The 68,022-nt window shown below is 29.8% G+C and overlaps 3 protein-coding genes, 2 long non-coding RNA genes and 1 pseudogene across 7 annotated transcripts in view; all 6 read right to left on the bottom strand.

The window, feature by feature from the left end:
- Positions 1-1,378, bottom strand: part of LOC105434969 — a 3,126-nt gene extending 1,748 nt beyond the window's left edge. Inside the window, exon 1 of the long non-coding RNA XR_004218218.1 lies at positions 1-1,378. This exon is cut by the window's left edge and continues 294 nt beyond it. This is a non-coding gene — a long non-coding RNA (uncharacterized LOC105434969).
- A 2,059-nt stretch (positions 1,379-3,437) lies between these two features.
- Positions 3,438-9,309, bottom strand: LOC101213946 (ABC transporter C family member 3). The gene is made up of 10 exons (XM_004150424.3): positions 6,768-9,309; positions 6,579-6,665; positions 5,847-6,494; positions 5,593-5,757; positions 5,189-5,483; positions 4,870-5,084; positions 4,466-4,771; positions 4,304-4,367; positions 3,985-4,224; positions 3,438-3,904 (listed from the first exon to the last, which is right to left on the bottom strand). Exons 1-10 carry the CDS (start codon positions 9,156-9,158, stop codon positions 3,801-3,803), a joined length of 4,515 nt encoding a protein of 1,504 aa, XP_004150472.1. The 5' UTR covers positions 9,159-9,309; the 3' UTR covers positions 3,438-3,800.
- Positions 9,310-17,554: 8,245 nt separating this feature from the next.
- Positions 17,555-19,197, bottom strand: LOC101213467 (serine acetyltransferase 1, chloroplastic). The gene has a single exon (XM_004150422.3). It carries the CDS (start codon positions 19,073-19,075, stop codon positions 18,014-18,016), a length of 1,062 nt encoding a protein of 353 aa, XP_004150470.2. The 5' UTR covers positions 19,076-19,197; the 3' UTR covers positions 17,555-18,013.
- Positions 19,198-38,558: 19,361 nt separating this feature from the next.
- LOC101213702 (30S ribosomal protein S10, chloroplastic) lies at positions 38,559-42,456 on the bottom strand. 3 transcript variants are annotated; one of them, XM_004150423.3, is made up of 4 exons: positions 42,123-42,455; positions 41,860-41,919; positions 40,424-40,754; positions 38,559-38,876 (listed from the first exon to the last, which is right to left on the bottom strand). In XM_004150423.3, exons 1-3 carry the CDS (start codon positions 42,369-42,371, stop codon positions 40,443-40,445), a joined length of 621 nt encoding a protein of 206 aa, XP_004150471.1. In that variant the 5' UTR covers positions 42,372-42,455; the 3' UTR covers positions 38,559-38,876; positions 40,424-40,442. The 3 variants fall into 3 exon arrangements, with proteins under 3 accessions (XP_004150471.1, XP_011651997.1, XP_031744994.1); XM_011653695.2 differs by lacking the exon at positions 38,559-38,876 and adding an exon at positions 39,579-40,033 and having other exon boundaries at positions 42,123-42,456; XM_031889134.1 differs by lacking the exon at positions 38,559-38,876 and adding an exon at positions 39,579-40,038 and having other exon boundaries at positions 42,123-42,456.
- Positions 40,232-40,328, bottom strand: LOC116405323 (annotated as a pseudogene).
- Positions 42,457-57,300: 14,844 nt separating the features above from the next.
- LOC116404998 lies at positions 57,301-58,921 on the bottom strand. The gene is made up of 2 exons (XR_004218045.1): positions 58,014-58,921; positions 57,301-57,689 (listed from the first exon to the last, which is right to left on the bottom strand). It is a non-coding gene; the product is annotated as an uncharacterized LOC116404998 (long non-coding RNA).
- Between the last annotated feature and the right edge of the window lie 9,101 nt (positions 58,922-68,022).

A 68,022-nucleotide genomic window follows, 5' to 3' on the forward strand; every position in this document is an offset into this window, starting at 1 on the left:
GGAACCCTTAAATTTCAACTTAACTCTTAACGTCATAAGCACCCAAACTTAAGTTGTCTTTTGTATCCATACGCTCTTATATTCAATATTCCTACCTTAGAGGTTTAGATCCATTAAAAATCTCAATACCAATCAAACAAGTCAAATACATAGAAACTTATCCAAACTTGTCTTAAACGACCTTAAGTATTCTTGCCTTTCTATAATAACTTAGAAATAGGGCTTTTAGTTCCATTTGTACCCTCTAGAATACTTAAAAAACTAGAGGCTTTTCAAAATTGCGTAAAAAGTTTGTGACTTGTTTTCTACTTCAAAAGATCATTCATTTAGCCTTAGAATTTGCTCAAGCTTTATTCACGAAACTTGTTAGAAATTGAGTTGACTTTCAAAAGAATCTAACTTTACATTTTAACTCTTCTTGTGTAGCTCAAACCAAAATAAAAACCAGAGATGTTATGTGGAAACTATTCCAAACCCTACCAAGAACTTAACAAAGTACCCTTAACTTCAATGGACAACAACATAAGTACTTTCTAAATTCGAAAAAAAAACACCAACATCATGGGTTATTCAATATTATCTCTAATATTAGACGGGTACTCACGACTCTATAAATCTTAGAATTTTACCGAAGTGATGCCAAAACGCCTAAATTTGAGCTTCCGAATGGCTGGACAACGACTAAAATCTCGAAGGACTCGAAATCTAAAAACGAAATGTAATGGGTATTACAAAATCAAAGTCGAAACTTAATGGGTAGTCGAAAACTCTTCAAAACATACAACTAACATAAACAAATCTTTACCCAAAACTATATCAACATCTTAATAATTCTCACCTTTACTAACTACCAAAATCTTGACGAAAACCTTATCAAATCCGCTAGACAATAACTAAACGACACTGCTACTCTCCAATCTAATAGCAAAACATGGTAGAAACTTGTCATTTAAAGGCTAATGGGTAGTATAGATCTTCAAGAAAAACACATAAAACTCACCGGACAACCCAAAGCTAACCTCAACTTCCAGATTCGGCAATGCTAGCGGTGGCATAGGGTGGCGCAGCACGACGCGGAGCAGAAATTGACGTGCCTAACAACTAAGTTGTGAACAGTCGGTGCGTGGCTCAACGGATCCGGTGGTTGGAGCTGAATGGCCGCAAACAAAACTGACACCCCACGAACAACCGACGACGATTGGGTTTGACGGCCAATGGGAGACAAACGGTGGTGATTGAACGATTGGCAGTGGTACAAACGACACAAGGGGGTTGGCGTCCATGAGGGGTGAGTGAAGAACAAGAGAGGAAGTTTCGAGAGGATGGTTTGCACGCATGAATTCCCTCCCCTTTTCTCCCTTTCTTATTTATTTATTTATTTTATATCATTAAACGGAAAGAAGAAGAAAGATAATAATAATAAGAAGAAGAAGTAATGACTATAATATTCCAAATTTAACGCTAAACTTCAACTCTTCCCATTATCTTAATGTTTTTAAATCTTTTCAACACTTAAATTTCTAAATATTGTTCCAAACTAAAAGTTCTTCTCATTTCTTTATTACAACCATTTGAACTTAAAGAATTGAAAATTGTATTTAAACTTATTTTTCAAACTTAAAATATTAATAAATAAAAAAAATAATGGAACGAAGGCTTACGAGTTACTACCTCCTCTTAAGAATTTCGTCCTCGAAATTTGGTTGAAGTGATTAAATGAAAAATTGTGGGTATCAAATTTTCATTGCTTGCTCGCCTTCCCATATTGCTTTTTCAATAGCATGGTTCCTCCAAAGAACTTTAACTAACGATATGACCTTGGTCCTTAGTGCTTGTTCTTTCTAGTCAATAATTTGTATTGGTTTCTTCGCGTAAGTTACATTCTTCTTCAAATGCACAAGTTATGTCTTGAGAATATGTGAGAAATCTTAATTTACTTAGCATTAACACGCAAAGCACCTCATGATCCCAAGGGACACCCATATGGGTACGACCCTGAGAGACAAAGTTAACAGAACACCACAGACCATAGCATGTAACATATCATTGACATCTTATCATGGCATGAATATCAACCATAACGTCCTTATCATGTGATTAATATACCATGCATAATAACATATCAATAATCTCAGTCGTAACACATCAGTCGTAACACATCAGTTGTAACACATCAGTCGTAACACATCAATCATAACACATTAGTCCTAACACATCAGTCATAACACATCAGTCGTAACACATCAGTCGTAACCTTTTTCAGTTTTGTAATTAATTGTTTTTGCTCTTTGAGTTTCCAGTTGCCTGTTTTCTCTTCTCCCTCTTCATCTTTGTGTTCATCCTCATCGATTGAGCATCTGCAAAATTCTATCTCTCCAACCGCTACACCTCCCTATTTTATCCTTGTTCGCACGAGATTTACGAAGAAATTTGATTTGTGGAGTTGAACTTGAGTTGGTGTTGTATTTTGTTGATTTGATGCGATGTGGTTCAATCTTTAGAATTTGATCATCTGATTCTCTCTCGATTGGATGCTTATGCTTGATTTAGAGGAAGCGGAGCACGTGATATTCTTGAAGTTTGTTGAACGTCTACGCTTGATTTGGGGAAGCGGAGCACACGATGTTTCTCAAGTTGGTTGAATGCCTACGCTTGATTTGAGGAAGCGGAGCACGTGATGTTCTTGAAGTTGGAGTCTTGGAAGAAAGTTTGTATCTTCAAAGGAGCTTCAATCTTCGATGATGGTCGACTTCAGGAGTTAGGGAGTCTTCTATCTCTTTGGAGAATTCTCTCTAGATCTTCTAGAGTCAAAATTTTCCACTCCTTACAAATGAGAAAGTTCTTTAGTGGGCTTTGTAGGCTTGAGACTGGTTGGTTCATGGACCAAACTCATAGGCTCAACCACATTGATTTAAGTTATATTTAGCCTTTGTGCTCAATTAAGCTGATTTTTGGGCTTAATTAAACTTAGTTTAATTAAATAATTGATGATAATATGTGGCATTATTAGAATTGATCAATTTATGTTTTCAATTTTTAATTTGGAACACATGTTAATTTTAATTAGTCCCAAATTCAATTATTTGCACTTTTCATCTTCTAACTTAATAAATGATGTGACAATTTGTGATTGATCTCAAACTTTCTTATTCAACAATCCTATCTCTATGGCTTAAGCTTCTTCATTTTGTTTCTATCTCCTATTTCAACAAGTCATTTTGTTTCTATTTCCTATTCCAACAAGTGCACACCTAGATAAGAGAGGTGTGTTAACCTTGAGAAGCAACTTGCATTTTAATTTGCACCACCGACTCGCCACGACACAACAATCAATTTCTTTCTAAACATTCTAAACTCAACAATTCAACACTCATCACTTAAAAAGTCTTGTTTTTTTTCTTTATTATTATATATAAAAAAAAAGATAAAACATGAAAGACCCTTAAAAAATGGTGAATTCATATTTAGTGAAACGATACACTTGTTCTTTATCATTAGCTAACTTGAAGCCATTACACGTCTCCATAAATTGAACTTAAAACAGATTAAAAGCATATGAAAACTAATGATGAAATAAAAGCTAAACAAAGCTACTTGGAGATTATGTTTAAGGCTAAACTTATTGCAAGTTCAAGTTCCAAAATTTGCAAGAGGAAGATTAGTAAAAGGCAAGATGCTATCTCTACAAGTTATTCCTTCCTATACATATTCAAATTTCAAAAACTCTTCCAAATCAACATCTCTTCCAGAGAGAGCTTCAATTTTCGCCATTATCAACAACTAGTTATTGTTCGAACGAATCATCGAGAACCCGATCTCTGTGTGTACTCTGCAACTAGCTGAGAGAATGAGGATGCCTTGTCTTCGAGCAATCTTGTTGGAGTGTCATACTCTTCAATGAGTCCTGCATGCCAAGTAATGAAAATCAAGTTGTGTATCAATGAGTTAAATAGTTTGGTGGGCTGTACGAATGCCGATACAAACCGTGACTTAAAAGCAAAACCATATCACTGCTAAGCACGGAAGTTATCCGATGTGCAATCGTTATGACTGTGCAGTCAGAAAAGTGTTGCCGTAGAGTCTGTTGAATCAAATTATCTGTAGCTGTATCAACCGATGCAGTGGCTTCATCAAGGACCAACACCTTACTCTTCTTGAGTAGCACACGACCAAGGCAAACGAGTTGCCTCTGACCCATGCTCCAATTTTCTCCATTCTCACTAACTGCATTTCATTTTCAAACCAAACAAGTTTCAATAACTACACTTCATTGGAAACTATACCAAACTATCGATAAATGTACCTGTTGAATCCAGCTTTCCTTCCTTCTTTCTCACTTCATCTCCAAGTTGGCATTTATCCAGTGCCTGATGCATCGATGAAATATTTGATTCCATGGGACGGTAAAAAAGAACAAGACAGAAACTTTATTTTAGGAAATGATTAGAAGAGAAAAGCATGTTACCTCCCAAATATCTTCATCTGCGTATTCTTCAAGGGGATCAAGATTGCTCCGCACAGTGCCTTCAAACATAGTAGGATCCTGAGGGATGATACTGAGTTTGGACCGCAAATCATGAAGTCCAATCGTTGTTATGTTGATATTATCAATTACAATATGACCTGCTACAGGATCGACTATCCGGAAAAGTGTTTGTATTAGAGTTGATTTTCCACTTCCTGTTCTCCCAACAATGCCAGTTTTCTTTCCACCTGGAAAAGTACATGTAACACCTCGCAACACAAGAGGTAGTTGTGGTGCATAACGAACCTACAATTAGAAAAAATTCAAGACAGAATCACAACATCAGATGTGAGAGTTGTTGGCATCAAAGGACACCAAAAAGAAAAAAGAAAAAATGAAAATACCTGCAGATTATGAAGTTCAATTTCTCCAAATGCTGGCCAGCTACGATCCGGACGATTTTCCTCGATCACTAGAGGTGGCTCACTAGGAATAGAAGTATATTGAAATATTCTCTCAACCGATATGATTTTGTTCTCCATATTGCAAAGGTTCCATATCAGCCAAGCTTGCAACATATTGAGGTTAAGTCCATAGGTTACAGACAAGCCGGCAATGCCTTCAGTGAAAGGGGTAAAAGTAATAAGAATTAGGCGGTTAGGGAAAGGAAGAAAAGTAACTTAAAGATCGTTGTTTGATGATAGACGAGCCTGAACAATGTACCTGGATCAATGACTCCCACAGGGATAGATATCAAAAAGATTAAAGAGGAAGCAAATGTAATGGAAGACAATAAATCAAGACGGAAACAAAGCCATTCCATTGCCGCTGCAGTGTGGAACTTGGGTCGAGAGTATGCATCTGTCAGTTTCATGTTGGTGTCTTGGAATCTCGACTCTTGATCAAAGCTCCTAATAGTTGTTGATCCAGAAATTGTTTCAGAGAATAGTTGGATCACTGGAGCTTTGCATACTCCAATCAACCGTGATAATTCTCTTGCCGATGGAATATAATGTTGCTGTGTGATAAAAGCTCAATGTAAGGTAACACAGCAGAAACTCCAAAAAAATTTGTTTTTCTTTATGTAACTTTCCTATCAAGACAAACCAGAAGGCCAGAAGGTATACCTCATACCAAATGCACACAGCCATCACAGGGATAAAGATAATGAAAACTTGCCATGCAACTTGAGACATTACTGCAATAATTCCTACAAGCTGAATCACATTGAAGCAAAAGGACGCAACTCGAAATGGTATATCCATATCAAGGGTACTTTGGTCTGTGGAGGCCTGTAAAAAAAGTACAGTATTTACCAATTATTATGAACATGAGTTTCAAGAAACTAATCGAAGAGCATCATGAACATAAATTCACTCACTCTATTGAGAATTCTTCCACTTGGAGTAGCATCGAAGAATGACATGGGAGCGCGAAAGATGCTTGTATGCATTTTAACGAATAGTTCAGTTGCTGCTTTAAAACCAGCTGTAACAAGAAGTGCTGACCTCAAGAGGACACACAAGGAGCTTCCAACAGACAAAGCAACGTAGACAATAATCAATCGAGAGGTAGAGACAGGAGGCTCCATGTCCTCTGAAACAGGAGTAGCCCATGCCATCCAATAGTTGCTTCCAATTTGAAGAATTTGAAAGAGAACCTGACCAAACAATATAATGGGCACAAGAGCTCCACCATAAGCAGACTTGATATATTTCCAGTAAACTGGAAATCCAACTTTTCCTTTCTCTCTCTCTTCTTCCTGTACAAGCTGTCCTTTCGACTTAGAGGCATCAACTGCCCTCCCATCTTGTATATCTGATTTATCATCCTCATGCGTAATGCCATTAGTACTAATCACAGATTCGTCTTCCTTACTAGTAGAATTTTTAGAAGAATCTCCTTCCACAGAAGAATTAATGGCTGATAATGCTTCCTCGTGTGCACCAACAAGTGCCATGAAGTCGGTTCCAGAGCGAAGAATTTCTTCGTACTTTCCAGCTTGTGTGATTCTTCCATCTTTCATGACCTTTCAGTAATGAATTTTCCAAGTTTAGATGTAAAAGCCTAAGAAAAATAACGGAAAACAAAGATAGAGTCTTCATCTACTCACCAAGATAAGATCAGCTGCTGGCAAAAATTCAACTTGATGAGTAACATAAATGACTGTTTTTGAACTCAAAACACCAAGGAGACATTCCTGTTAGGATAATACCACACGTTATTGTAAATTCACAGATGAAGAAAGGAATAGCATAAACTCATAAAACAAAAATGAAAAGTAAATAGGAAACGTAATTACCTTGAAGAGGTGAGAACCTGTATGAGCATCAACCGCACTGAATGGATCATCAAACAAGTAAATATCAACATCTTGGTACAAGGCACGAGCAATTTGAATTCTTTGCTTCTGTCCACCACTTAAATTGATTCCTCTTTCTCCTATTACCGTCTGGTCACCAAATGAAAGAATTTCAAGGTCCTTTTCTAGACAACATGCTTCAAGAACTCTTTTGTACCTTTCTCTGTCCATCTCTTTGGAAAAGAGTATGTTGTCCTCGATCTTTCCACTCTGTATCCATGGTGATTGAGCTACATAGGCCTTACTACCACACACTCTCAGGTTCCCTGATGTTTTAGGTACTTCTCCCAGGATACAAGACAGCAAGCTGGACTTCCCTGAGCCTACCGTACCACAAACAGCAACTCTCATGCCATGTTCGACTTTGAAATTAATATCTCGCAATGTCAGGTTTGAAGAAGACGAATCCCAAGAAAAGTTTCCATTCACAATCTCAACTGCTGTAGTAGAACTACCCCTTGGAACCCTCTCTATAATATCAGCCTGCAAGTCATCAAGGCGAAGGAACGCCACTATTCTATCCAGTGAAACTTTTGTTTGAACCACCATAGAGATTGTGTCAGGAAGATTGTAGATAGGTTCTTGAAGAATTCTAAATGTTGCAAGCGCAGATAATACTTTGCCAGACTCTAACGGGATCCCCACAAGCATACATGTCCCAAAAGTGATTACAGATACAAATGTTGGGGCACCCCAAAAGACAAACGTTGTAACCGACAATGTATAAAGGAACTTCTTTAACCATCCTGCCTCAATATTCCTAAGTTCTGATATCTTGGATAGAAATTTCATCTCCCATCCCTGAAGCTTAAGAATCCTCATATTTCTCAAGATTTCAGATGTCGCCTTCATCCTTGTGTCTTTTGATTCCATTATCTTGTCTTGAAACTTCTCCTGCAACTTTCCCAATGGGATATTTATCAACATAATAGCTATAGTTGCAACAAAAGCTGAAATTGAAGCAAGACCAAGATTTTTATACAAAACCAACAGGGCCAATCCAACTTGAAAAACCACCAGCCAAACATCATGCATATACCAACTGAAGTCACCAACCCTCTCGGCATCTACAGTCATGAAGTTGATGATCTCCCCACTTGTGTGCTGTTGTCTTGACTGGCAAGAAAGGGTCAGACCCTTGTTGTAGATCATGGCAACCAATGCAGCTCGAACCCTTATTCCAACTTGTTGCACCCTAAAGAACCAATGCCTCATTGCAAGACACTCTACGAGTTTTGCCAGGAAAAATACACAGGCTAAAACGTAGCCTTCATTTTCAAAATCTCGGTGACCGTTGAGATATTGAACAAAAGTGTCAATAAGATAGGGGCCAACATACGTAGCCAATGTGTAAATGAAGGCAAACACAGCAGTTAAAAGTATCTCTTTCCAAGCCGTGTAGAGTAGACACTTGGCCAAAGAAAGAGTGGTGACTCTGTTGATTGTTCCACACTCAGACTCGAGCTTGTTTCTTAGAATCTGAAAGGTCCCAGAAACAGCATCACGGCTTGCAAGTTGAGGAATATCCTCGAGATCCAATGCCTTTTTCTTTCCAGTTGCAATCAGTGGACCCATCCAAGAAAATGAAAGGATACTGAAAATTCCAGCAGTCTCGTAAGGGGTCACAGTTTCTTCTCCTTTGCAGTTCTTCAGCTCGACACTGCCATTACTGAGAGTAGTGTACCTTGTTTCACCATTTAAAAGGTGTTCTTCAAGAGGATCTTGCTCACTCACACTCTTCACAAAGAACCCAACATATACGATCAGCAAACCAAAGACAACCGATATAACATCAGAAACCAAGTATCTAATGGGCAAGGAATGAGTTTGGCTATAATGAACCGAATCCACAGTAAGACAGTAACAAGAAACAGCAAAGTAAGAAACCCACCAGACTCTCAAATGAATTGCAAACTTCAACTTTCCAATTTTGGAAACTTGAGAATGTAAGCAAAAGGAAACTGTACCCCATGCAAGTGCTTTCAACCCAAAATCCAAAAGGGTCACCAGAAATCCCTCAGACCACCCATTTCTATACCAGTAGAAGCAATCAAGAGAGAGGAAAACAAGATTGTAAACAGAAATAACGAGGCAACACATGAAAGTTCCCTTAACGTACAAACTCCCCGTCTCTGTTTGACGTTCCCCACAGCCTGCCTTAAACTTGAAGCACACCCATAAGAAGCAAAAAGCAAGCAACAAAACCAAGTGAGCCAAACCAGACAGACCGTGAGCTAAACTGGGTTCAAGGAGAAAGTGAGCAGCAGAGCTCACAGAGCCATGAAAGAATCCGTTAGTTAAGCTTAGCATAGAGTAATCAAATGAACCCATGATAGAAAAAGTTTTTTAGGAAGATGTGTGCTATGAAACTCCACTAAGGTTTAAGGTCAATCCAAGTGAAAATGATAAAGAAACTCCACAGCTACTAAAGCTTTATATTGTTCAAAAGAAACAGAGAGAAAAAGAGTCAAACTTTACTTCCCTGGACAAGGATGCAGCGTAGTGCGCAAGAATCAGGGATTGAAAGTAACGATAACAAAAGGACAAAAAAGGCTAGACAGAGGGTGAAAGCGATTTAAAAACAAAATGACATGCCTTTCCACTTTCTACTTTCTAGGTAATGGGCAGAGACAAAGACAACTTGTAGTGAAAAAGATATTATGAGAAAAAACTGAAAACCTTTTCTCCTAATTGTTTATACTTTCCTAATTCCAAGTTCTTCACTGATTTGGGATTAAAATACTAACATTTTTACAGAGAATAATCAACCGAAACCCAAATAAAGCAATGGACATGTGGGGTTATAGAAAAGAAAGATGAGCAAGAATGAATTAAAAACTAACCAGACCCATGAACGAACTTTCCTCCCAAATTGTTGACTTGACTCTTGGAGCACAAGGATGGGGAAATTCCACAATAAGAATTTGAAAGAGTGAGAGTGAGAGTACAAAGAAAAAGAGTATAAGAAAAGTCAAAACTGACGGCAATTTGAGAGGCCCATTAGAGATTATGTGAAGCGCAAGGAACATTTGAAATTGCAAAATTCGATGAGATTGGCCATTGGTTCTGAAGGCGAGAGATGCCTCGAAACATGAAAAAAAATAGGGTCTATGATTTATTTTTTTTATCTCTGCCCTTGTTTTGTGCAACAAATTATATTGAAAAAGTTTACAACCAAAGTTGAAGTTTGTTTACCTTCCTTCCAAAAATTTAGGAGATATGTTTATAATGTTAAATTTCTTAGTTTTGTGAAGGATTTGTTTTTAAAACTCATATAAATGGGCTTACAGACCCGAGCCAGGCCCGTCCCCTATTCCATTCCCCGTCTTGGCCAATGCTCCTATTCCTCCTAGGAACCGAACGGGCATTCTTGCGAAAAATATTTTCCATTTTTTTAAAGTTTAATCTCATTTTTCAAACCACATTTACAGTAAATGTATATACATTTTAAACGTGTTTTTTATTTTCGATAGAATATTATCAATTTTTTTATTTAAAACCATTAAAATGTCAAATTCTAGCTCTTTGTTTATAAAAATAAAAAATCAATTATTAGAAAATACTTTTAAAAATCCATCCATCAAATTAAAAAATTCAATTATTAGAATGCTTTTAAAAATTCATCCATAAAACTTACTAATACTTTTCAAAATTCATCCATAAAACTAAAGCAATCATTAAAAAAAAATCAAATATCAATCCATAAGTATTCAATTACATAAATGAAGAAATGGAATTGAGAAAATAAGGAAATGAAGAATAATTAAATAGGTTTTTTAAAAATCCATTACATATTATTAAATAAATAACTATTTATATTTATATTTAATATACATATATATATATATAATTAAATATATTTTTAATTGAAGCAGGTACGGAGTTGGGAATGTATTCTCGTCCTCGACCCCGTGTTGCCCACGGAAAAGAAAAAAAAATTCTCTTCCATTTTCGTATATTCAGGATTTCCTATCCCGTTCAATGGACATCTCTATATTGGCTATTTAATATCTATCTTATCTTATTTAAAATCTTTTTTTCTCCATTTCATTCTATTTGTTATGAAATTTCGTAATAAAAAATCTATCATTTTTTTTTCATAAAAATAAAATAAAATTTCAAATATTTCATAGGAAACAAAATTCTCCTTTTTCTCTTTCTATCCTCCTTTTTCCTTTTTGAGCTTTATGCCTGCGTCTGACTCCCCACTCCATTCTTTCGTTGGTAAAGTATTAAGGGTGCATTTGGTAGAGAAAGAATTATGGAAAAAAAAGGTTATGATAATATGTGTTTGAAAAATGAATATGAATAATAGTGTTATGATAATATGTGTTTGGGGGAGAGATTAAGATAGTATGTTATGATAATATGTGTTTGGGAGAAAAGTTATGATTATAGTGTTATTATAACATGTGTTTGGAAAAGAGTTATTAGTTATGTTAATGAAATTTGTGATATATTTTTTATAAAATAAACAATATTAATATATGTATTTATGGATCATTTCTAAAAATAATGTAAAATTTGAAACATATATCAAAAATAGGGTGGGTGTAAAACTATTTTAAAAAATAGGTGATTTTAGGTCCCGTACACGACTTCCTATTTTTATATTTATACTACACTGCGCCCTACATTATTTTATTTTCTCATTATTTCTATACGTAGGTCCCACACACTTCACTTTTTCTCATTATTTATATATACGTACGCACATATAATATAATATATATATTATACATTCAAATTCTAAAAATATCTTTCTTTATTAAATTAATTTATTTTTTTATTTTTTTCTTTATATATATTTAAATATCACAATTTTTAATCTTCAATTTTTCTTATTAAATTTATTTTTCTAATTTAATTTAATTATTTCTTGATCAAAATTATACATATATTTTTTTTTTCCAATTTTCAATTTTTTTTAAAAAATCTCATATATTAACAAAAACATGTTATTAAAAATATATTAAACAAATTAAAATAGTAATAATAATAATTGAGATAAGTTAAAATTACTAAAAAAAATAATAATAATAACACTTGAAGCCACTAATGCACATTGGTAATTGAATAAAAAGAAATTCATGTTTATGGCAAAAGGAAAAAAACAAGAATTGGTTCGATTACAAATTAAATTTAAAAACTTAACGAATAATTTTCAATTGCAAATTTATTGTTATTATTATTTTTAGAGTAAGTTTCAACTTCTTTCAATTATTATTATCTTTTTTATTTGTTTAATGTATTTTTTAATAACATATTTGGTTAATATATGTGTTTTTTTAAACAGAAAATTAGAAAAAGATATATATAATTTTGGTTAAGAAATAATTAAATTAAATTAGAAAAGATGAATTAATAAAAAAATTGAAGATTGAGATATTTAATATATATATATATATATATATATATATATATATAATTATTATTTCTATTTTTATTTGTTTAATATATTTTTAATAACATATTTGTTAATATATGAGTTTTTTAAAAAAATGAAAAATTAGAAAAAAATATATGTGTAATTTTGATTAAGAAAAAATTAAATTAAAGTAGAAAAATGAATTTAATAAGAAAAATCGAAGATTGTGATATTTAAATATATATAAAGAAAAAATAAAAAATAAATTAATTTAATAAAGAAAGATATTTTTAGAATTTGAATGTTTAATATATATATTATACTATATGTGAGTATGTATATATAAATATTGAGAAAAAGTGAAGTGTGTGGGACCTACATATATAAATAATGAGAAAATAAAAAATGTGGAGCCCAGTTCAGTATAAATATTAAAATAAGAAAAAATAGAATATGTGGGATATAAAAATAAGAAAAAATAGAATATGTGGGATTCACTGCATGAAAGTCGTGTACCCTCACCTCAAATCACCTATTTTTAAAAATAGTTTTGCACCCACCCTATTTTTTATATATGTTTCAAATTTTACATTGTTTTTTAAAAAAATCATGTATTTATAGTAAATTATATAAAAAAATTTTAAATAAACAATATCAATATATGTAATTATAATAAACCATATTATGAGATGAACACAAACATATTAGTGCCATTAGTTGTAGATGTTGGGATGTTATGAACGCATTTAGTAGAGATTCAAATTCGTGTTCGTCCATTACAAATTCTAGATGGACACCTTGTTAGAAAAAAAAACTTATGAAAGCTTTAAAAACGAAATTGGTTAACCTAATCACATACTTGAATTTTGGTTTATGGACCATTTATGGTTCTATTTAATACCTTATGATATGAGAAGTTTGTAAAACCGATTGTCTATGTGAGAACTTGTGAATATATTTTCCTATACGTTATACTATTGAACTCATTACACATTTCTATAGTTTATATCGCAGTAACGTGATTGTAATATGATTTTTTTTCTTATAAAGTTCTTCTTATTACACTCCTAATATGCGTGTCTCTTAGACCTATATTGACGTTTTACAATTTTATTGATTTAAAAACCTTACTTTTTTTTTATAAAAAAGTATGATTCTACGTGAAATATTTTTGAAGGGTTGAATTTAGAGACCATATATTGTATGAAAACGTTGCTATTGTCTGGAGTACATATATTTTTTTAAAAAATCGCACAAGTAAAGTGGTGAAATTGACGATTTGTATCTAATAGCAATTTACCTACTTATGAGGTGCAAAAATAAAAACATTCAACCATAAAAATGTAAAACTAGATAAAAAAAAAAATAGTCATTAGTACTAAACGATAATTTTAAAAAACAACCTTAAAATTGTGCAACATATTACAACAATGAATAAATAATTAAAAAAAGTATATATATGCACAACTTTATAAAATTACACTTTTAAATCCATAGTACATCGTGAATGATTGTTTAGCCAGTGCAACTTAACAAATTTTGGAAATTAGAAATGTTAATAAGGAATCAAAAATTATATTTGCCCTTAAAAATTGATAAGATTAAAAATAAGCATAGAAAAATAATGTAAAAGAAAAGAAGTAGCCTCCGAGTAAAGAAATTCGTGCAAAGACATTCACCAAGGATTAGTGTTGCACTCGAATTTCGTAGGCAGAACAAGCAAATAGACTATCGTGTGTATGGAGAATTTCTTCATCATACATGTTATTTTAAAGAACAACAAAATGTTAAAGCATAAACATATAAACTAAACAAATGGATAAAAGTGTATGGAAACAATATTCTACCAATTATAAAACAGACAATGAACATGAAATTATGGACCTAAGAGGGGGTGTGAAAAAAAAAAAAAGAAATCAGAACAAGAGGCTATTACTAATAATAATGAATCATAACAAAAACCTAAAAAAAAACCAAAAAAAGATCATCAGAAATCATAGCACATTGGGGGATGAAAGTAAAACGAATTTGAATACATACATCAAGATAACATCCATCAAATATTTGGCGAGGGGTCAAAACCAAAGGCAATACATTAAAATGAGCAAAATAGATATGAAAACAATATTCAAAGAAAATAGAAAATGAATAGGTATTGGACAAAGTTTAAGTTAAAACAAAATAAGAAGCAAGGATGAGAAGATTAATGCAAAAAGGAATCAGAATAGGTACAAATTTTCGTCATCCGCTACACATACCTTTCCAAATGAGTAGCCACCCCTGCCATGCTTGTTGATACCTGAGTGTAACATCTGTCACTTGAAGCACGTTGGATAGAAATAAAAATGCGACAATGTTAAATTATCGTCGAAGCAACAAGGGGAAGTTCGACAACGATCTGTTACAACAAAGCCCTTAATCGAAACATAGAGATGATGGATTTGGTCTGGGAGGAACGCATGTGAGCAACAAATCACAGAGACAACTTTTTCATTTCTGAAGCAACATGCAAAGCAATCTGTATTTTAGGAAGAGAAAATGAAAATGGAACACAAAAGAAGGAAGAAAAAAAAAATCCGATGTAATGGAGAGAAAATGGAACATAAAAGAACAAAAAATGCGTCAAGGAAATGTGACGAAATAAAGGAGGAATTGCTGACGAAATTAAATGATTACGACTGAAATGGAGAAGTTGAGGAGGGTTAAGGGAAAAGTTATAGAAGGAAAGAGAGGGAATATGAGGATTAGGATAACCCTAACCCAATTATAATAAAACTGAGGCCAAAGAAGGTTTGGGCTTTTGACCCAATCTTAATCCCCATATTCAACCAAGAACATCCCACTCACTCCACCACAACCATAATAAAGTATTATTTAATATTTTAAAATTAATATTAAAATATAAAAATCGATAATGTGAGGGGTACGCACCCCTTAATAAATCTCTCCCGATTATGAGATTATATAACATAATTTTACATTAAAACAACAAATGTTCAGGTCGAAATCATATTTTGATACTATTTAGTTTTTTTTTTTTTTTTGGCATATTACAGAAGATCAATTTTTAATCCTATTTTATTAAAAAAAAATCAAAATTTGTGTCAAACAATCTATTAAAACCATTAAAAAAATTAATTTAAACTTATGCTCAAGTACATCTTAATACATTCAAGCCACTACCTGAATATAAACCAACCAATTAAAACTTGGGCATATGAAATCCTTGAATCTAAAAACACCAAGCAACTGAAATCTAATTTAGAAGAAATAACTTTGCCCCAAGTATGCCTTGAAATTCAAATTCACTTCCAATCTCCCAAATCAACACAGATACAGAGTCACTTACCAATACTTAGCCATTATAATCCAAAACCTATGATTAAGATTGAATTAGGAACCATGGTTCATAAGAAAACTTACCAATAACTTACAAAAGCCTCCTCATAAACGAACTCGAACTTGTTGGACCATAACTTAAACTACTCCACAATCTCATACTAATCAACCATACCAGAAAATTTCAGCAAAATTGAATAGGTTGAAGTACAACAACTTCTAACAGTAACCGATGGCAAAGTACAACACTCAAATTGTCGTATCCTCATGATTCCTCTCATTCAAATGCGACATCGATTCATTCATCTCTCCCTCATAAATTTGAATTTTTGCTTTGTTTGTCCCCAAACCACATCCTACTATGAGAGGTTCCTCTTTGATACCATTATTTAACGAGTAAACAAAAATAGTCAAGTCTAAACGATTGTGTATAAGGAATCCTAAAAAGAATCGTTTAGAGCCAAATCTAACAGTGTAGGAATATCCAAATTTAAACGATCGTTTAAAATGTATTAAGCGTTAGGATGTCAATCAATCACGAGTCATTTTTTCTTTTTGTATTTTCCATTACATACGTGCCTTTTTTAGTTGTTGAAATTGTTGAAAAAAGTATAAATATTTTAGCCTTTTATTATAATTATATTAAAATAAAGAATTTCAACAAAGATATTACTAAAATGGTTGAGACAATTTTTAAACTATTTAAACAAAACTTTTAACATATTTAAAATATGAAACATTTGTAGGTTCAACTAAGGACATAAATTGTTTCAACATGACATTATTCCATTGGTTGATTCATCTAATGTATATTTGAGATTCACGTGATAATTAAATACTTACATTTACCTACTTAATAAAAATAATTTCACAATTAAAATCAAAATTTAGAAAAAAAATACTTAATTAAACAAAGGTAGTAATTAATACAATGAAACAATGTTGCTTTTTTATATATATATATATATATATATATATATATATCAATATTATAATAAAATTATTTAATTAGGTAAAAAAATAATAAGAATTACAAAATTTCACTTCAAAATCAATCAAACACAACACAAAACACAAGCATAAACAAACCAAATACGTTAAGGGTGTGTTAACCAAGTTAAATGTCTGAATACCGCTACCAATCCAAGCTTTAATACTTGTATTATATTTATGCTTAGTAAAAAAACTACTAATAGAGATATAATTGAAATAATTGACATGTTTACCTATTTGAAAATAATAAAATATTTATCAACTAATTTGAATTTATCTTCTTTGAGTTTTTATTTTTATTTTTAATATCTATTGAAATTGATATTTTATTTAGATATTTTATCAATATTCTCATCTAATTTTTTATAAAATGAAGACATAATTTGGTGGACATCAATATTCTAAATCTTAATTATTGGTTACCATATATCATTTTAAATCATATGTTTGAATTTTATTTCATACTAGATAATTGTTTAACTAATTTAGTCTTTGTGTGGTTTGGTAATTATTTTATTTTTAAAAATTAAGTTTATAAACACTACTACTATTTCATTTGACAAAGAATTCAACTATTATATCTAAATTATGGTAAAAGAAAAGGAAGAGAAAAATGATTTGATTTTAAAAAAACGAACAAAAAATATAGTACAACTCTCCGATCAAGGGTTTCTTGGATTTAGTAACGGAAGATAGTGGCGTTCATGAGTCCCTTAGAAGGTTTCATCCTTGCTAAGATGCATGATAGAAAAGCGGTAAGAAAGTCATCTAATATAAAATTGCTCCGAGGATATAGATTGTTGATATAGATAATAACATTTAACTATTTGAATGACTAACCTTTTCTCATTTAACAGTTTATCCGTATCTCAACTTGATTGATTATTACATTAGGAGAATCACAAATAGCTACTAAATGGAACTTTTATAGTTGGAGTAAAGGGAAGTTTAATATTTTGTTTTGTTAAATAATACTTGTATTGCTGTAAAAAGAAAAAAGAAAAAAGAAAAAAAAACCATGTGGATATTAACAAATTAGAATGAGGATGCCAAATTATTAGTGTAAAATGGAAGAGAAACTAAGCTGAAGCTCAAATCCTTCCGTACTTGAAACTTCTGTGAACCACAAACCAACATCTTCTCAACCACCAAACAACACTCGAAAGAAATCCCAAATTAGATAAAAATTCAATGAAGTTAGAAGAACGAGAGAATGACTCAAACTTTCAACCATCATTTTAATCAAATTCAACTTCAACAATCCCAAGCAGGGATTCCTTTCTTCTTCCTACCAAAATAATAATAATAATAATAATTTTAAGAAAAAAACAAAAAAAAAACTATATTAACCTTTTTGGGTTCTCTTTTTCTCTCCCTTTTAGCCATTATTACCAGAAACCAGAGCTTCAACTCTAAATTCAATGGCTAAAAACGAAAACACAAGAACTCCCCCCCTCCAAGAAAAAGAAAAGAGAAGAAAAATCTTTTATATAACATAATCAGACCACTCACTTATATGAGAAGTATGATCCATGGTGAAACTTGGAGTTTTATCCAACTTAATCGGATTCACTTTCCCACCGATCAGCCTCGCCGGATTCCCCACCGCCGTCGTTCGCGGTGGCACATCCTTCAACACCACCGACCCAGCTCCAATCTTCGCTCCATCTCCGATCTTAATATTCCCCAAAATGCAAGTTCCCGCTCCTATCAAAACCCCATCTCCAATCTTCGGATGCCGGTCACCGGTATCCTTCCCGGTACCACCCAGAGTCACATGGTGAAGAATCGAAACATCGTTTCCGATCACCGCTGTCTCGCCAACAACAACTCCCGTCGCATGATCAAGCAAAATCCCACATCCAATTTTCGCACCAGGATGAATATCAACAGCAAAGGCTTCAGATACTCTGTTTTGAATCAACATGGCCAAAACTTTCCTCCCTTCAGACCAAAGTTTATGAGCGATTCGATGCGATTGTACCGCTAAAAACCCTTTATAGTTGAGAAAACACTGCACGTAACTAATACAAGCCGGGTCTCTTTCTTTAACCGCTTTCAAATCCCTAACCGCACATCGCAAAATCTCACCACCATCATCAGTTAAAACATCAGAAAACAATTGAAACAGAGTCGAACTGGGAAGACTGGAATTAGAGAGCTTAATGGAGAGATGATTGGCTAGGGCTTTGTCCATGGAAGCATGTGTGAGAATAGAAGTGATGTAATAGTTGGACAAAATGGGTTCGTGTTCGACATCGGAACAAGCTTCCTGACGGATTAAGAACCAGAGGTCGGAGTCAGAGGAAGGGGAGAGAGAAGAATCGTGGGTATTTTGGGGATTTGGGGAAATGGATAAGGTAGAAAGATGATCGGAGAAAGTGGGTCGGCAGAATTTGAGGATTTTGAGAGAGGAATTAGGGTCGGGAAGACAAGCGGCGGCCATGGGAGAGAGATGAAGGTCGGGAAAAGGGGAGAATAAAGAGGAGAAATGGGGGATGAAGGACATGTGGAGGCGAGAGAGAGGTCTATATAAAGGAAGGTTCATGAAGAGGGAAGGAGAACTGCAAATTTTCTTGGGAAAATTGAGAGATTTTCCGGGAAAGTGAAATTTTGATGAATGGAATATGGATAATGATATCGCCGAAGGAAGTGGAAGAGAAGAAGGACAATTAGGAATAATTTAAAGAAATAAAAATTATATATATATATATATATATATATGAAGAGGATATTGGAATTTTAAAATGTTTCATTATTTATGATTGATATTATTGAGGTATCAATTTATGACGTCCACATATCAAATAATGAGAAAATTAGGTTTTGAGTTCATCTTCTATAAAATGGAACAAAGAGGGTGCTTTTATAGAATTCAGATAAATAGGGGGACTTGTTTGTAATTGTTTAAACATAGGTTCAAGTTCAAATTCATAACTCAACTTGTTCAAATTAAATATCATCCATCACAACATTAATTTCATAAACTTTCCATCAAATAATACTTTTAAAAGAACATAATTTCAACTCCATATTTATGTGTTAAGAAAACGACTCATGAAGAAAGAAAATAGATTAATAATGTTTTCAAAATAAAATTATTTAATAGAAGCAATATAAGATTTAGGGTAACTCAAGTTTGGTTTGTTATATAACTCAAGTTGGGATTTGGTCAAATAGATTTGATACTCTCTCTCTCTCTCTCTCTATTTTGAGTGAAATACTCATATATCTCTCTCACTCAACAGAAAGCTTATATCCCTATCTCTCTAAAGTAGTGGGACATAGACATTCACCTAAGAAAGGATTTAATTACATTATTCTTTAAACAATTTTATGCATTACTATAACCATCCATAACTATTTTTTTAAAATTATTTACAACCATATATATTATTACAAATATTGTAAAAGATTGCTGGATTTGAATGATATTAAATTTTAAACAAAACATTTATTTGATATTTAGTACTTTAACTCTTTCAATTTCCAATTTATACCAGAAGATAAGGCTAAATTTTAAAAAGTGTTTATGAACTTCCTACTTTATTTCAAAACTGTCTCTATACTTTTAAATGTTTTTAAAAAACTTTTGAACTTTAAAAAAGATTTTTTTTTAAAAAAAAAAGCTCTTACCATTAGTTTTAAATAAAAACACCTTTATATTTTTGTTTCAAAAGTACTAGTAAACTGCTAAAAAGTTTTATAAATATTTTTAAATTAAAAAAATTAAAAAATACTCTCATTCATTTAATTTTTACACCAAATTTCTCAACATCAAGGTAACGAACCAAAATTTTAAAGTTAAAACATAAAATTCCACAAAATTTAGAAATAAAATTCTCTTAAACGTATATTAAAACAATAATTAGTCAAATTTAGAAATCTTTATAAAATTATATAGTAGTTATCATAATAATTGGAATTAATAAGAGATAAAACCAAATTCAACAAATAAATGGGTGTGGGACTCTTGGAAATAACATAAATATGTGTGAGCTTTTTTCTTGTTCCAATTTAATTCTACAAATTTTGTCAATGAGGACACCAACAAATTTCAAATTGCTACATTTCCACTTCCACTTTTTTAAAATATAATATTTTTTCAAGTAAATAAAAAAAAGTTTAAAATATTTATTTCAAATTGAAAACAGAATTTTTAAATTAATAAAAAAAAGTATAATTATCTTCAAATTTTGTATGCTTTCGTAACATATGGAGTTAGAATTATGAAGAATATGGCTTGATCAGATTTTAATATTCAAGTGATAAATTTGTCCAATAATCTTAAATCTTGTTAATTTGGTAACATATAAACTCAACTTGAATCCAACTACCTAATATTAAAATTAGGTTAATTAGAGTCAATTCTTTAGAGAATATTGATGTACAAAATTAGTGGAAATGTTTGCATATTTGGCCATATTGAATTGAATTTTGATAGCTTAAAATATTGTTGGGCATTGCCTCATCACTTGCGAAGCCAAGGAAATTACTTGAGAGACTTGAAGTCTACTTAGTCAAATATAGTAATGACAAAATAAGAGTTTCGTCAAACAAAGACAAATAAACACACAACATATACGAAGCCAAGGAAATTACTTGAGAGATGGTCACCTACGTACTCGATTTCCTAGACAGAAAGTGTTGAGTTATGATAATTTGTATTTGAACAGCAAATTATCTTTTAGTGTTTGATGTGTAAACTATTTTAGTTTGAGAAAAAAATAGTAAATAATGCGATTGAATAAAAATTTGACTAATATAAAATAGTAAAAGTGTAGCAAATAGTAAATACTATAGCAAATAAGAGTTATGAAATAATGTTGACACTAGGTATAATTGAGTAGTATAAAATAGTATTTACTATAGCAATAGTAAGAGATGATTATTATATTCTTAGAATTGTGGTGGGATGTAAACATTATATATTGTTAGTATTTGTGATATCAAGAATTAATGAACTAGATATTTTCACGAATAAAAGTTGTTAAAAAATATCCATATATCTTCAAAATTATATGATTTGTAAACCTTCCTAACTTTGCTTTTTTAACAATCCTTTCCTAAAAGACAACGTCATTGAGTCACCTCTCAAATAGCTATTTTTCTAACTTTTATTTAGGACAATTACTCTTCACTGGATCACATTGCTTATTCAATGTCATGAGGATCCCAAGTACGAAAATCAAATACTTTTGCATACTCTCTAGTTATAAGATAGATGAGATACAACTCTCTTCTTGTCAATTGGTTTTAAGATGGAACCTCATGGTATTTAATATGGTATCAAAAGTCTATAAAACTTAAATATGCATTTGATCAAATAAAAGAATTTGAAATTTGATCAAGCATAATAATGAACCCATAAGAGATACAATCTTGAAAAATCATGTTGAAGATTCCACACTGAGAATTAATAATAATGAATGAGTAGCAATCAACGAACATAACTTTCAAACCACTCGTTAGAGACAACAAAACATTCATGTATTTCTCAACAATCATATATTGCCATTGTCCACTTTTAAACATAATCCCTCTTGGTTTTTGTCTTTTGGTTTTGCAATAAATATATATATACACACACCAATGAAGAATTTATGATTTCCTCCTCTTATCATTAATTATTAGCACTAAATTTGTTATATGGCGACCAAATAGAGGGATCTTAGGGTGTAGGGGATGACACACCTTAACGGAGTTCAATGGCTTAGAATCCATGTCTAACATATTTAATTCTTATTTACGATTATGACCCTAGAATTTAGAGAAGTATGTTATAAATTTTCAAACTCTAGAGGCATCTATATCGATCGATATCTTCCTTTACCTTTAAACTTAACTAACATTTTACTATAATGGACGACATAAATTGTTGTGTTACTTTATTTATGTTTTATTTACATTGTTTACTTATTATTTGTGGATGTAGTAGGAAAGTAAATGTAAGACATTTTTTTTTTTGGGAATATGCATATGTCATCTTGCTCATCACATGTCTTGTTTTTCTTTATTATTATTTAAAACCTTTTTCAAATTGAGTGAGTCTAAAAAGGATGTTTTGGAATAGGAATGTAGTTGATAGAGTTTTTTATTGGGGGTTGCTATGCAAATATTGTATAGAGAAGAAAATGAAAGGCAAAAATGTATCAAAATTAATTCAAAAGGTGAATGCATGGTTGATCAAAAGCCACTCAAATTAAAATAGCTTAGAATCGACATTGTGCAGCTGTAGTTCTTCCTTCACTATCCTCCAAACATTTGTCAATGGATGGTTCAAAAATCCTTTCGAATCTCTTTCTTTCTTTCTCTTCACAAACACACACACACACACACAAGAATACTAAAAAGTATTATGTTTTTAAATATTACGCTCTGTCCTTTCACCCTTTCGGATTTTGGAGGGTTACGTTTCTTTCTTTTGTTTTTCTTTTAACCATTAGTGTGATTATTGGCATCAATAATATCCATGATACAAGTTTTACCTACTTTTCTTCCTACCAATTGTATATGATCAACCTGTTTTCTGACCTGGTATGAGTTTATTAGACGACCTATCTTACGAGGCCATTGATAGCTATTGCCTTTCTATATATTTTTACCATGCTCACTTTGACACATAAGATGTTAGTAGAATTCAACTTTTGTTGATGTATACTGGTACAAATCTATTGCAATAAACACATATAATTAGGACATCAAATGAATAATGAGGAAAAAGTAACACGACCCTAAAATGAATAACCTATTTCTTCCATATATGAGAACAATTTTTTAAACATAAAGTTAAAAACTAGTGTGGAATTTAATAAAATAATTGTTAAAATGCTATTTTGGTTTACATTCCTGTACGTTTGAAGTTTATTCAATTTTTAAAATAGAAGAATTTGACAAAGTATTTATAGCCCATTGCAAAATTTTTAGCCACCTAATAGAAGCCCAACAATGCATGTGAAATACCCAAAAATCCCACTAAAAAAATGCAAAAAAAATGCAAATGACCCACGATTACACTTTCTCATCGCTCATTTACGACGTGTTTGGTTGAGATTCTAAAGTGTTTAATTTTGTCAAAAAATTATTTTGAAAAAAAAATGGTAGTGTTTGACAAATTAAAATAATGTATTTAAAAAAAAAATTATTTATAAAATAATCTATTTTGGAGAAATCTTTAAAAACCAAATTCACATATAAACACTTGTAAAAAATTTTAACAAAACGTTAAGTGTTTAAATTTTAAACTCATTTTCAAAAAAATGTTTAAAAGGAAATGTATTATTGAAAAACATTTTGTTCTTAATTCAATCCAAATGGACACACAATTTCCTCCTAGTGGATGACTTTTTCGTTATGGCTACTCTATTTTCTTCTTTATCGGGTGGTCTTTTTCTTCTTCTTCATTCGATGGTCTTCTTCTTCTTTTCAAACATATTTTGTGCATGTAATATTTTGAAACTTGTTTTTAGCTGGACTTCAAAATTCAATTTTTCTTTTTTGTGAAAGTGAAGTACATTATGGTCTTGAAAAAAAAGAGTAAATTCTAATGACACTGAGTTGCACTACAAGAAACTGGAGTTCTTTCGACGTTGTCAAGGACGTCAGCGATAGGAATGTCACGGATAGGCATATCCACCGACGCTGAAATGTTACCATCGGCAGTGTTGCTGTTTCTCGATGCTATAATTAGTAACTTCGGGATTAACTGCGTGGAAAGTGAAATATATTATTTAATTATTCAACCATCCTCGACGTACCCAGGTAGACGTTGGAAGTAGGACCCTATTTTTGACGAGCTACATCATTGTGTCAGACAAAATGAACAGATCATTAAATAATAAATGACATTTCTTTCGACGTCGTTTCATGGTGTCAGGAAAGTTTGTACACACTCCCAACGCCATATGTGAAACGTAGATGTTTAAGGACTTCACTCCCGATACTTTACGTAAAGCGTTACAAGTGGTTGTATTTTTTTAACGTTTTTGATGTGCGTCAGAAGAGCCCCCACACATAAACCCTTTTCGTTTTGTAAATCATAGAGAACTCACAAAAGGAGTAACTGAGTTTTGTTGCTCGTCGTCGTTTCTTTGTTGTCATCTGTTGTTGCTACACCTATTTTCTGTAAGTAGTTTAGTTTTAGTTTATTTTTAGTTTAGGGTTAGTTTGGTTTTGTAATTTTTTTTATTTAGAATATAAATTTGTTTAAGGAATAAGATTTTGAATTTGAATTTTAAGTGTTTTTGGGATTTATAAATTAATTTAAAATTTGATGTAGAAGGGATTGAATTGAAAATTTGAGGGAGGGAGGTTTGAATTGAAATTTTGAGGGGGTTGAATTGAAAATGGGGGTTTGATGAATTAAAACCTAGGAGGGGAGAGAGAGTTTGTATTGAAAGCTTGAAGGAGAGGAGATTGTATTGAATTAAAAATTTGGTGATAGCCTTTAGTTCAAACTTGATTGTTCTTTATTTTTTAATAGTTTCGTCTATTAGAACTATTAGAAATTTGTTGTTGATTTCTTATGGCTATCCTGAAGTTATAGTAGCCTCTTCTCTTTAGTGTAAACTTAGTTTTAAATCTGTTAGTAGTTTTTAGGGGTTTAGACTTTAGGTAGCTTGTAAATTATGTTGGTAGCGGGTCGAAGTCATTTCTACAATGACAACACAACATCGCTGAAGAACGAGGCCTGCCAGTCAACCATCTAAAGTTGTTCAGAGAAACGCATCCTTGGAGTGGCCAATTCATTTAATAGGCGACTGTAGATGCACGTGTAAGTTCAACTTGATTTTGTCTTATTTTGTACTTATACTTATGCCTTCATAACTTCATTACATAAAATTTAATTTGTTGTAAAATCAAATGTTGGAACTTCAGCCCCACCCTACTCTAGAGGGTTCTCAACCATTCTCTGAGGACGATATTTGCGAGACCGTTTTGAATAGAAGACCAGGCTACTCAAAAGGTATTGTTGGGGACCCAGACCCAAGTCCCGCAAGAGTTGTGCTAGCAGTTCTTCAACCACATGTTCGCATTCTACGGAGGTCGAACAAGCTAATGCAGACCTAATTGAGTAGTAATGACTCGAGCTTGAAGAAGCTAAACACATAGTTGAAGAGCAGAGAAGGATGTCCGAGCTGTAGGTCCAAAAAATGGAAGAAATGAAGAAGATGATTGAAGAAATGACTCTGGCACAAAGAGAACCGTGTGTCACACACTTGCAGTACATATTTTTGAACTTTACCATTGTTTACTTTGCATTATTAGTGACATATGTATGTATGTATGTATGAATTTAATTTTGTGTCATTGTAGGTGTGGACATGTAGTATTATGGGTGTCCGCAACCATATTTATGTTAATTTTTTTTATGTAACTTTTTTTAAACATTCAAATTTGTTAGACAATGTAACATTTAGTTATAATATATTTAATTTTGATTTGGTATTTTACATTATTATTTAGTAATTTGATTGTTCGGTTTTTATAAAATTTATTAAATTTAAATCGTATTGAAATCGAACAAAATAGTGAATGATTGAAAAACGAAATAAAAAAGATATACCTAAAATAACTCCCAACGTAGCTAGAGCATTGGGAAATAGCGGCGTTCCCTGATGCATTCTTGAGCACGTTGGGGAGACGTTTCACGATGTAATGTCGGGAGAACTCTTCTTATGAGGCCATGAGATACGTCGGTAGAGTCCTACGCCCAACGTCACATGTTGAGTGCAGTTTCCCCGATGTGATTTCGTCGTCGGCAAAATAAGTATCGGGGGATGAAAATTCACGATGCTATCATCTTTGCTTGTCGCGAATGAGTCTCTCGTCGTGGGTTTCCCGACAATCGTCTCAACGTGCAGGATTACGTCGAAAGAAAATTTTTCGACCCCATTCTTTACCTTTGTCGATGCCCTCCTACATCGAAAAAACTTCGACTTGTTGTAGTGTTGATTTTACATGCGTGTGAATTCATACTAATGATGTTATTCAAAATTTTCAAGTATATGATATTTCTACTGTGATCTTATTAAGGTTAATATATATATATATATATATATATATATGTTAGTAATGGTTAAATTATTGTATTAGACATTCTACGTTATATTTAATTATTTTTTAAATACATAAAATTCATAAAAAAAATACGACCTTTAATTAATACAAAACGAATAAATTACAACACGTAAAATTGCACCAACATAAAATTGCACACTTAAATAATGAAATTAATGAAATTTTAATTAATGGCCAATTGTTACAAATCTTAACAAACGTAAAAATAAATTTCCAACATGTTAATTTTTCATGGAAAATTAACGTAAGTATGAATTGGAAATTTTTAAAACAAAGTTGGAAGAAGTTTCATTAATTTAAAAATACAAACAACTTACTATCTTTTCAATAACAATAAAATTAAACCAATTTTTTCATAAAATTAAAATTAAACCAATTTTTTTTCATAAAAATATATATTTTTCCGTTAGAGAGAAAAATAATTGAGTATTAAATTAGAGAAATTAGAAATTTAAATATCTATGAAAATGAAAAAATAAATACTTTTCAAAATTACAATATTAATATAATTTTTTCTATTGAAAGTATAATGGTTATATTAAAAATTAAAGGGAGTAATAATTATGAGTGCTCTGTTTCTTTTTCTTAGAAATAATAATTAAAAGAGTAGTTGAATGCTCAAACGTTAAATGGCGCTAGCTATTATTGTAATTGTAGATTATAAGTTTGAATAATCTCTTTCTTCACTCTACAAGATAAAATATTTATATAGTTAATGGACCCTTATAAAATAAAAAAATGAATGCCAATTTTAGTGGGAAGCTTTAATAAATAACACAAAGTTATTTTAATAGACTATAAACTTAGAGGTTATTTAAAAAGAAATGAAAAGCAACAATAAAGAGAGAAACATTTTGGTAACAAAGACAAAATTTGAAGCATTGAATCTATACATAATAGGAATAGAATTTGGGTATGGAAAGTTAAATGAATAAAATGTAGAACAATTTTTATTTATGTGTAATATGAAAAAGGAGGAGTTGAAAGGGTAGTGATGACGTGTCCAATTTTGTTTCACTTTTGAATTATTGAAGATTCTGTCTTTTAAATTAAAAATAAAGATTTCAAAAAGTATTATTTTGAGTTTTTTTTGTTACGTAACCTATTACGTGTGATTTAGGCTCCGTTTTTTTGTTAACCATAAACAATTCGTCTCCTTTCCCCATGTTATGTATGTATACAATTATAATATTTCTTCGTTTTCATGTTTTAAAGGTACCCAAGTTTAGGGGTGAAAGAGATTGATGAATGAAAGTTTGTACAAATCTCTTACTACCCACACCCATACACACAGATGAATCAAATAGTAATGTAACACTTTTTATTATACATTTATTTCTTTAACGGCTCTCTTCAAGTATATACCAAAACAGTAGTCGTATACAACAATTTCAAAAACAAAAAAGTCTACAACTCCACGATAGAAAATTTAAAAATGTTCCAATTTATTTGCATGGAACGCGCCTAATATATTTGGTTTTAGTATTTGCGAAATAATCCTTTAGATTTTGCTATTCTTTTCTATACACAATCAAATCTAAATCTAAATCATTTTTTTAAATATATTTTTTTGATACACGATAATTTACCTTGATCGTTTAAATTTGGGTTGCCACATACATTTAGATTTGATCGTTTATATTTGATACACGATCATTTAAATTTAATCGTTTATATTTAGTACATGATTATTTAAATTTGGACGGTCAAATCTAAACGATTTTTTTAAAGATTATTTGGTACACGATCGTTTAAATTTGACTATCAAATATCAAATATCAAATATCCACCAATTTTTTTAGGATCTTTTATATTTATCACAGGATCAAAACAACCAAATAAAAATTTGAAAAAAAAATTAAAAGAATATATAATTTTTATTTTGTACACAATCTTGAACCAAATAATAGCTTGAAAAAAATTAAAAAAATTTAAAAATTTTAAAAATATTCTATATTTAATACACGATCTTGAACCAAATAACAATTTCAAAAAAATTGCACAATAAGAGAAAAGGACAATGGAAGAAAGAAAAAAAATGCCACAAAATAAGAGGGAAAGAAAGACGATGAAAATAAAGTGCAAACTTGGAATATTTATAAAAATGGTCAGTTTAATGGATTTTTTCATTTTGTTACGTTAACCGTAAATATTTTGTCAATTTGTTATATTTATAAAAATTAACTTTTATTTAAGTGTTACTCGCATAAATGACAAAAAAAAGCCTAAAATAATAACATATATAGAACAAGAATAAAATAATTGCACATATGACAGAAAAATAGTAAAAGACTAAAATACCAACGTCCAACCACCATTTTGGACATTTTTTTTTGCCTAATTTTTCAATTTAAAAACTATCACCGATAGCAATTGATAATTGTTATACGTTGCTATCACTTATAGATGTTATAAGTAATAGCTTTTAATTGATAAATAGGTTATCAATTGATATAATTGATAACATCTATCATCGATAGTATATATATATATATATATATATTTTTATCAATGATAGTTGGGTGGTGGTTATTGAAGCATTGTTTCTCTTCAACAACAGGGACTTAGTGTTGGTAAATGGTGAATGTAAATTATATTTAGTCTAGGCGATATATCATTGAGCATGTTCACTGTATGCGAGTTGCTCGTCTCTTCATATTGCGTGACAATTAAGAGACTCTCTTCTAATTAATTTGTCAAATTTGTTCGATGAGTATCAAGTAAAATGTCCAAATTTGTTTTAAGAAAATTGAAAAAGTTAAAACTTTTCATTATCTTCTTGGATTGTCTTTTTTTTTTTTTTGTAACTTTGGAAATTTTTGTCCACTTTAAAACAACTTTCAAAATATTCAAGCTTTAATGAGAAAATAATATGCATGTTGTTTTATGGAATTAAATTGATAAAACAAAAATGAAAGTTGTACCATCCATTTTTTTTTTTGCAATTTCTTTTATTCTTAATCATATTTTTTTAGTGTTTCAAATAATCATATATTTTTTAGTGTTTCAAATAATCATTCTCAAAAATTTTATTTTTGATGCTAATGTTATTTAATCCTGATTTTTTTATTTAGATTTAAATAGTTACTTATATTAAAAAGAATATTAAATGATACTAATTATTGCTCAATGTATATTCTTTTTTCTAAAAATAAGTTGGATAAATATGTTTTTTAAAAGATAGAACTCAATCTTTGAGATATATGATGAAAAGTTGTTGAATTCTCTTTTTTAAAAAAATTGAAATATGAAAAAAGCTCTACAAAACTTCAAACAAATTAGTAAGATGTCAATTGGTTAAGAAAAATCAAAATTAACAAATGAAATATTGTTAACCTTTATTAAAATATTTATGCAATTGTGATAATTGAACCAACGTAAGTAAAAAAATCAATCAATGAAATTAAAAAGAAATACATGTGTAAATGCATGTTATAATACACTGATATAATGTATACAAGATTTAAAAATGAGGTTAATTCTAAAATTCCTAAATGATAAAGGTTCCCAATTTGGTCAAAGTCATACATGACGAATTGACCAAGTTGAGTGAGAATTTTTCGTGTGCCTGCACGGAAGCATAAGCTTCTCGAAGGTAAACACTATTATGTTCTCCATTATAATCTTATGAAGTAAAGTCTGGATAGGAGACTTGCGATAGTGGGTGAAGTAAAATAATAGTTTACAAATAAAATCAAAATAAAAGACTCCAAATTAAACAAAGTGAGGTTTGCTCTAAAGTCCTACAAAAAAAAAAGTCCTCAAATTGGTCAAAAGTCATACATGACAATGACTAACTTGAGAGAGGATTTTTTTGTGTGCCTACACGGGAGCATAAGCTCCTCGAAGATCAAAACTACTTCGTCCTCAATTCTAATCTTATAAGGTAAAACCTGGGTAGGAGACTCGTGATTGTGTGTATAATAATAAAATGCGCAATAACTACACATAATAAATTTATAATAAAATTGAAGAATAAAATAACTCAAGATAAAAGAGAAAATGACCAAACTCTAAAGGTAAAGCCTCCTGTTATGTGGAGTTGCCAAGCTATTGCCACGTGCCCTAGACGATGTAGAGCGGTCGACGTCTTCAAAAGAGTTAGTTTTAAAAGGAAATAGGAGTCACCACCAATCTTTTTTTACGGTGTGATTGGACACCGAGATAAAGTAAATAATTTTTAAAAAAATGATCCGCAAAAAATAGAGTTGAGTTCAAGAGTCATTTGTGTGTAAAAAAAGTATTAGCATCCTACAACACTCATTTAGAAAAACAGTGGTCAAATTTCAAATCTTGAATTGAAAAGATTTTTTAATTTATTTTAAAACTAATGTCTTATTTTACCTCTCATTACTTCATTATTTGGAGCAATAATCTCATAAAACAAGTGGAATAAGATTCCATTAGTTAAACTATATATTAAAGGAAATTTCTTACCTTAAGAAAATGAGAAATTATTACAATTTTTTAAAATTTATCGTAGGCTAATCTTCGAATAAAGATTGTTTTTAAAATACCGATTGAATTTATTTTTTCTTGGAATCAAATCTTGGACTCCCAAAGATGCGATTCCTCAACTTAAGAAATGTAGAAAATCGGACTCCCAATTTGTTCGATATAAATTTTTATAAAAGACTGATTTAGGAAATTTTATGAAATCATACGTTAAATTTTGAAGGTTTTGAAAAACATAAAACAAAAACTATGAAAGAAGAGAAATGAGTGAAGGGTCTTAAAAACGAATAAAGAAAAGTAAAATTATTTTAATGAAAGAAAATTTGGTTTGGGTTTTAGTTAAGAGAAAAACAGAATGGTGATTTAATATTAAAAATAATATTACTTTATTCCTCATCTTTACTATAAGCAGTGGTAAAGCACTGTTTTTTACTTTGGGTTTTCGTATTTTCTCTTTGCCTATGGCTTTATGTTCCTATTTGATGTCATTAATTTCCTTCATTTCAGTATCACCCTTAACCTAAGTCTAACCAAGTTTGTTAATCAAACACACTTATTCTCTACCATTCAACATATTTGGAAGGTTATGAAGGTGATTTGAAGAAGTTGAAGGTTTTCGGTTGAACAAACTCTGAAGATAGCAAATAGAATATTTTGGAGATGTGGAACTCAAGCGAATGAAAGACCTTTCAAAATTTCCTAGAGTTTCAAAACGTGATTTGAAGGATACACGATTTGAAGGAGATATGGAACGTTTGCAGAGCTTAAGTGAAGATTTTATGGTGATATGCGTTATTTTTTAGTTTTTGGGGGAAAATTAGATTTTTCATACGTTTAATTATCCAAAGTAAACATCCTAACTTGTTATTCTTGTCGTGAACCCTAATTTATTTTTTTATTTTTGTATATAATAAAAAAATTTAAACCTTTTTTAGAAGCAAAGTTAAAGCTGGATAAAGTTTGGACTATAGTAGCAAGATCCATTTATATAAAATTAGGATTTTGATATTTGATATGATGTTGAAATTGAGTTGGATAGTTAGCACCACATTTTATATATTTATAAAAAATGAAGTGTTACATCACTAAACATATTATTGGGGGGATGTTAGAAAAGTATCTTCTTCCAATAAAATGATTTTAAAAATAACATTTAGAATCTTTATTCGGAATATTCTTTAACACTTCACCATCATGACAAATGTGTCTCTCTATGCACAACCACAACCTTTATCCTCATTGCACAACTTCAACCATGGCACAAATAATGTAGAATTGTTTGTTTTTACATATGAGAAATTGATATTTTGGGTTTCTTTTTCTAAACAAATCTTTCACTAATTAATCTTTCATATTAGAGAGGAAAAAATAAGTTATTTTGTTGTAAGATTAATTATATATGTGTGTGTTCCAAAGGCGCAATGAAATATGCGGGGAACCCGTCCTCCGAACCACTAAAAATCATGAATTCCAAAAAATAGCCACCTACTAAAAGGAAATCCAAAAGAATAGGACTTGCCCCATGGTGATGAGCTCCTCCCTATTTGGTAAATAAAACTATATATTTTCAGATGGACTATTTTTAAATATATAAAAAATTGAATCAAAATATTTATAAAATATAGCAAAATATTAGATTATCTATTGTGGTAGACCATAATAAACACAAATAGTAATCTATGGTGATATATCATGGTCTATCACAAATAAATTGTGATATTTTATTTTATTAATTGTAATTACTTTCAAAATCTTGTTATTTAAAATAATTTTTCTTTTCAAATACGAGGGAATTAAACTCTTCCCTTATTTCAAGGTGTGATAAAAGCATAAAGCTAATTTATGACAATTGTAGTCACCGATTTGTGTCGGGTCTAATTAGGTTATTTATCATTTGAGTCTAGTTTTCAAAAAAAGAAACAAAAATAAATAAGTAAATAAAGTTTTGACTAATCAATATTTAGAGGCATTTTCAAATACAATAAAATAAACTAAAATATTTACAAAATATAGTAAAATTTTGGACTCTATCAATGATAGATACTGATAAACTTCTATTAGTGTCTATCAATGTCACTGATAGAAACATATCAGTGTCAATATGAAATTTTGCTATATTGTAAATTTTTTTGTCAAAATTTTCATTTTTGATAATTCTCCTAGCATGTATTGTCACGTCCCATCCTGCACGCGACCGAAACTTCACAATACAGTACGCGACCCGAGCTGCCCTAACACCTCATGATGAAACGCCATAGCGCTGAACTTAAGTTCTTGGTAAAGCTTTATAACTTAGTCAAACTCAACTTACTTAACAAACTTAAAACTTAAACATTAGGTGATAAGATATATGTATACTTGAAATACATGTTTATAAGTAATAAAGTGAAGTTGTTGTGCAAGCTTTCATATATATATATATATATGAATAAAAAAGTCTAGAAAGGATTATTGTTAAGTAAAAATATATGAGAGTTCACTGAGATAGTCTAAAGGCTTAATGCACACTATTATACCTACTTTATACTATGAAACTAAATGAAAATGGTAAGACTTACGCCTAGGATACGATCTATTCGTGCGTGTAAGTACGCTTGCATATTTTTATTGGAAGGAATTTGAAGATTTGCAACATTATTATTGCCCAATTTCATATGGTGAGTTTCGGTACAAAGTTAATAATGATAAAGGAAAAAAAATCCTACCTTAGGTATTCTATTGTTGTTACATTTGTTCAACGAGTCAAAGTTGTTACATTGGGTTCTTATGGGGTAGGTTGATGTTGGAGTGAGTTTGTTTATTTTTATTGAAATGGTAGGTTGATCATGGAGTTAGTTTGATCATTTGTTAGTGAAAAAGTTTGGTTCTTGGCATCGATTTTGGTTTATTTGAAGTTTAAACAATATATTTTACTTTTGTGTGATTGTAAGTGTGAACTTGTTTGAAAATGACGTTTGACAATGAGAGATGATGTATTTTTGTATGTATTTATTGTTTCAAACGAACATCGTAGACAAACTCTTTTTTTTTTTTTTATTATGATATATGTTCTAATTTTGTAAATTGAACTTTGGTATTTCAACGTAGTTATTAATTTTGTAAACATTTTGTTTGAAAGTTTTATTAAATTTTAAATCAAATCGAAACAAAAAAAGGTACCACATGTTACTAAAAACAGTAAGAATGAAAATAATACTTGGTAAAAATAAAATAAAAAACAACTCTCGATGCACATAAGTTGCAGCCCCACAATGCTCGAAGCTTTCACTTACACGTCGAGGGACTGGATCATCGCTCTTGACATCTTGTCTAGGCGTCGGGAGTTCAGAACTTCTAAAGCGTAAATGGACCGCGTCGGGAGTAATAAAGTCCTAACGCATTCCATTTAGGCGTCAAGAGTTCAGAATTCTTAATGTCGTATTGATTGGGCATTGGGAGTTTATAATTCCCCACGCTCTGCATTTGTGGCATCAGGAATGCCTCTTCTAAAGTGGTTTTCCAGACCACTTTCCCAAAAGATGGTTTAGTCATCAAGATATCTATTTCCGAAGCGATTTGGTATATATCCCAACAATTTTGTGTGTTGGAAGATCATCCATTTCTTGTAGTGGTAAGCTAAGCTAGAAATAGAATATACTTGAAAGATCTAGTAGTAAGAAGTATGTTTTCGTAATGTTTAAGGTTTTACGAGAATTTCAAAGCAAGTGCAAGCATGAGAAAATTGAATTTCTAAGTATTTAAACCATAGAATTTAATTAACAAGCATAATTTATAAGTTCTATATATGCAAGAGATTTATTTGCACATATTGTTTCCTAATAAAAGATTGAGATTTAAAGCATATTTTAATCTATATTGGGATACCCAAAAATCTATTGTAACCCTATGGAGAGTTTAGTTTCTTATGCACAGAGGTTTACATTGATAAGGGCCACTAATGAATGTCTAGTTATCCATCACTAAGATTAGATAGAGATGAGAGCCTCTTAAGATGCCTAGTTATTAATCTATGAGTCGCTATACAAAGTTAGATTGTGATAAGGGCCTCTAATGGGTGCCTAGTTTCCCATCCCAAAGTTACACTAAGATGAGAGTTTTTTGGATGCTTAGCCACCCATCTCAAGGCAGTTATATTGAGATGAGAGCCTCTTGGATGCATAGTTTTTCATATGAGTAGGAGTATGTATATCGAGATAGTATGATAGCAAAGCCATGTATCTCGAGATAGTTAGATGTTACTCTGTTTCCAGTAGGACGGTTGTTGTTTGTATCCAATAATCTCTATCACAACTGGGTCGGCTGAAAAACCACAACTCATCGAGACTATCATTGTCTGTATGGAGTAATATTTACCATAAAGTGGTTAGATGAGTTATAAATTAGATAGCAAACTCATCGATATCACCATCATCTGTATCGAGTAATCTCTACCACAATGGGATTAGATGAGTTATTGATTTAGTAGCATAATAGTTAAGTAAAAGAGTAAACATTGTGAGATAATGCTTTAAGAGCTTTATTTAAAGATAAATGTTTATGAATGTTTTAACAAAACTGGAAAATAAAGTTTAAGCTAAGTTCACTCATGTTTTCTTAAAGCTAGTCACTGGGTGAGCCTTCCAACTCCTTCTTTCATAATATTTTCTTTTTTCAGGTAACAATCGTGATCCCAGAACTAAGCTTACGATTGCTAGTCATGCAATTTGGTCAACAAGTTCAGGTGGTTATTGTCCTTGATGGACTTAGGTATTATATGTTTAAATAAAATATGTAAAGAGTTTGGTATAGTAAGTTGTTTTTTAATTATAATTTTATTATTGTATATGTCTTATAAGTTTTTTCGTGTTATCGAAAAGTAAGTTTTATTTTAATGTTTTCAAGCATGTGTCTTTAGTATGTAAAGTAATCAAGTATAGAGATAAATATAGTTGGTTGGAGAGTTGGCATATGATGGCTTCACACCTTTTCTTAAGGCTAGAGAGGATGCTGGGGAAGGGGTGTGAACATATTGTTCAAGGTTGCACGGTTATATATTGAATATACAATTGTATTGCATATATCCACTCCTATATTTATATAGTTAGTTTGATAAGTTATAATCATGATTTGAAACAAGGATATATGTTGATGTGTAATATGTTCAATGTCACGACATGATCACAATGCAGAGCAACCAACGTTCTCGTTTATTTAATTTTAAAAAATATATAAGTTTAGAGTCGCCACCAACCATATTAAAGTGTGATTGGTCACAAAAAAAAATCAATCTACATAAGTTTAGATTTAAGTCAGTTGTGTGTAGGAAAGATTTAAGTCAGTTGTGTGTAGTTAGTTGTGTGTAGGAAAGTTAGCATTCATCCTACAACACCTATAAAAATGGTTACCAAAATTTATCTTTTAAACTAAATTAAAAATGTTCAAGAAAACAAACTTTTTCTTTTGGTTTTTTTGAAATGTCCTATGGTTCTCAATTCACGAAAAAAAATAAAACCTAAGCATGGATTGATAATTATGGGCGGTAAAAAAGCTATTAGAGAAATAAAGTTTTTTTTTTCAAAATATGATGCTTTTTATTTATTCACCTCAAGAATATTAAAATACCAAATTTTTATATTTTAATCTCCATCATAGGTGTCTAATGAAAAATTCCATGTATCTAAGAATTAATAAATTCATAGAAAACACTACTCAGTCTCATTTAAAATATGAAATTGTTTATAATTTTAAAGATAATTTATTAATAAAGTAATTTGCAGGAATGCTATGAAGTAAAATAATATGCAGACATGTGACATAAAATAATACATTAAGAAACAAATAATGCAGATGCCAAACAGATAAAGCAGATGACAAACATATAACGCACGATGGAAAACAGATAACGCAGATGCAATTGCAGGATGTCAAACACACAACACATGATGTCAAACAGATAACACATGATGCTAAACAAATGCCTCAAGATGCCAAATAGATGCCTTTGGATGACGCAGGATGCCCAACAGTTAACGCAAGATGTCAAATAGATGTTTTAGGATGCCAAACAGATGCCTTAAGATGCTAGACAGATAACGAAGGATGCATATACCAAAAATAATGGAGACGCAAGATGGCAAACATATAATGCATGATGTCAAACAAATACCTCAAGATCCCAAACAGATGTCTAATGCAGGATGCCAAACATATGTCAAACAAATAATGCAGGATGCCAAACAAATATCGTAGGATAACAAACAGATAACAATGGTGCCAAATAGGTAACGCGAGGTGCCAAACAGATAATGCAGCTGCCAAAACAGATAACGTAGGATGACAAATAGATAAGGCACGATGCCAAACAGATATCACAGGTGCCAAACAGATATTGCAGGATGTCGAACAGATATTGGTATCGCATAATGCCAAATAGACATCGGAGGATGTCAAACAGATAACAAAGGTGCCGAATAGATAATGCACATGCCAAATAGATAACGTAGGATGTTATTCGACTTAAAATCTTATATATATAAAATTACACTTACGATATATACTAATATAGTAAATATACATATTACTTAGGATGATAACAATAAGCTGAAGTTATGTATATGAAATAAAAACAAAAGTATTAAAAAGATTTAGAATGATGGTTATTTCAGCAATTGATTTTTCAATGCAGATATGATTTATACGTACAATTTCAAATGAATAATCGTACTGATTAGATTACACACACATCATAGAAGAGTCGAACATAAATGAACTTCGAACTTTGATTATCCAAAGTTGAAGGTACGTCTTGTAACAATTGAAATAGTAATAAATGGAGATAAAACATGAATGCAATATTATGAAAAAAAGAATGGAACATTCAAACACAAAATCAGCTGAAAACGTAAAGGAAAAGGGGAGATGGAAACCAAGCAGGAGTAAAGTGGGCAATGGTGGAAGAAATGAGAAACGTGCAATAATAAACCCAAAATCTTCATAAACCTCATTTTTACATCATATACGGATCTGATTGCTTCTTCCTAAATAAAAATTAAAATATTACAACATTAGAAAATCGGTGCTATAAATCAACAATAAATTGTTGTAAAAAGTTATCAATCTAATTTCTAAATTTTGCACAAGAATTTTAAGAATTTTAAAAGCTATTTGACTGAGCAGTTCAGCAGCTTGAAAATTTAAAATCATCAAGTCTATTTAATTTCTTAATTAATAAATAATCCTTAAAAATGAACCATTTAAAAATTAAAACGATGAGAATATAATTAAATTCTTGTTTTTATTTTTTTAATAATATTCAATCACTTCTTAAAATCATTTTTCAGATCATTTAAATTATTTAGATTTTACGCACACATGGTTGATTGATACACTAGTACATCTAAACCAACCAAAATTACTAAGAAAAATCGCAATAAGATCTTCTTTAACTAATGGTAACAATTTCCGATCAGTTTTCTAAACTTTCATAGATAGTTTTATAAAATCAAGACCCAAAAATATTTCCATCGAGATTGGTTGATGCATTGAATTCAACTATTTTCATTGCTCCATTAGGTACCCAAAAAAATACAAAACACCGTTAATACAAATGGTTGACAAGACACTGCAAAGCAGCAAAGAACTAACAAAAAGGAAAATGTGATTTTAACAATCCTATATTTCCATTGCTCCCATTTCCAAATTGGCATATAAATTCAAGCAAAGAAAAGCATACTGTAAGCACCAGCTATCGCCTCTATGACCCGTTCCACCATTATCGTCTACACAATTTCAGGCTCTGATATATTTAAGTAGTTACATCCTCGGAAACCCATTACCTAACAAGCAAAAACCCATACCAAAAGTGTTAAAAGAAAGCATGAACATGGGGCAAACTAACGTTGAAATGCGTGTAAATAACCATATAAGAAATCAGGAATCAGGACAAAATCAATATGACTATGTGATGATTATCGGCATCAACGAAGTGCAAAACAAGCACAATCAATTTCATTCACGACAACAATTTAGTAAACAGGAAAGTAGGGAGGAGATAGCATTGATTTGGAGAAACCATACAAATTACTTAGCAACAGATGGAAATGAAATGGGTAAAAGGTTTGAGAAAGATACCAGTTTGCTTTAGAACCTACGAACACCAAGTGTTAATTTCCCTCTACTAGATAATAGTGTGAAGCGTATGATTCGGCTCCAATTTTCATAAAACCAGAGTTGAACTGGTTAATCGATGAAAGAAAACATGAAAACCAACTTCAAACCATGCTAATTGAGAAATTACACCAGCTGAAGCACTTGAAGCGCAGTTTGGTCGGTCTGGCTGCTGGATAGCTGATTACATGTGCGGTATGGCAGGTTGAGGAGGTGGGAACATGACTCACATGAGCCTTCTTTTGACATTTAGGTTTTTTCAATTTATGATTTTGCCTAACCCAAACTGTAATGAGAAGTTTTGCTGTTTTTTTTAATAAATATTTTCAATCTGACACCACCAAACTGAACGGTTTTTCAAACCAAAGCAGTAAGTATCAACTTTCCTGTTTCTTTATTGCAGGAGGATAATACAACCCTCCTTTCTACTTGCACAATCCCTAATACTTTCAAGGACTTATTCATTTTCCTTGGGTACAAATTCAAAAATATTACATTGTCACACTCATTCCAGATTCCACTTGTTGACATATAGGTATTTGTTTCAATCTAGATCTCCACTACACGACCAAATAAAACATTTCCATGAGAAAAAAAGTGTACATCAGACTCATAGACCCTTCACAGGGTTCGATTTCCTCTCAAACATACATCTATAAACTAAAAACAGAAATTTCTCAGCCACCTTGCACTACCACCACAGCAATTAGTTGATATAGCCAAATTTAAAAATGATTGTATTAAATGCCCAACAAGTGGAAATTGGTTTTAATTGGAGAGGAAACGACAATGCGGGGGGCTTGAGCACACGACCTCTCTGGACCACCTGCTCTGATATCATATTAAATCACCAATTCACCCAAAAACTTAAGCTGGTGGTTGAAGGCAAATTTAATTATATATCACCAACATATTGCAAAACTAATAACAGTTGAAACTTATGGATTATGCAAATTTTAGTGTGATAAAACTGATAATAGTTGAATTCTTGAAGAAAATACTAAAGAAACAGAAAAGGAATGTTGAATATATAATCGACTTGTTTTGATGTCATCCTTGCGCAAAGGCCATGCTAATCTTCTCTATATCGTTTCAATTTTATCGGATATTCCCAAAGGAACAATAAACTTGTTTTGATGCAAACAACAATTTAACATAGTACCAGTAAAAGGAATACCACCATACATAATGAACTTATGGAAACTAAATTCTTTACCTGGGTGAAGCTGTTCTCTTCATAGCTTGACCTCCACGTCAACACCAGCTGGAAGGTCGAGTTGCATCAAAGAATCGATCGTTTGGGCAGTAGGGTACAAAATATCAATGAGGCGTTGGTGGGTTCTGATTTCAAAATGGAATCTTGCATCCTTATGAACATGAGGGGATTTAAGAACACAATAAATGCGCTTTTTTGTAGGTAATGGCACAGGACCCATGGTTTTTGCATTTGTATTCCTTGCAGCATCCATTATTTGCTTGCAAGAATCTTCAATGAGTGGAACCCAGTAAGACCTTAGTTTAATTCTAATTTTCTGCTTCGGCGCCAGCTGAAACCACAAACATCTTTAGTTCATTAAAATCATACAGACATAAGATGAAGATGAAGACTATCTATTACAAAACCAATTAGCTGACATAAGTCCCTAGACACACCTCCTACCACAGATAATCAAACAAATCGAATAACACAGCATTGAGACTTACTGAAAACTACATCGGCATTTAGTAAATATAAAGGTACAAAATGACTATCTTGGTAGCCATTTACGGAAGTGGCTAGGTTCTTGGCATCTCTGGAGCTTTGCTCACTAGGCCTATTTTACCTATGAACTTGTTCTTGTTCTTTTGGATTTGAGTCCTAAACTTGTATGCCCTTCTATTCTTTTGTTTATTTCAATAAAAGCTCAATTTTGTACCAATTTGTATGCATATATCTATCATCCTAATGGGCCAATATGTCACAGAAATTCAGCCAATGGAGCAATTGTCAATTGAAGAACTATGCCCTAACCAGTTCAGGAGGTTGTTTCAGGATACAAAGGAATATGGAACTGCCACATTCCACTCAATTCCACTACATTAGAAACTTTCAACATTGCATTAGATTAATCACCTTATTTTGTGCATGTTTGTGAGTGATTTTGAAATAGTTAGAATCAATTTTATCATTATTCAAAATCACTTTAAAATATACCTTTAATCACCAAAATCAATCCAATGTTTAATTATATACTGAGTCTTAGGCTCAGCTCTTATACTACTAAAATTGATTTTGAATTATTAAAAGCATTTTTGGAGTGGTTTTGAAAATGAAAAAAAAATGATTTTAAACCATTTAAGAATCACTCCTAAGCATGCTATAAGCTTTCAAGGCAACACTACAACTAAAAACTGATACATAAAATGAAAATTTTCCATTCACTCATGACTTTACCCAATCAACTTAGCAGGATGACAAATCAAGATGCTGATATAATCTCATTAAATAATTCCATTGTTTATTTTCTGGCCATTCTTTCTTTAACTCGTCAGAACCAATATATATTCCAGAGTTCAGTTTAGATATCAGAAGTATCTCAGCATAACATTTTATATATTCAGAAAGCCACAAGAAGCTGGAGTAAAACATAATCTGAAAAACATAAAATTTACCTTATCCACATCCTCACCAATGCTGAGAGCTGAAGTCCCAGGAACCTCAAAATCTTCACCCTAAATATAAACACAACATTAGAAAAGAAAAAAAAAAAAAAAAAAAAACAGAAACATTGTCCAATTTCCAATGCAATTGAAAACGAAATGAAAGTTTTAAAAAAAGAGGGAAAAAGAACCCAGAAAAAAAAATGCTTACACCCATTACAAAACCTAGAGAAATTATAACATTTTGGTCCATTCCGTAGAAAATGATGACAAACCTCGAGAGTGGAAACTCCAGATCCTTCCAAGATTTCGGGAGGTGGTTCAATGGTATCGGGGGAGTCTAGAACTTCAGGAGCAGCATAAAGCCTTGTGGATGGGAAGGAAAATTGAAGGGGTTTGAGCTTTAAAGCAGTAGAAGATGAAGCAGGGAAGGGGGGAAATTTTGGTTTAGAAGAATGGGAAGATAAAGAAGTAAAAAGAGTAGGAGATGGAATAATAGTAGCAGAGAGTGAAGAAATAGCCATGGAAGTTGCTTTGAATATCGATGGCGGAAGCAGAAAGAAATGGATAATTTTTGGTGCAGCGTTATCTAAATGAATTTCTATTTGTGTGTGTATTTTTTATTTTTAGAAAAGATTAGCATTTTGTTTGAGCCATGAAATGGATCATCAAAAGCCCAATTCATGAATTTTGGGTCTGTTGGTCAGATTGTATTTAGGCCCATTAAAACCTGGAGTCCAACTTAAAAGCTTATTTCGTGGGTCCAACGTCTCATTTGCAGAGTGTGGGAGATAACGAAAAATAATAGATAATAATTTTAAAAATAGCCCAATCTAAAAAATATTTTGATTTTTAGCCTAACTCTCTGAAGTAGATATTTTCTTCATAAATTTTCAATCGATTTTATCGGTTTAGAGATGGAAACTCATTTTTCTCGTATACACATACTAAAATAATAGAATATAATACAGAATTACAAATACAATGTATCTGCGTATCATTCAACTTTATAAACATATTTATTTTTAGGATTGATCTCATTTAACCAACGTCTATAAGATTTATGTCTTTAATTTATACAAGATTTTCTATTTTGTAAGCTTCAAATAAAATTATTAACAATTTTTTTTGTTAATATATATAAAATAATAGCTATTTAATTCATACTTTTCTTTGCTATTCATAAAATGATAGATAATATAATTTTTTCATTGTACATTTCATAAGCTTTGGTTAATTTTTAGTAACATTTTATTATATCATATAAATATACAATTTTTCGCATAATGATGTATAATATAATTTATTCATTGTATGTTTCTTAAGGTTTGGTTAATTCTAAGTAGCATTTTATTATATCATTCAAATACACAATTTTTCATATTTATGCTTCATTGTTTTCGATTTATATATATAGTAACAAATATTTATTTTATCATTTTATTTTAAAAGTTTAGTTGAAATATCTCCAAAATTTGAATTTCAAAATTATATCATTCCCTAAAATTGTGTATTATTTGATATAATAACAACTTTATATTAACATTGTATCCTCCCCATAATTATGCATGTAACAATTATTTCATATATTATATCAATATCATTTGATATTATAACAACTTCATATTAAAATTGTATTTTCCCCTGTAATTATGCATTTAACTATCATTTCATAAAATAGTCCATTTAACACAATAATAAATTAAAATTAAAACTTCCGTTCATTTAAGAATCCTTCCATAAAATGATTTTATTTATTATTTTTCTCTATGATGCATTTAACAAGGAAAATTTTCCTTACATAAAAGGAAATAAAGATTTTCTAAATAGTATCATTGAATTATAATCACAATCATTTAACTAATCAAACTTTATAATAACCAATAGAATTAAGATTTTCTAAACATATTATATGTCAAGTATGAATGATGTTATAAATAATAGATTTGGGACACATAAAAAGATACAAAATTTGGTAATCAAAATATAGTATTATTCGTCTGAGTATATGATAATCTATATATTACAAATATATTGTATTTGAATAGCTCAAAAAATGAGACATGATATTGAAAATAGCACGAAAATAGTGTATTTTGTAAACAACATTCAAATTTGGTAAATTTTAACTAAATTTGGTATTTTGTTGCTAGACAACAACCTCCCCTATAATAATAATAAATATATATACAGGATTTTCAAATTTGTTATATTTTAAACAATTCATATTATATAATGAAATTTTAATAACAATTTGAACTTAAATTTTAATATATATTTTTAATAAGAATTTGAATTTAAATTTTAAAATTTAATTATATTTTAGTGACATTTTTGCATTTGTTTGAATATTCTTTTTTCAGGTTTTATTAGATAAAAGAAATGAAGGAGATGGGGGGTGACATGAGACAAACACATTGAAAGAAGAATTGAAGAAGAAGTTCATTATGTCCTCATTCGTTTGTGTCAAATGTTGTGGCAAATTCTTTGATGAATTGAAGAAGAAGTTGATGATTCTTGTCAAATATCATCACTGTGTTGTTCAATCTGAGAAAGTTTTTAAGAAGTTTTGATCAAAGAAATTTCGTCGGATTTCATGATTTCTTAGTGAAGCTGATTGAACCATGACTCTCTATCATGTTTTTGAAAATTGAATCAAAATCCTGCAAAAATTGTCAATAAGGAGAATAGGAAGATGAAGATGAACAAGTGAAGCTTCTCATTAATCGCAAACTTTTCTAATCTTTATATTATTTGGAGAATTTTGATGTAGCATATATTATTTCAATTACAATGTATTTTTTGTTTAGGTAAACAATTGCATTTTTCATATTGGATAGGGGCATTTGAAGGATTGCTTTATTTATTTATTTTTCTAATTTTGATGTTTTGCTATTCCAACAATTTAAAATTATTTTTTGTTATTTTCTCAAAGTAAAACTCACAATTTGTTATTATTCTTGACAAACGTGTTTGTGGGAATCCCAAAATCGGAAGGAGCATTGACTTTTTGTCAAAATAAAAAGAAAAAAATACTATGATTAATAATTATTTTGGTAAAAGCATGTGGGTCACGTGCCATATTTTTATAAAAATCTTGTTTTGTGTTTGGTACTGTTGAGTAATTCATGCATTATATTATGTAATTCAACGTAGATTTAAACCTATGTGAATCCAAGAATGAAAGTAGCCGAATGCATGTGTGATTTAAACTTAACCGAATCCAAGGATAAAAGTAGGTGAGTTATTGAGAGAAGATAAAACAGTTGAATTTTTCTTGTTTTTTAAATTTAAATTCTTAGCTTGGTATCATTTTTGTTTTTTTGTTTTGATTTAACTAATTTTTTTTTTAAATATCTAGGATTATTTTGTATTAATTTGTTTATCACTTTTATAATTTTAATTTATAATATAACTTTACATTATTTTATTTTATTTCTTTAAATTTTAATTAAACTAATTTTACTTGTGTAACGATATTTTATAGATTTTATTATTTATCATATTGTTAACTTTTATATATTATTTTAATATTTTTTTAATGTATTCTTCATTGTATCAATATCTCAACAAAAGTATGATAATTTTTTTGCTCAAACTAGTAAAGATTACTTTTGTTTCCAAACCACTTTTATAATTGCACAATTTTTCCTATGTTTCTAATTGTTTTTTAATGTCGAGTATTTGGTATTTGTACCCTAGAGTATATGATTTAATTGAGATTTATCGTCAATTAGAAAGCTTAATTTTAAAAATTGTTATTTACAAATCCATTGTTTTCATTTTCAAGTAAATTGTATACCTTTTCTTTCTTGAGTTTATCAGATGAGGTTTTGATGCATAGAAATTAGAAATGTTTGTGTTTTGTTTGGAGTGTAGGAATTGAAAATATGGGTTTTCGGAGTGTAGGCACTACTACAAAAACAGGTTCTCTTGAAGTTTTCCTTTCTTGACGTTTTATTTTTAATAAAAAATGTCAAAAAAATTTCTGAAACAACTTTCTTGACGTTTATTAAACGTCAAGTAAAATAAATTTTTCCTTGACGTTTTTAAAACATCAAGAAATATCTATTAATTTTTTGACGTTCTTAAAACATCAAGAAGACATATGAATTCGACATGCTTGACGTTTATTAAACGTAAAAAATTTATAGTTTTCCTCGACGTTTTAAAAACGTCAATAAATTTATAAAAAATTATTGAAATGAATTAGCATAGTTATTGAAGAGATGAGCCTGGAATAAGTTCTTTGTGTCTCTTTGATATTGTATTCAAGGAGTTATTTAATTATTTTGTTTTATTATTCTTTCCTTTTATTTATTTTTACATTTCTTTTTTTAAAGTTAGCTTCTTGTGTATATATAGCTTCTTGTTTTAAGTCTCTTTAATAATTTATTTTCATATTGTCCTTTTGTTCTCAATTTTTGCTTGCTTGTAAAGTCTTTCTGCCCTATCTCTTTGAAACTTATGCAGTAGATTAATGGTCTCAAAGAATAACAAAATAGTTCTTTCTCCTTTTAATCCTGGGTAAGTCAAATTATTTTATTAGTTGCATTGCAAAAAAATAGTACTAATATTTTGTATAATTAGGGGTCATTGGGCACTGCTGGCCATAAATGTGTATGATGATACAGTATTCTACCTCGACTCACTAAGGACAACATCAAAGTCACCTATAAGATACGTCACCGACACGTAAGTTAATCTAGTATATCATTTAGTGTTGATTCTTATATGTATGTATAATATTTAAAAATTTGTTCAATCTTATCTTGTCAAAACAGAGCAATAACGATGTTTCAGTCACAAAATAACATTAAAAAAAAAAACAGAAAACAAACTTTATGACGAACAATAAAGGCAAGTATAAACTTTTAAAGTCATTATATTTTGTAGACTACTAGCAATTAGGATTACTTTGTTATTCAAATTTGTTGATTTTATATAGTGTCCTCTACAAGTCAGGAGTACTGAGTGTGGATACTACGTCATGAGGTATATGAGAGAAATTGTGACTGGAAGCATTGTCATATCTGATGTGGTATGTTATATATCAAACTATTTGTTTTGTGAGTTAATTGGTTTGTTTGTATAGTCAGTTAATTCATTTAATTTATTTTGCATGTTTATTGATTGATACACGAATATCATACTCACAGGCAGAACTAGACGAGGTGCGAGTTGAGTTAGCTGACTTTCTAGATTCGTACATATGATTGTGACCAATATTTTTTGTGATTCTGAAGTAGGAAATTTTTTGTTGTGGCCCTTCTTATGATCCGAAACTTTATGTATAGAAATTTTAGGTGATAATTCTTTTGAATTGTTCATATGGAGGAAGAGGGGAGGGCGAGGGGTTTCATTGGTATACTTTTGATTAGATTTGTTATATCTAGCATATTTTGTGAGTTTCTAAGTTGAGTTGGATTCATGGCAATGTAATGGAATATGAAATCTAATGTAAAGTCTATTTCATTATCTATATGTAAAGTCTTGGAATTGAATATATTTGGTGAATGTTTTTATTTATATATGTTTGAGATTTGAAACTATATTTGATGAATATCATTGATCATATATATATCTATAAAATTGTTGCTGGACAACTATACAGGACTATTAGATCAGCACAATACATGAAATATAGTTCAATTACAGCATAATTCAATTACAATTTCTTTTTTTAAAAAATTAAAATATGTTTGACGGTTTTAAAATGTCATGAACATTACCATTCTTGACGAGTTTAAAATGTCATAAACCAGTTCATTCTTGACGGCTTTAAAACATCATAAACAAGATCAGTCTTGACGGTTTTAAAATGTCATGAAAATATGTATATTTGACGTTTATAAAACGTCAACGTTCACTATTCTTGACGTTTTATCAACCGTCAAGAACTTTGCCTTTCTTGACACTGGCTTCAACGACGTTTTTAAAACCGTCAAGAGAGCCGTCTCTTGACAGTTTAAAAACGTCAAGAGAACCTGTTTTTGTAGTAGTGAGGATTTAGAAATATGGGTTTCTGATGCCGGTGTTTGAAGGCTGGTTTTACATTTCTAGGTTTAATTAGTCTGATTATTTATGTATTTATTAATTTTGTGAATCATCATCCTAATATATCAATTATTGAATTGAAATATTTTTTCAACTCTTGTACCTCTAATTCAATTTCTTTACTCTCACCTGTTGCAGTAGTATCTCCAAAAATCCTCATAAGCTTTTCATAATGTGGGCAACCATTTTTTCTAAACTTTTTAGTTCTCTTATTCACCTAAGAAAATGAAAACCGTTTAGATCAAACATTCGCCTATAGATGATTCATAATGAAAAAAAAAAATCAAGTATATACCTTAAAAAACTAGCTCCATTGCTCCTCTTCAAGATTGATGGTGCCTAATAATGAATCCCAACCATTTTCTGTAATATCAGTTAAATTACAAAAAACTAGCTCCATTGCTCCTCTTCAACCATTTTGTCATTCTTTAAATGAAATATTGCTAATTAATAAATATGATTTCTAATTATTGATTGAAGAAGGTAGAATATTAAAGGTCTTTATTTATTTCTTTCTAAAAATAAAACCATTTTAGAATTTATGATTTTGTCTAGATATAATTACATTGGTTTCAAAATATGAAGGATGTGAAAAGTTGGAATTTAAATGGGTTTTCATTTACATTTCATTTTTTTAACATTTAACTACGGTACAAAGACTTACTTTATTTTATTCTATCAACATTTCTTTTTGTTTCTTCTTCAAAACTTCTATATTTGTAAATCTATAGATATAAAAAATGTCAACAAACGAATCTTATTTTGAATCTTATTGTTTGATTAGAGAGTTGAGACCTTTCACAAAATAATGGAGAATTAAAGTAACAGTTCTTCGAAAAACAAACATCCATTCATGCGGACAAGAAAATAATTTCTCAATTTTGAAGCTCATTTTAGTTGATGAGGAGGTTTATTTTAGCTTTATAGTTTTTTCTCTTCTTCAATTATAATATTTTGATTTCAATCATTGTTTTCATCATTGCAGGGAACAAAAGTACAAGGCGTGATATTTAATGACGTAGTCGAAAAAATTGGAAAGAATATGAAGAAAAATAAGTCATATTTCATAAAAAATGGAAATGTGAAGTCAGCTAATACGAAATTTCCAAGCGTTAATTCAGACATTGAAATTAGTTTGTCTCATTCGTCAGAGATCGAAGAACCAGAAGACTCGAGCAATTTTAATATGTTGAAATTTGATTTCGTTGAATTTCAAGCAATTCCATCACTAGTTGACGAGAAAACATTAATAGGTATGTGAATTGATTATTTAATTTGTTAGTTTAGGTTGATTTTCTCGTTTATTTATTTGTTTAATTTAATTCTATTTCATGAATAGATTTTGTAGGAATTGTATTTTATGGATAATAGAAATCAAAATGAAAAACTCAAACAATATAAGTTTGACAAAAAGAGATGTTTATCTTATAGATAAGAGGTACTGTAAATATATTTTTAATTTATTTTGATTTAAGTCATTGTTATTCACGTTTAGTTATTTTTTCCATATATATTCAAACAATTTTCCATTTTGAAGTTGTTCTACAACGAAGTTAACATTATGAAGTGATTTGGTGGAAAACGAAGGTTTAGAAATTGAAAATTATGCTAATAATAATCTTACAATTGTGACAACCAATGTTAAAGTTGAGATCTACGAATGTATATATCAAAATTAAATATAAAATTATAATGACTTTGTATGTGGAAATCATATAATATGCCGATAAAGTGAATGTATATTCTTAATGTTTTTTTTAGGGGAAGTGAGTTTATCAACAACTATGTCGAGTATTATCCTTATTGATCCGAAACTTCCAGATACAAAGGAGCTATATGCTAGGTATTTAAACTATGTTTCTATTTAGTTTGAACTTATTTATGTCACAAACAAATAATACACGCAAACATTTTATGCAGGTGAGAAAATTTACTTGATTATAGAAAGTTGTCCATTAGGAATCCTTGAAGAAGAATGTAAGAAGCTAAAGTAGTTTTGCATAAAAAAATATAACTGAATGAATGGGTGAGGCTATATATTATATTGTTCTTTCAGGGCATCAATTATCACTATATCTAATAAAGAAAGACCATGGTTTGAAAAATGTAAAACATGTCCAAATGCTAATGATGCAACAACTTTTTGTAGCAATTGCAATAAAAATAGGACCTTCATATGCTCAAAATATTAGTTTCTAACGGAGAAATGGATGCACACATAACTACTTTTGAGCCATCGGAAATATTAGTAGAATGTGATGCTCTAAATAATGTACAAAAATGATTCATGTAAATATCTATACAATCTTCAATTATATTTTGATTTTATGAATGTATATTTTTTATATAATCCTAATACTGTCTAAAAAAATACATATGAAAAATGAGCAATCAAATACTTATAAAAAGTTGACTCTAAGTAAAGTCAAAAAATACAAATTTCTCATTCGATAGGATAAAAGAAATGAAATGGAGAGAGCAAGAATATATTTTATTGTTCACGAGATAAGAAGATTGCAATGTACAAGAAGTTTTGCATATTGAAAAAGAAAATCAAAGTAGAAAAATAGTTTTTATTAATATAAAAAACATGCATTTTATTGTAATTTTTATTAGTTACAATTATTTTTAACTCCTGGTTAATGACATTTTTATTATCTATAATTAATATCCTATATTATTTCACACATTATAATTATTTTCATTAAATTTTCTACATAATTGAAAATGCAAACAAAACATAAATTGTATATAAAAGTTAAGAAAAATTATTTTACAAGTGTTTAAATGTTTAATTATAAATAAATCATTTAAAACAAAAATAAAACAAACCCTAAATTTTATTACGTCAGTCTACCAAAAAAAATAATTTTGTTGTTTTAGATTTGAATGTAGCATGATATCATCCATTAGTATAAAACATTTGAATATCTCTTTTTACACATAGTTAAAGAAATAATAATAAACTATAATATCCCAAATTAAATAGGATAACATTTATAAAATCAAAATTTATATACTTATATATTTAGAGTTTTTGCTCTGGCTAAACTTAGCTAAGTTAGGCCTCTTTCTTTATTTGTTTTTGTATTAACATAATTCATTCGTAAGAAATAATAACTAGTCTACTAAATTTTTCATTGGTTTTTCTTAAAAAATAATTTCAGCTTAAATACATGATACTATCCATATCCATTTGTTACGCTCTTCACACCTTCATATTTACTAATTCAATAATATTAAGATTAATAAAAACTATGAATTATCATTCCAAATTAAAAAGACATACATCATCACACACGACCCAAACAAAATTTCATAAAAACATTTTTTTAAATGGTAAGCTTCAAAACATTTATTATTTTGTATGAATTAAAAAATTTATTTATTGCCTTAATTTTATAGAAACAATGTTTTGGATCTGACTTTTTAAACCAACTTTTGTATTTAGTGTTTTTTTAAATAAAATATTCATAACTTTATTTATTTTTCATTTATTACTTATTAATAACTAATTATCATGAATATTAATATATTACTCTGACTAAATTTTGGTTATAATGTTGTACTTATATTTTAATCTGCTAATTTATTAGATTTGATTTTTGGTTAACATATAATAATAGTTTAAATAAATATGTTATCCGTTTTTAATGTTTTACACTACTTTAATCTAAAAACACGATGTATTATATTTGCAAATTCAATGATAAAAAAAGAATAAAAACAACTCATTTGCACGAAAATTAAGAATACAGGAAACAAAAAATAATAGTAATAATAATAATGTACAATTAATGCAATAATAAAAACACCATGTATCGTATTTGCAAATTCAATGATAAAAAAAATAAGTAATAAAAACAACTCATTTGCACAAAAAATTAAGAATACTAATAACAAATTATGAAGAATATGAAATTATATTAATATATCAACTTCCGTTTAGGAAAAAGAGATTTATTATTAAAATATAAAAACTATTCTACTAAATTTTATACTGCTTTCTTTTAAAATTAGCCTAAATACCACGACTAAGCACAATAATAATAATGCATAGTTAATGCAATAATAAAAGTTGACGTAGGTTACAAAACAAAAAAAATACTAATAATGGATCATTACCAATACCAAAACATATTAATATATCAATAATCAGTTTAAAAAATATTAGATATTACCTTTTTTTACAGAGAATTTCTCCAATATTCACTTCTTCAATTTTGGAAAAGTAAATTCTTCCTTTGTTCTAAAAGCTGCAACAAAATTCGAAATTCGCTCATCAAAGGTAAACCAAATGATTAAATTTAAAATTTGCATTGCTTTAAATTATTATATAATAATGTTTTAGAATCCAATTTACAAAATTTTGGATCTAGAAAAATAAACTAACTGATGAGAAAAATAATAACATGATCAAATGTATAACTGTGTGATAAGATTAAATGATAGCAAATACATATTTTAGTATTTGTTGAATATTGAAGTACCTTATTCTAAATTAAATTTACCTTATTTTTGTTGAAAATTGGAGTAGGGAGACTGTCGTATGAAGAAAAAAAATCAACACTATACATGTACAACACCTTGGTTGAAAATCTAATTATTTCTAACAATTTAGGAGGGGGGTTGATTCTTTTTTATAAGATGAATGGTGATGAATTTAGTAATTTTTTTAATAATATATTTTTTAAAAAATGAATGTTTTATTTTAATAACTAAGATTAAACATGGTATGGTTTTTTTTTTACCCAGAAAAAAATTATTGCTAATAATTTGGGAGGGTTATTTTTTTATACATATAGATAGATAAGACAGTGATTAATTTGATATTTTCTTTTTATAAGGAATGGCTTTAGTAATTTAGTTAAAACTTTTTATAAAAAAAGTTTTGTTCTTGATAAATAAAATTAATATATGAAATTTTTTTGATAAAAAAATATCCTTACATACTTGAGATTTTTTTCATGTTTTTATGAAAATATAAAATGATGTCAATAAATTAAAATTAGAACGTTATACATAAGTTAAGAGTACCTAATATATCTTTAATTGTCTAACTAATATATTTAGAAATTTGAATAATAAAAATTTATAGATTTGTTGGTTATATATATATATATAAGGCGACCGGAAATTACTATATTTTTTTGGGTCGGATGTTGCGCCGGTTTTGGGTCGGATGTTGCGCCGGTTTTGGGTCGGATGTTGACAGACGCGCAACATCCGACCCATTTTTTTGATGCTAAAATGAACGGTTTATGGAGTGAAATCTTGCTACAAATCGGCTTGAGGGTCGGATGTTGCGCCTTGCTCCAATAACCAGGGTTAGGAGCTGCGGCGCCATCTCAGTTAGATTTTGGTTTGGTTTCAAAGAATACTGTTTTAAAACTGGTTAAGTAATCCGGTTAATATATATATATATATTCACGCCAAATTACAAATCTGTTATAAAGAGGGAAGATAAGTTTGTTACAAACAAAAAATAAATAAATTTATCATTCCAATTTAATGGTTTTATATTCAATCATTATGTAATATTTTTAAAATATTATTTTTTAGAGATAGGACCTGACAAAATTAAAGTAAAATTAAATATGGTAAGTTTTTTTAGAATAACATACCATATTTAACAAAATTAATGTATCTTCTAAAAAGTAAATGACACAGTTTACGATGACAATCTTTATAGATGATGAAAATTAATTTGACAAAAATTTTAAAATATTGCTTAATTGTTGTAGTTGGGGTTAAAAATGAATGTTCCTTTTCTATAAATAAGATTGGCTTTAATTTGCAATTTTTTTTTAAGATAAAAAAATATCAAATATCTTATGTTATTATTACTAAGTTGGTCTATGCATATTTATACTTACAAATTAGGAATGTTTATAAATAGGGTTTACAAAGCATTTTACAAATTTTATACTTTTTTCGTTCTTTTTCCTTTTATTTTATATATGTGTCATAGTTTAGAAATGTTTACAAACTTATTAACTTTCCAAATTTTAATGAATGTCTATAAATTTAGCAAGATTTTATTTACTATTTTATTGAAATTAAGATTTATAATAATTTTACTGTATAATTAACTATATTAATTTTTAAATATATTTAGATAATATTTCATATGTTTTAAAATATAAATAATCTTAAGATATATTTAAGAAAGCAAAGTTAATGAAAGAAGTAAACATCAATCCATTATATAAAACTCATTATATATATATATAGTAATAGATATTTTGTGCATTAATATGTGTTAAGTTATATATATTATCTTCACAAATAATTAATGGCAGTTTTTTTTTATTATTATCATTGTTGTGGAATTTTGATGCTAGCATAAAGTTTCAATGGATAACATACAAAGAGAAACTTCAGCTTCAAAAGGTAAAACTTCAGCTTCAAAAGGTAAAACTTCAGCTTCAAAAGGTAAAACTTCAGCTTCAAAAGGTAAACACTTAACCTTTTATTATTCATTTTTCTTTAGTACTAATCTAATTTATTGTAATTGGAAGGGTCTTTGTTTCACACTATTTAACTATTTATATATAATAATATGCTCTACAATATTTAATTGAAATATATTATATATTAGTCACTATTTGACCGTGTTATATTATTCACAAAAAAAAGACACTTATTTATAAAAACATTATATTTACTATTTGTATTGGTAGGAAAACAAAAAATGGCTCAAAATGAGAGGAAGAGAAAAAAGTATGCAAAACTATGGATTGGAGATAGAAGACTTAAAATTCAAAAGTCTACACATGCAAACAAGATAGCACGAGAGAGAACGAATTCGAAAAGAAATTTTGAACAAGGACAATACATTTTTCGTTCAAGAACTACATGTGGCTACAATAAGTGGTACACTTTCAAAATTCACTTACTCATGTTTTAACTTCATAGTATATGAAATAAAAAATAATAATGTTTCATATTTTAAAACAGATAAAATTTCACACGAGGAAGTTGTTATTCATGAACTTAAATCAATGCCTCGATGTGCATTTTGCAATACCAAACGCTTTGAATTTGAGGCACCAACATTTTGTTGCCATAATTGAGAAATTAAACTTTCTTATAGCAAATATCCTAATTAATTGTTGGATTTATTTACATCTCAACTTGAGGAGGTGATCAATTTTAGAAAGAATATAAGAGCATATAATAGTATTTTTTCTTTCACTTTTTTGGAGTTAATTTGGACAAAAACTTAGCTTCATCAAGAAAAGAGGTTTACACATTCAGAGCTCAAGCACAAATATATCATGAACTCCCGACACTTCTACCAAAGGATCGTCTTAGATACTTTCAATTATATTTTTATGATACAAAAAATGAAGTGCAAAATAGAATGAAGATACTTCAAGATGGGGATCAAGTTCGAGTATATAGCTGAAATAGTCAAACTTCTCGAACATAAACAAATTGATATAAGAATCTGTCACTAATAAAATATATTGAAAACAAATGAAACATTCGGTATTTTAGGCATATTTTAGATTATATTCAAAACATATGAAACATTTGATATATTAGGTATATTTTAAATATTCGATTAAATAGACAAACAAACGAAAATTTAGTTTTGAATGTGATACATTTTAGAGTTTATTAAGAATTCAACGTTGAAAAAGAACGGTAATCCTATCAAAAAAAATAATAGAACTATATGTCAGTATATAATATTATTGTATATAATATGAGGTATATATATACCAAAACATAAAACATAACTATTATAGATAGCATATATATATATATTAAAGGATAATGTAATCAAATACATTTATAAAGGAAAAATATGTATGTATGATCATGCCATTTACTACTGTTTTAGTAATATTTATTCTACAAACAAAAAAATTTAAACACAAATTCTGTAGGAATTATGTATAAGGTATTATTGTATATAATATGAGGTATATATACTAAATAACATATATAAATTAAGTGTATATTTTATTAGTGACAAATTCTTATATCAATTTGTTTATGTTTTTTATTTAAATATTCATATCTTATGTGGTAATAATACGTTATGTTTGAAATAATATTGATTATGTATTAAAGTTGTTTATGACTACAGGAACATGAATGAGAAATAATTAAGATGATTATATGTAATATATGCCATTAAAACATTAATTGTTTTATAGTATATGTAATGTTGAGAAAAACATTAGTTGATGTTTTATATGGTATATATCATATAAAACATCAACTAAAAGTATTATATCTCAGAGTAATATATAAAACTAATATAAATGTAAATAAGATGTGGTATATATACAATAAATCACGTATACAAACTATTATATAATGCGACAATATTATAAAACTCATATAATCATAAATAATATGTCATATACATTTATAAAATCATATCAGAATAACATTAAAATGAGAGGTATATTGTTAATATATACGCAGATGATATACTCAAAATGAACTAATTAGGTAGTTTTGTTGTTTAACTATTTAATTTTAAATGGGTAAAAGAACAAATGACTTATTGTGGACTTTATCGTAGCTTCAGGTGATGAAGAATTGTATATGTCGGCGACTTTTTAAGATTCTGCAACTTACGATTATGAGAAATTTGAATACAAATTGAGAAAACAATGTAATAAGAAGTTCTAATTTTATGATTGAATATCTAAAAGCTTCAAATGATGGAGAATAATAGGTAAAAATAACTGCTGGTGATGAAGAAGAATAGGTATATTATGACTGTCGGACATGGAGAAGAATCAGGTAAATATATAATTTTGGAAAGAATATATAAATAGTTTACTACAAATTAGAAAAAAATTATAATATATTTTAATTTATAATTAATTTAAAATATATTGAAATTTATTACCATATTAATTAATCAAATAAATTTAAGGAAGATATGAAATTTCTATTAAATTGAAATCATTTTATAATATATTTTAATTTATAATTAATTTAAAATATATTGAAATTTATTACCATATTAATTAATCAAATAAATTCAAGGAAGATATGACATTTCTATTAAATTGAAATCATTTTAAATAAGGTAATTTTTCTAATAGTCTTATGAATATAATATCTCATTAATATTCGTATTATATAATTAATAATTAGGACATTTGTGAAATTTCTTATTAAAGTAATGCCTTTTGTCTAAATCTTTCTAATATTTTGAAAGTTTTAATTGCTTGAAACCGGGCCTGTTTAAAGTTATTTTTCCTCGATTGTATGTTTTTCAAATGTCATATATTCATTTGTATCCATCAAGATCTTTTATCAAAAGTTAATGACCTCGACTTAGTTAGAAAAGTTGGGTCGTTACAAATATTGTGGCATAAATCACATTTCTTTCAATAAATTCTAATTTGTTGAAAAACAACATGGAGAAGCAAAAAGAAGAGCACAAAAATTAATTTCTGGATGCCTTCAAAAGTTTTCCTATTTCACCCAAAGGGAAAACAATTAAAACTTACACAAGAAAAATTATTTTGTTTGAGGATCCCTATAAAATGACAATCCCAACAAATAACAGAGGAGATAATTTCCTTCTTGTGACAATATGGTAACAAAGAGTAGTAACCTAACCTGAACTTCTGTGACTTGATAGCAATGATTAAGGAAAAAAGGGCAGAATTACCACATATATAAAGATCCTAAATTAAAAGTAACCGACACTTTAATTACCTCACACAAACTATTCTCTGGAATTCTTCTTCCATAGAACGAACCATGTAGCTATGGAAATCATATTTTGATGACAGGTTGTGATTCTGCAATTAATAAGATGTAGGAAATCATATTTTGATGAGAGGTTGTGATTCTGCAATTAATAAGATGTAGGAAATCATATGATGAATAAAAGATTATTATTTTTATCATTACTTGTTTAATTATTAGTACACAAGCAGCTGAAAATGAGAGAATGTTACCGTTCTAAAATGGAGTGTAAATAGTAAACACGTGAAATAAAATTAGCAATCGAAACAAATAAATTGCTTTTATTATTTGAAGTATAATGTAAATTCATATTGGCCCCAGACCAAAATCTATCACACATTGTACTTATAATTATGACAACTTGTGTTTGAACAAACCTTAGCAACAAAGCTTGGGAAGGAAGATGACATATGATACAAAATACCCAAATATGATACATGGTTGCTGATTATAGCCCAGGTGTTTCAAACTCTTAAGACTTCTCTTGCCCCTCGTTCTAGATATCAAACAAGAGAAAATAGAAAATATAAATAAACACAAGAACAAACTCAAAGATGAAGAGATTAAGATACCTACAAACTAAAACATACAAGAAAGCAGAACAGAATAAGGGCCGAGTCTGAACTTGTAACATATAGCAGAAATTAAAGCGTTGTGATTGAGAAACTAAGTAGAAAAGGCCAGCCAAAACGACGTTCATCACCATTGATGAGAAGTTGAGTTTGGGATGTGTGGCTTCGTGGACAGAAACGCAGTTTGGGATAAGAAACGATGTGGATCATCGTCGATCAGAAGCGCGTAAGATTCGGGGCTCCGTTGTTCACAGTCGATGAGATATATGGTCAGCCTTTGGAGGTGGAGATGGAGAGGATTTAGATTGGGGGTTGGAATTTCGTGGAGATGTAGACAGAAAGGGGATTTCGTCGATGAGATATATGGTTGGTGGTGGGACGCGTCAATACCGTTCGTGCGTGGGTCGTTGGCCAAATCGTTCGTGCCTGGTCGGTTGAAATAGCAGTGGTCGCGGGCCGATACACGAAATTTGGATGGGTTTGCAGTGGCCGGTCGATGGAGTGGTGAAGATTGGGGATGGGTTTTTGGGAGGGGTTATCGTGAGGAGGTAGAGAGAAATGGGAAAGATAAAAAAATATATGTTTAGTATATTGTTTTATGAAAAATAGGAGGGAAATTCAAATTGGTAAAATTTTTAGCAACAAATTAATTTTGTCGCTAAAAGTATTTCCTTTTTTAGTAACATTTACTAATGTTTTAAAAGTTTATTTTAGGGGCATTTTTAAAAATGATAAAATAAATTAAAATATTTACAAGCTATATCAAAATTTTAGATTCTATCACTACAGCATATCAATGACTATCATTCATAGAATTTACTATAGATTATAAATATTTTGTAAAATCTACTATTTTTAAAAATTTTCCTTTAATAAGTTTATTTTAAGAAAATAATTTTTAATAAGCTTATTTTTATATTTATTTTAATAAATTTATTTAATGAAATGATGGAAATAAAAAGTATTTTTATATTGTTATACTTGACAAATTAAAAATGTTAAATGTACTTGACGTTGTTTCCTCGTCAAGTAAATATTAACTATGTTTGACGTGAAAAGAATGTCAAGTAAAATCTACACTATACTTAACGGTAAAACACCGTCAAATAAATTTTGCACTATACTTGACGTGAATATAAGCGTCAAGTAAAAGCTAACATAAAATAATTAAAAATTTTATGAAAATTTTGCTTTCTTCAAATTATACTTGACGTTTTTTTCACATCAAGTAAAAATTTGCTATACTTGATGCGAATAAAATGTCAAGTAAAATCTCCCTTATACTTGACGTGAAAAAAACGTCAAGTAAAAGCTAACGTAAAATAGTTCGAAATTTTTTGTGAAAACTCTTTTTTTTGAAACTATACTTAACGTTTTTTTTTTTCAAAATGGTCAATATTTGACGTTTTTTTTTAATAAAACGTCAAGTATGTAAAAGTAGTTAGTGTCGAGTAAACCCTTTTTTGTAGTAGTGTGCAGAAGCATTTGTAATGAATGAATCACTTAATTTTCGTGCATTCTACCCATGTGGAATTGAAACAAGATTGAATCACAGTCTTATTAATTATTAACGGTCTTTGGGGAAAATAAATTGTTAACGTCCTATTAGGATACCCTGCACAGTCACAGTCTTGTGATCCCGTAGGATACACGTATCAGTCTAACACCCTGAGGGACGTACATTTCAGTCTAGTGTTCTGCAGAAACACATATCAGTCTAATGCTCCCGAAGGGTGCATAATAATTGGTGATCCCGTGGGACACCTACAAGGTACACATCCCAATAAAAACTAAGAATTTTCCCCTCAGTCCATTCTAAACATCTTAACAGTCATTTATAACACCATTCCATTACTTCAGTTTTCTCACTTAACATTTTAACAGTCAACTTATCTCACTTTAGCCCAAAGACCGTTGGTAACTATCGTATACTATCCATTCTTTAACATAACAGTCAACCATCCTCAATTCAAACAACAAACATTTTTAATTTAGTCATTTCATCAACACACATAAAACTATCTAAAGCCATTAAGTCCCTTTAACCACATCCACTTAATCTTAGCAGTTATTCCCTTTAAGTTGCTCAATTACACATATAACAGTCAAATGGTTTTAATCATTTAAATTCACATATGGTCCAGTAGAAAGTCACTTACCTTATAACCTTACTTAAGCTTCTTTTTTAAACCAAAGTGCAACGAACCGACCCAAATTGATTGAAGTAAAATTTCCACGAAACTTGTTGTAAATCTCAAGACTTCAGTAAACTTTCTCCAAAAATCACCTTGTAATTAAACAACCCCGAAATCAATTAATCCCACATTGATACTTATAGCAGTTAAGAAAAATCATTACAAGACTACAATTTCTCATTGACTATAACTTACAACAAGATAGTGGCAACGACGAACAGATGAAATAAATGTATGCCAAACAGATTTGAATAACTATGAAGGTGGACGTCGGACCCGCGGCTAAAAAACAGGGTGTCGAGCGGCGGACAAAAGAGGAGATCAGACACCGGCGGAAACTTGGCTTCGGTGGACCGCAAGAGCGAAGCACGAGCGGTGGCGAGGTCTTGGATGGCGCGGCAACGCAGATCTAGACCGCACACGGCTGCCAGGCTTTATCGATCGAAAAAGAAATCCGGTGGTGGCTGGCGTCGAACTGAAGAGAAAATAAAATAAAGGAGAAGAAGAGAGGAAGGGAAGAGTGGCGGCGGCTGGAGGAAAGGCAGACGGAGAAGAAGAGAAGAAGGGGGTGGGCTGCGACTGGGTACGGTAGAAAAGGAAAGAAAACTGAAAGAAAGAGGAGAAGGGGGTGCGCGCGTAAGGGAAGGGAGAGAGGAGAGGAGATCTTCTTTTCTTTTCTTTTTTTTTAATAAACAATAACTATAAACATAATAATAAATAATATATTATTATTATTATATTTCCAATTCTTTTTCCTCTTAATTTCTTTTCTTTCTCAAAAGAAAATTTTTCAATCTTCCACAAAATGCAATAATACAACACCCAACATTAAATAAAAGAAAACTTCCACTAACAAGGCAAATTCTAAAATTTCTTTTTAAAATACCTTAGGATTTGGGGCATTACAGAAAAGGTATTGCGAAAACGATTTCATAAAACCTAACTGTCTTTTAGACATTCTTTAAAAAATTCATCTTCCAGGATCAAACATTTTGGTCAAGTAGAGAAGAAGGTTGAAGGATTTGCGGCGAGATGACTCCAAAAGTTTTGAAAATAGTTAAACATTGGTTGTTTGGTCAAAGTGTTGTAATTATGTATCAAACTCCTGTTATTGATAAGCGTCTTGGTAATACTTTTTATACTTGGCGTTTAGGTTTACCACCATTGCATTTTGAGTTTTGTTGGTAGTATAAAAGGAGTTGAGAATAATATTTTGCGATCAAAAAATTTCAAAGTTGTAACAAACTCACATCTCATTTCTACTATTTTGATATTTTCGTCGCAGTACGATTTGGGATGTGACAGAAGATGTTAGCACCCTACAACACCCATAAAAATGGTTACCAAAATTTATCTCTTTAACTAAATTAAAATGGTTCACAAAACAACGTTATTTATTTATTTGTTTAAATGTCTCGTGGTTCTCAATTCACATAAAAAAACTTCATGAATTGATAATTATGGGTGGCGTATAAGCCATTAGAAAATAAATTTTATTTTTTTTTTTGTTTCAAACGAAGATTTTATTTATTTATTTACCTCAAGAATATTAAAATACCAAACTTTGATATTTTAATCTCAATCATAGGTTTTCAGAAATTTCATGTATCTAAAAATTAATAAATTCAAAGAAAATACTACTTATTTCTATTTAATATATGAAATTGTTTATAATTTTAAAGTCAATTTATAAACCAAATTTCAAATGGAGAAAATTCATGTATTCATAATTTAAGTTATAAAACCTATAAAAATCATTACTTATTCTCCGATTTAAATTTTTATATTCAAATAAATAAATAAATAAATAATAATAATAGCAAAATAGTGTAAAATTTGAGAAATGCATGTTGTGAAATAAAATAATATGTAGACATGTTGCAACATGAAATAATATGCAGACATGGTGTGACATAAAATAATATACTGAGATAAAATAATACAAACATAAATAAAATAGGATGTCACAAATAAATCAATAACATAGGATGACGAACGATGACAAATAAATAAATAAAACAAAATGTCAAATAAATAAATAATGTAGGGTGTGAAGTAAATAAATAACAAATAAATAATGCATGGTGCAAAATAAATAAATAACACGGGATACCAGATAAATAAATAAATAAGGCAGGATGCTAAATAAACAAATAAATAAAGCAGGATGTCAAATAAATAAATAAGGCAAGGTGCCAAATATATAATGTAAGATGCCTAATAAATAAATAAATAACGCATGATGCCAAATAAATAAATAACTGAAATCAATGAACAATTAACGGAGAGTACTAAATAAATAAGACAAATAAATAAAGCACGATGTCAAATCAAGTTCATAAGTAATTAAGATAGGATGACAAATGAATAACGTCGAATGAGTGCCAAACAATTTAATACAATGAACCATGAATTTAATGAATTTAAAGACACGATAAATTTGAAGCCACAATAATTAAATTAACCTAAATGTAAAAAAAAAAAAAGTTGAGGCACATTAAACCGATCCGACTTAAATTCAATAAAATTGAAACTACATTAAAAAAACTCAATTAAAACAAAATTAATTTGACAAAATACGCACTAAAATTAATCTCACAAGATATGCATCAATCACCGAATCATCTGAATTGACGTTAAATTGAGAAAAGAAAGAGAAAATACATTTGAAGGCCTTTTTGCTTTCTCAACCCTTCCAAATGACAATGAATGAGCAAATGAAAATATTTGTATGTACAGTAAAAATCGTGCTTTCCTTAAAAAAATATAGAGTACCTATTAGTAAAAAGAAAAAATCTCCCTCTTTAGAAAATCTTACCATTTTGTTTTTTATAAAGTAAAAGAGTGAAGGTAGACTATTGGGAGAAAGTGGGACAGTGGTGACAAGGGAAAGAGAAAAAAACAAAAAATAGTGGAAAATTGGTTGAGAAAAATAGGAAGAATTTTTTTTTTCAAAAATTAAAATTAAAATTCAAATTCTTTTATAAAAACAAAATAAACATAAAAAAATATAAAAAAAAAAACAAAAAATGATGGACAAAATACGATATCTACGATGTATATATATGTAAAGTGTAAAATATACTAGTTTATTGAATATGTTTCTATTGTTTTCTTTTTGTTTGTTTTTCAGGTTCAACTTTTAATGGAGATCACTTCATGACAAACAAATTAGATGTTTATGTCCTATTTATGTATTGTTTATTGTAAATTTTGTTATTTTGGACGAATTTACTGTTTTTTTTTGCCTATATCAACTTTGGTTTGAAACTATTGTAACTTTTATTGGAACATTATATGGATTTTAATATTTTCTATTTCAATAGTTTGAATTATGTTTAGCTACAAACCAAAAGAATCATGAAAAAATAAATATGTATTTTTTAAAAAATAGGCTTCTGCCCACAACACCATTTTAAACTATCAACATTTCATGGATTTACCGACTAAAATTATAATTGTTGGAGTAATAGACCAATATCGTGGCACTTAATATCATGGACAATACGAGGATATGTTGATGATATATTTATACCATCGACATAATAAATGCCAATAAAATATTTTCACCGTCGACAAATATCCCTTTCGTCAAAGGTTACTTTCTATTGTCAACATAGTTTCATTAGTTCAATTTCACCAATAGTTCTTGTAATCACCAACGGTCTCTTTTTTGTCGGTGGAGGCTCTTCCAACGGACCAACGTCGACAATTGGTGTCGAAGGCTTAATATCGTTGGCAAAAGAAAAGTCGAAGCATTTTTAAATATTTTTCGATGATTTTTGTCATCGACGAAAGGTAAATTTTTTTGTAAGGTCTGGCCCCTTTATCAGCTAGTATTGGAATTTTTTGTCATAAAACTTGTAGTTTGTAATTATATTCTGTTCAATAAAGTTGTTTTTGAGAAATTAAATATTATAATCCTAAATCCAACAAATCAAGTCCCAAGGCTATTTTTGAGTAAACTTGAACTTTATGTGTAAACATAAATGTGAATCAAGTTCAAGTATATAGCCTAAATAGTCTATAGTATATGAATAAAGGTTGGACGTCTTATTTAGCGAAACTATGGATGCGACCCACTTTGTAGTACAAACGAGATGATCCTGAATCGTTCATGTAGAGACATGAAAGTGGGGGAATCCTATGTAAAGTGTTTATATAAGACTAAACCATGGATTAGTCTTTTTTATGTTATAACACCATTTACTATTTAAAACTGACTATCTCGATTATTGATGACCTAGGTAACTTAATCTTAATCCTGAGTTAACTATGAACTCATGTTCACACGAGATTATCCTCAGATCTGCATAGGTGAGGGCAACTCATCAGCGTTGGCCCAATAAGCCTCCCATTTCAGGGGTAAGATCGGGTGGATAGCTGGAAACATAGGGTACAAGATAGAATTCACTCCTACCCGCTTTAGGGTTAGTAGATAGGTTGTTCTCTTAAGCACTGAATCCAAGTATTGAACAAGGAGCCCCACCCTTTCATTGGACCGAGAGGGATTAAGTTTATAAGTTGAACCTTAAACCAATTGTTCAATAGTGGATTAGTGGGACTTAAGGAGCAATATGTAATCTTAGAGGTAAAACGGTATTTTGACCCAGCCAAGGTTACGAGCAACTTGTGAATGATTAACTTACTGATTATGGTTTTATCAAATGGACACAAATATATCTATAGTGAGGAGAGTGCAACTACGAGACTTTAGTGGAATGATCCGTTAGTTAACAAATATTGATTAACTCGGTCTAAAAAAGTTTAGCTAGTTAATCTTGAATCGTTGGAGCCCATGATCTATAGGTCCATTAGGTTTCCCTGCTAGCTCATATGGATTAAGCTTAAAACAGTGTGATGAAATAAGTCGAATTGTTCGAATTGGGAGAAGAAATAGAAACCGACAAATATAATGATATAGTTGTTGGTCTTCTAATTAGAAATAGAGCTTTATGTTTTAAATACTATAAGTATGAATGCAGGTTCATACTAAGAAGATCGGAATTGATGGAATTGGTCAAAAATTGTAAAAAGTCAAAATGTTGACTTTTGAGTTTGAAAAGTCAAACTTTGACCGGCCTTATATTCAAATGTGATTTGAATTTTGGAAAAATGAATGCGGATCCATGCTCGGAAGGTTGGAATTAGTCAAGACGAACAAAATGCACCCCTTGGAAAGTCCTCGTGTTGCACCCTTTTGTTAGTGGAAAAATCCAACATTTTGTTGGATAATCCCACTAACTCTTAGTGGGATATGTGGTTATATGAGATGTAGACACCTAGCCCATTAAGTTCCACTAATTGTAGTGGAACATTAGATGTTGAGATTTGGCAAATTAATTACATGCATTTTTGCATGTAATTAGGTTATAAATAGGGGTGTTTTCAAATAGTTGAAAACTTTTGCCTTTTTTTTTTTTTATCATTCTCCAATATCTTAACCAAGAAAAAAAAACTTCTACCTTTAATCTCATTTTATCTCCATTACTTTCTACACCAAATTAGGTCCCACAACCCGGTTCTTTGTCCAGAGGATAGTAATTGACTACTAGGGGTGGTCTCGGTTTGAATTGATAAGGAGATATCGAAGTTTTTTGAAAGCTTCAAAGGTAATATTTCCTAAAACCCTAATTTGATTAGTTTAGGGTTACATGTTAAATATGGCAATTAAGGTAGAAATTTGATTCTTTTTCCGTTGTGCATGTCTTAGTTCTATCAGCTAGATGTTAAGAATGTGTTCCTAAATGGGGACCTAGAGGAGGAAGTCTACATGAGCCCTTATCTAGGGTTTGAAGCTTAGTTCGTTCATCAACTGTGTAAACTTCAAAAATCTTTATATGGTCTGAAACAATCACCTAGAGCATGGTTTGATAGGTTTACAATGTTTGTTAAGTCCCTAGGGTACATTGCGGAGCATTCTGACCATACTTTTGTTACAAAGGTCTCCAAGGCTGGGAAGGTTGCAATATTGATTGTTTATGTTGATGACATCGTTTTATTTGGAGACAACCTCGTTGAAATCATCCAATTAAAGAAGCGGATGAAAGATGAGTTCGAAATCAAAGACTTGAGAAATCTGAAATATTTCCTTGGAATAGAGGTAGCCAATCTAAAGAAGGTATCTCTGTATCTCAGAAGAAGTGTACCATTGTTTTGTTGAATGAGATAGACATGCTCGGGTGTTATCATGCTGATATTTTCATTGAATTCAACAGTAAACTAGGAAATTCAGACAATAAATTTTCAGTTGATAAAGAACAATATTAGTACCTTATGGGTAAATTGATTTACTTGTCTCATACTCGACCAAATATTTTCTTTGTGATGAGTGTTGTGAGCCTGTTCATGTAGGCTCTCTATGAGGAATGAATGAAGGGTGTAAACAGAATACTGAGATACTTAAAAACGACTCCTGGTAAAGGATTGATGTTTAGAAAGATAGATAGGAAAACTATCAAGGCTTATTCTGATTCAGATTGGGCAAGGTCTGCTGTTGATAGAAAATCTACCTGAGTTATTGTATCTTTGTATGGGCAATCTTGTAACTTGGAGGAGTAAGAAGCAAAAGGTCGTGATGATCAAAAGTAGTGTTGAGGCCGAGTACAAGGCTATGAATTTGACAAGTTATATTTTAGTAACAAGAATATCTTATTTGGTTGTAGGATAGTGTATCATTAGTGATAAAACAATAAAAAAAAAAAAAAAAACTGATAGAGAATAACACATATTTCAATCAATGAGAATGCATGATTGTTATAAACAAAAATTGATTAGATGACTTTTGAGCCCAAGACCTTAGGATTATAAAGGGGGCACATCCACTATACCAAAGATAGAATATAATAAAAATGTGCATTTTTTAAGATATATTGTAATTTAACACTTCAAAACTAACATTAAAATACAAAAACCGAAAATGTGAGGGGGGCGCCCCTTAATAGATCCGCCCATGGGAACATGCACGTATCTCTTATTTGGTTTGCATGAAGGTGAACCATTGACAAGGTGACAATTGAAAACCAAAATTGATTGAGGGAAAACAACACATACTCCAAAAAAGGAATGAAACAAATTAAGATTATTTTGTAACAACATATCCATTATATGCATCAGAAAAATAATTGTAGCTAATCAAGCAAAGGAAGACAACTAATTAAGTGTCAACAACAAGAAAAACAAAGCAGTTTAATGAAAAGTGAATTTAAAGGGGTATTATATTTAACATGTCAGAATGTCTGCACTTCATCTTATTCCTTATAATTAAATTTTATTCAATTTATATGAGATAAGAGTAAAAAACATTAATAGAGCACCATCAAGAAATGTATAAAACAAATATATTTTTTTAGGAGTGTTCATAAGTCGGGTTGGGCCAATTTCGATAAAAAAAATAGAAAGATTTAGACAAAAGACCTAAATTTACTAGAAATTTTCACAAATGTACTAAATTATGATTTATTTTCTTGATTAGGTTTATAACCTTATAATAATTATTAATTATATATAAATTTTGAAATTAAGTTCAAATGATTCCTTATTTGTATTATACTAAATTAATTAACAACTTTCTTATTTGGCCTATTAGTTAAGATATAAATTAATTATAGAAATTAATT

The sequence above is a fragment of the Cucumis sativus genome, chromosome 7 (genome assembly GCF_000004075.3).
Source record: "Cucumis sativus cultivar 9930 chromosome 7, Cucumber_9930_V3, whole genome shotgun sequence".
NCBI classification, from domain to species: Eukaryota; Viridiplantae; Streptophyta; class Magnoliopsida; order Cucurbitales; family Cucurbitaceae; genus Cucumis; species Cucumis sativus.

Excerpts from the sequence above, each read along its gene's own strand:
- LOC101213946 (XM_004150424.3), bottom strand. The coding sequence starts at position 9,158 with ATGGGTTCATTTGATTACTCTATGCTAAGCTTAACTAACGGATTCTTT. Across the intron at positions 5,758-5,846 it reads GTGGAAGAATTCTCAATAGA|GCCTCCACAGACCAAAGTAC; the intron begins GTGAGTGAATTT and ends CTTTTTTTACAG. Across the intron at positions 5,085-5,188 it reads TGTGGGAGTCATTGATCCAG|GCATTGCCGGCTTGTCTGTA; the intron begins GTACATTGTTCA and ends CTTTCACTGAAG.
- LOC101213702 (XM_004150423.3), bottom strand. The coding sequence starts at position 42,371 with ATGGCTATTTCTTCACTCTCTGCTACTATTATTCCATCTCCTACTCTT. Across the intron at positions 41,920-42,122 it reads CTGGAGTTTCCACTCTCGAG|GGTGAAGATTTTGAGGTTCC; the intron begins GTTTGTCATCAT and ends GTTTATATTTAG. Across the intron at positions 40,755-41,859 it reads TTGGTGAGGATGTGGATAAG|CTGGCGCCGAAGCAGAAAAT; the intron begins GTAAATTTTATG and ends TTGTGGTTTCAG.
- LOC101213467 (XM_004150422.3), bottom strand. The coding sequence starts at position 19,075 with ATGAACCTTCCTTTATATAGACCTCTCTCTCGCCTCCACATGTCCTTC.